This window comes from Nicotiana tomentosiformis, chromosome 8 (genome assembly GCF_000390325.3).
Source record: "Nicotiana tomentosiformis chromosome 8, ASM39032v3, whole genome shotgun sequence".
Taxonomy (NCBI): Eukaryota; Viridiplantae; Streptophyta; class Magnoliopsida; order Solanales; family Solanaceae; genus Nicotiana; species Nicotiana tomentosiformis.
Window position 1 is genome coordinate 26,746,502 of NC_090819.1, and position 72,089 is coordinate 26,818,590.

A 72,089-nucleotide genomic window follows, 5' to 3' on the forward strand; every position below is an offset into this window, starting at 1 on the left:
AAGGAAGATTTTTACCTTTCTTAGAATTGTACTTAGGGTAAAACTCCCATACTATATAAAGAGGAAGCTGATTATTCAATAGGAACACGGTAACACACATATCAAGGCAATATACATTTGTTTTCTTTGCTCCTAAACGTGATTCAAAGTCCTTAATTTTACTCATAGTTTATCATAAGTGTTTGGCTCCAAACCAAAGACAAGCTAATTGTTAAGCTCATAACCGAGCCCAAACTCGATACTAGTACTACTGGTTTGACTATTTATTCTATTTTTAATTTGTTCATCTAACTTTATTAATCACATGTATTGAATTAGTCCACATATCTTTAAAATCATGTATAAATTCAATTGTTATCCATTTTAAGGGTAAACAGAATGTAAATAGTTTTTGGCGCGAGTTAAAAGTAAACAAAAATCTTCTTCTTTTTTTTTATTTATAAAGAGTCTATATATATCCGGATTGGCTTCTTTTAGCTGTGGAATCTTCTGGATAAACAATGGCCAAAATATATGTGGTGTTTGTAGCATCTTAGTGGATCAAATTAAATATGTGCGTTACGAACGACTATTAAGTAATCCAGTAGTAGTACTCTATGTATTATATAATACTAGCAAGTTATGAGTTTTTTTAGTTTATTTATGTATCATATTATTACTTAATTAGCTCTGTCTGTATGAGTTTGCTAACATTGTCAATAAAATATTTAGATTAAAAAACAATTATGGTAGGTTGACATTCAATCTGAATTTACTCACTTTATGAAAAAAAGTCATAGTAATAGAATTCGTTGCCATAAGCTCATCACCTAGGCATGCGCCACAAGAGGTAATGAATTTTTGAAGACGGATATTTATGAAGTGACATGGACAATGACAACATATATAGTCTACTTCAACTTCCGTAAGATTAAGATGTAATTGTTATATTGTTATCAATAGCGGAGTCACACTTCTAAAATAAAATTCCTTCTCTTGAAGATTACACTATGTAAGAAAAATATTATTATGTATATATCGTATGTTGAATTCTTTTAATTTCTCATACTTTTTTATATTCTAATTCCCTGTAATGAAAATTCTAGGTCTGTGAATAATACGATAGATACAATTAAGCAAACATATATAGACGCTTGTAATATATGTTGCACACGCAAAAACTATGTATTCGTGTTCATATTTGTTTAGCCTAGCATGGTATCTACGATTATCATATATGAAGCACTTTTGCTTGTAGACTTTCTTTCTCTCTGTGTTCTTTTTTTCCCTTTGGTGATCGAGGTTAAGATTTGTAGATGGTAAGTTATTGAGGACAGAAAATGTATAAAGAATTGTAGAATATCTAATTTATTTAAATCATCTAAAACATAGACCATAGGAAGTGGATAGGTGTTTAAATTTTTTTAAAAAAGAAGAAGAAATAGAAAATGGATAATGTTATTTACGAGATATTTGTATATATGCTATCTGAGGGATTCACGACTCATAGGAAGAGGCTGATCTTACGAGAGCAAAACACCTGGACTGTCGAAAGTTCAAATTCATCATTTATTGGAAAAGCAAATCAATTAGGAGGGGACACGGTGGCAATTTTCTTATATTTATCCTCAAAGAATTTGTCCAAATGGGTATTTCCTTAGTATAATTATTTCAGCCAAGTGGCAACTCTTGAAAGAAATCCAAGCCGACTTGGCTAGTTGTTTCCAAATCTTCACTTCCTTTGTTAAGACAGTGTGCACCACTCCCTATTCATCAACGTAACTCCAACGTCTAGAAAATAAAATGAAATTTACCCATTTACGTATTTTTAATTCGTCCAATTTGTTCAAGCTTAAATGATTAGGTTATGGTCCATTTATTGATCTAATTCAACAAGGTAAACTTGAAATCATGACCCGTAAAATACGTCAAAATAATGTATCCTAATAGGTCAAAGTCAAACTCAAATCCAAGCATACAAAATTGAATTTCTAGATTACAAAATTATTTCAATTTAAAAAAAATTGAAAATCATGTCAATTTGGAGATAGAAAATTATTCAGAAAACAAAACCAAAAAAAGGAGAGATTAGATTATGTTTGACGAGAATGGTGATAAGTTATGACTCGTTATTAACTCAAACAAACATGCATTAAATGGATCGTACTATAATTCCTTTATTAGTTTAGTTTGTTTTGACTTCCTCAACGTGAAAAATGGTAGTTCGGTGATGACGCATAAAGTATTTTGTATCATACAAGGTTTGGAGGATCGCATCTCGACGTAAACAATCTATCCTAATACAAGTATTAATTATTGTTTTTACTGTCCGTATCCGCGATCCGTTTACGTGGCTCCTTTACCACTCATATTTCATCATAGCTAAGCACGTGAGATTGACGCACTTAAGGAGCGTATACGAAGCTCAGGAATGTGAAATTCTGGATAAGAACCCTTTTTCTTTCTCTTCCACATTAGATCCGAGTCATAATACTATACTGTACAAAATACAAATCCCCCCACACAGCAACTCCTTCTGACTTTCTCTCCTCTCTCTTACAAAGAAATATCAAATCCACAGTTTCTGTTTTGCTTTCCGTGTACCATCAGAAACTGACACCTTAACCTCCTCACAATTTCTTTAAAATAATAAAGCCCATCACTCTTCAATCCTCCACAATCCCCCTACAAAATTAAAATTCCTCTATTTTCGTTTCTCCATTTGCCATACCTTTATACTCAAATTAGTAGTACTAGCACATCACTATTATTTGTGCCTTGTCTTTCATTACGTTAAAGTTGTTTTACCAATCCAATAAGCAGATAGAGTAGAAAAAAAGGCTCGAAACAAAGTTGACTGAGACCACCAACCGACTCCTAGACTCGATTTTCTGTCTTTACTCATGGATGCTAATGTTTGTTCTAATCCAATAAGCACAAAGAGTTGAAGAGAAGTTCCGAAACAAGGTTGACTGCAACAGCTCTGACTTGTTTTTAGTCATGGGTGCTAATGCTTCTGCTATTAACTCGGGACGAGATGGATTAAACAATGAGTCATTAAAGCGTAAACTGGAAGATATACCCGAGGCATGTGTTGCTTTAGTATTGTCATATTTGGACCCGCCGGAGATCTGCAAGTTGGCCCGTATTAATCGGGTCTTTCATGCCGCTTCTTCTTCTGATTTTATCTGGGAATCCAAGTTGCCGTCAAATTATAGATATTTACTTGAGGAGGTACTGGGCATGAAAGTTGCTGGAATGCATAAAAAGGATATCTTTGCTAGGCTTTCCAAGCACAATTCTTTTGATGGTGGCACAAAGGTTGGTTTGTTTGTTTGTTTGAATTAATGAGTTCTTTATATTATTCATTTTTATGAGTTTGAGTTTTGATTAATTATTTCAAATGAAAAAACTTGGACAACTGCAGGAAATGTGGATTGACAAGAATAATAATGGAGGAGTTTGCTTGGCGATTTCTTCAAAAGGAATGACCATTACTGGTATCGATGATCGGAGATACTGGAATCACATTCCGACTGAAGAATCAAGGTGGGTTTATTTACTTGTATATTATTATATTTATGCCTGTTGTTTGTGCTTTTAGGGTCGTTTGATTCGCATACTAGTTATAGTGATATTATAATACCGGATTAATTCATTACATGGTTATTTTGGTGAACACACTTTTTTAATGTAAATTTATGGCTTACTGTATAGAAATAAATAGATTGAGAATAAAATATACGGAGTATAATATAAAATAAAGGGCAAAGAGTCAAATATACCCATCTACTTTGATATATTGTTCATATCTACCATTCTTTATACTATGAGTCCAAATATACCCTTGTCGCTATACTTTGGGTTCAAATATACCCCTCATTTAAACGGAGGGACACGTGTCAATAATCATAGACGGATCCAGGATTTAAACTCTATAGGTTCAACTTTTAAGATTTTTAGCATTGAATCCATTATATTTTTAAAGTTATGGTTCAAATCTATTATTTTTGCAATTTTAATGAATTTTTACACATAAATTTCTACTCAACGTCGAAAGTTATGGGTTCAATTGAACCCATAACTAACACACTACATCCGCCTTTCCCGAGTCATCGTCCTATTGGGCAATTCTAAATATCTCTTAATTAATTAAAAAGACTCATATCCATTACCCATATCCGAAAAGTAATTTTCTAAAGTAATTTATTTTTGAAAAACAAAAATTATTTTTACTAAAAACTGGAAAAAAAAAAAAGATTTTTTTTTCAGTTTTTACAACAAAAAAAAAAAAGCTTTGCAAAAAATAAAAAATATTTTCTAAAGCAATTTTTTTGTAAAAACTGAAAAAATAAATAAATTATTTTTACTAAAAACTGAAAAAAAATGAAAATTTTTTTTTTTTCAGTTTATACCCATACCCAAAAAGTAATTTTCTAAAGCATTTTTTTTGTAAAAACTGAAAAACTAATTTTTGTTTTACTAAAAATTAAAAAAAACGAAAATATTTTTTTTTTCATTTTTTACAAAAAAATCGCTTTAGAAAATATTTTTCAGTTTTTTAAAGCATTTCTTTTTGTAAACATTGAAAAAAAATATTTTTTTTTTCTTTCAGTTTTTAGTAAAAATAATTTCAGTTTTTACAAAAAACTATTGCTTTAAAAAATTGCTTTTCGGGTATGGGTAATGGGTATGAGTCTTTTTAATTAATTAGGAGATATTTAGAATTGACCAATAGGACGATGACACGTGTCCCTTCGTTTAAATGAGGGGTATATTTGAACCCAAAGTATAGCGGCAGGGGTATATTTGGACTCATAGTATAACGAATGGTAGATATGAATAATATACCAAAGTAGAGGGGTATATTTGGTATACCAAATGCTTTAGAAAATTAATTTTCGGGTAAACTGAAAAAAACAAAAATATTTTTTTTTTCAGTTTTTACAAAAAATAATCGCTTTAGAAAATTGATTTTCAGTTTTTATTTCCAGTTTTTACAAAATAATTGCTTTAGAAATATTTTTCAGTTTTTTAAATCATTTCTTTTTGTAAAAACTGAAGGTTTTAGTAAAAATAATTTTATTTTTTACAAAAAAATATTGCTTTAGAAAATTGCTTTTCGGGTATGGGTAATGATTATGGGTCTTTTTAATTAATTAGGAGATATTTAGAATTTCCCAATAAGACGATAACACGTGTCTCTCCGTTTAAATGAGGGGTATATTTGAACCCAAAGTACAACAGCAGGGATATATTTAGACTCATAGTATAACAAATGGTAGATATGAACAATATACCAAAGTAGAGGGGTATATTTGGCCCTTTTCCCTAAAATAAATTACTTGGATAAACTTTTATTTTCAATTTTAACTTTGATATTCTTAATAAGCTTTGGAAAAGGTGCTGTGTAGAGGGGCATCTATGTCATATGATTATTTTATCACGGGAAAGCTAATTTTGGGGTTTTTATCCAACGCTAAATATGGTATAAAAGAAATATCACAAATTATGGTATAACTAGTTCCGGAATTTCTTGCCAAACCCGGGTTATAAAATAAGTAAAGGCTCAAATTTTGAATGAAATTGATTCAGATGAACACAATAGCGAGTGTGTGTGACACTATGTGCGGTCCAACCTCTGATTTTCACGTCTCAACGTAATCTACCTTTTTTTTCTATAATAACGTTAATGGAAGAAACTGTGCTATTTACTTGTAGAATGCTACAGCCTACACCCAGGGCAGATCCACTTTGCTGCCTACGGGTTCACGTGAACCCACTAGCTTTTGTCCAAACAATATAAATGTGTTCGAAAAATTCACTAATTATGTATAAATGTTTGAATGTGAACCCAGTTACTATTAAAAATTTGCTCGAAGTCCTTATAATTTCGAAACATAGTGGATAGATTTATTGATCTCTATTTCCTTATTTTTCACTTAGGTTCCAAACTGTCGCATATCTTCAACAAATGTGGTGGCTCGAAGTCGATGGCGATCTTGAGTTCCAATTCCCAGCAGGAACATATAGTCTATTCTTTAGACTTCAACTTGGCAGGGTAGCGAAGAGACTAGGGCGTCGAGTATGTAACACCGATCACGTTCATGGCTGGGACTTGAAACCGGTACAATTCCAATTAACGACACCAAATGGCCAACGTGCCATATCGCGATGTTATTTGGATAATATAGGTACATGGACAAATCACCATGTGGGAGATTTTGTAGTCGAGGATCCCACGGTTGTGACGAAGATAAAATTTTCACTGATACAGATTGATTGTACACATACTAAAGGTGGTCTTTGTGTAGATTCCGTTTTGGTTTGCCCTATTAGTTTAGGTAAAGAGTTGAGATCTTTTGATAGTTTGATAGTCACCAAATGATCAATTTGTAGAGCAGAATGTTTTTGCCTAGAGTAGAGAAATCAGTATGTATAGTTTTCTCCCACAATGTCCTTAATTTTTCTTGTACATAAGCGTGGAGATTGATGGTTGATTGGTTGTCCAATTTTAGTCAAAATTCTAGTACTGCTCTCTTAAGTTTCTATAGCTTTTTGTATATATTTCTCTTATGTTTTTCATTCGTATCCCCATTTTAAAGGGAAACTAGGCTCAATGGTAAAAGTAGGCGATATGACTAGGAGGTTATGGGTTCGAGTCGTAAAAATAACTTACTTCTAGTACAAAATACAAAATAAAATCATTCATCAAATGCATTGTAATCTGGTCTTTTTGCGGACCTTATGCATAGCGGGAACTCGGTGTACCAACCTGCCCTTTTTTATCTTGTTGCCATTCTTGGGTCATACAATAATTGCATCTGCAGGTTTGCTGGAGAATTCCAGAAAGTGAATTAGAATTTAATATTCTTCCTTTGGTTATTCAAGAACCAAGATGAGTGAAGCAATGAAATGACCAATGATTGGATAAGATCGTTGACTTAATGAACTGATCAGATAGACTAATGCAATTCTTATTTCAAACAATATTTAGGAAATTAAGCACCCAATGACCTTATAAATAGATGACTTGATATTTTGACTCTCGCTTACCCTTGGTCAAACCACAAAAATATTGCCCATGCAACAAAACGGACAATATTTGTTAAATTTAAAGTCAGCTTATGAGACAATTAGAGTTAAAAAATCCGCAATGCCCTATTTCTTATCATTCCCTCAACAATATTAATGATGGTAGTGATGAATTTTGATAAGCTATGTAATATCAGGAAAAGGCAATGTTAACGCGCGAAGGATCTTGATCCATCTTTATCAACCTACATTATGGGATTGTTGACTTTGTTCTATTTTTCTTTGCTAATGAAAGGAGAAACTTTATATTAAAAGCATAGAAAATTTAGTTATTAAAAAATATAGGGGTAGACCGCATAGCGGTTTATCTCAATTTGTCTTTATTTAAAACACGTAAAATAAAGCCCGGAGGTGTTTCCTAGAATATTGTGTTATCTCCCTCCGTTATCGTTGGTTGCTTGGAGTGTCCATACTTTGTCAGAGTGTCAGCCACAAAGTTGCCTTCCCGATATATATGGGTTATTGCTTCCAATCCAACGGCATCAAGAAGAAAACTATAATCATTAAGAAGATGTGAGTAGCGGGGTTGTTCATCTTTAAATAAGTTATATAATACCTATGAATTTGTTTTCACTATAGTGGGAAAGAGATTTTTTGTGAAGGAGAGTTTTAGTCCTGCAATTAGTGCAAGCAGTTCAGCATGAAATGCGGATGTTGCAGCTATCTTCCACACAAAACCCACTATCCAATTGCCATTGTGGTCTCTGATGAGTCTACTAGTGCCACTGGTTTATTTATTTTTGTCATAAGCTTCATCAATGTTTTGTGCGGATGGTAGTCTCTTTGTTACGCATATCCTTTATCCAGTGGACAAAGTTGTGTACTTGTGGTCTTTGTAGGTTGAACAATGGCCATAAGTGGTAGGAGTGTTTGCATGTGAAGAATATGTGGCGTATGTCCTCCACTATAGTTAGACAAAATTGGCAAAGATTTGTTTGGAGTATATTTTTCTTATACAAGAAGTCTTTAGTAGGTAATTTGTGGTGTACACGTAGCCACAGGAAAGACTTCAGTTTATTCAAACATTTAAGTTGCCAAAGCCAAGAGTTATTTGCAGTGGTGTGTTGTGTTATTTGGTTGTTGATACGGAGTTAGAGTAGATAGGATGACTTTGTGGTAAAGTTGCCAAGAGATATTTGATTCCAAAAAGATTAGTCGGGTTTGGTTGAGAATGGGATGTAGATGCTTTTGATTTGATCTACAATATCAGGATATAGGGTTAAGGATAATCTATCCAATAATCACGAATGGTTTGTAAGGATTAATGACACTGTTAGTTGTTCCTCCATACGTTGTAGAGGCCCATGTATAGAGTTGCGCAAACAATTATTATGTGGAATCTAGTTATCGTTCCAGAGTTTGATTTTTTTTCCATCTCCTATGTTCTAGAATAGTCCTGTGTGAAATAGGACATTGGTTTTGGTCATGCTTTTCCATATGTGAATCATCAGGTTTAGCCTCGTATGTTCCTGCTCGTCTATGCTGAACATATTTTGCTTGAAGAATTTTTACCCACAAAGATTGGTCGCTCCTATGGATCCGCCATAGTAACACTGGTAGTATTGTAGAATTCTTCTCAGTAGTTTTATAAATACCAACCCTCCGAGCAATTTTGGCGTTGTTACCGTCTCCTAGTTAGCAACGTGTACTTTCCTTTTTTCCGGAGTTGATCCCCATAGAAAATTTCATTGGATACGGTGTATGTAATTTCTAGTGGAGGTTGGTAGTAAATTAATTTTCATGGAGTAATTTGGTATGGTGGCTAATACTGAGTGGATGAGAGTGGTTCTTCCTGCCATATAGAGAGATTTTGCTTTCCAGCCTGAAAGTTTATTGTTCATTCTGTCGATTATGAATTGATAGTCCTTGCCTTTGGGGGAGTAGTTCGTTAGGTAGAAGCCAAGGTATTTATCAAAGTTAGTTAATTTGCAGATGTTTAGGGCACTAGTTAGGCAATCTTGTGTGTTGATGGGGACATTTTTGGAAAAGAAAACTTTGGATGTTGAGAAATTAATTTTTTGCCCTGATTGGTGGTGTAGTGAATTGAAGATATTAATAATAGTGTCGTGTTATGTAAATCAGCACGTGAGAATAGTATAAGGTCGTCTGCAAAAAGCAGGTGTGAGACTAGTGGCCCCGATCTACTAATCTTGACTTGCGTCCAGTCACCGTTGACTGTTTCTTGGTCAATTTGGTAGGATAATGATTGCATACAAATGATGAAAATTGTTAAACCCCATGTTTTCATACATAAAAGTACGTCACAAGACAATTGATATAAGCTAAGAAATGATATCATCTTTGAAAGTAGATAAAGTAAGTTAATCATGTTAACTTGGAGGTTACAAATACTTAAGATCATGAATACCAAGTACCAAGAGGGTCGGAAGTCTTAGAAGCTAAACGAATTGAAGAAAATAAATTTCGTCAAAAGTCGACAAGTTGGGAATATTATAACATGTACTTTTGGGGTGAGACTAGGGTGATTAACATGATACAGAGGTTATGCTATGAGTTATTTTAGTTGTATGAAAGTCTTGTGTTATGTTTTGAAGTCAAGCGAGTTATGGAACAAAAATTAGCAAAGATCATCACAAGTTACATTCGTAAATGTGCTGAAAATTAGGTCAAATGTAGCTGAGTTTTTCTCCCAATATACTTAGAATTACGGGATTATCCACCTACCAAATTGAAGATGTACGAGTCTGTTTTCAATGCATTAAACCGTTTGTCGATATGACATCGGAGTAGAGAGATATTCGAATTTTTTAGAGATTGCACAAGCAGCTCCCAATGGGACCCACTTAGGCGGTGGTCGACCTACTTCACTTTAAAAATGATTTGGACGACCTTTATTTCTCATTTTTCGACCCAACCTCATCCCTACACCCCTTATAACCCTCCTAAACAGATACAATAAGGGTTTGAAGTGATTCCAAAGTGATTATACCATATTTCAACATCAGCACCTCTTTGAGGTTGTGTTGTCATTGAGGATAGTTGTGGGTTGTGTTTGGGTGAAATTTTAAGTTGTTTCTACTGGCTAATGTATATGGTATTGGAGGAGGCCCTTGTTACCGGGGAGATGCTTCCCAAATTTACATAAACGAACTGCTAGTTTAAGTTACGTACTTAGCCTTTACTCAGCACTGATTTTGAATCTCCTTATGCTATGGTAGATTGAGTTGAATTATTTGAAGAATTAATTAGAAGGTATGAAGGACTCAACGGGATTAAGGTATGTTAAGGCTAAACCTTTCCTCCATTTTGGCATGATCTCATAACTACATGCGTTTGATAATGAGACATAAAGAGAAGTTCGTACTCTTGAATTTATGTACATTATCCTAGTCTCATAAGTTACAGTATTCTCCCTAATCGGGACTTTATATTCAGTTAAGTATTTTTTCTTCCAGTCAAGAGAGTAGAGGGTATATATATATATATATATATATATATATATATATATATATACACACATACAGAGAGAGTATTACAGTATTTTCATCACCATCGAGCTATAATCGGTGGGCAGGCCCCTATTGAGCAGTATTACGGTATTTTCACCACAATCGAGCTATAATCGGTGGGCAGGCCTCTATTGGGCAACATCTGATCAGATGGTAAGTTATATACTGAGCCTACTGTGGTCGAGTGCCTATAAGCGAGCCCAGAATGGACGAAATACAGAGCGTAGTATGGCTGAGCCCACACCTATAATTAGGATGCTACATGGGCATTTAGGAATAATACCTTTCTTTGATATTCTGAATCATGCGATGAAACTGGTTGTGAAACTATTCTTCCTCCAACTCGTGCGTTGAGGTTCAAGGTAAGTTTAAATGCTCTTTTGGTTTATTCCAAGTAATGTTGTCATGTGACATGACGAATGAGTAAAGTCCTGAATATTAAACAGATGGACATGTATCATGTTGAATGAATAGTATGACCATATGAGACAAGTATATAGTACCATAAGCATACTTTATATGAGAAGAGTGCTAGAAGTGATTATCCACCTCCAAAGAGGCATTGACGTGATAAATGAGACCTAAGCTTAACTAGTACATGTGGATAGTGTGGGAACCATGTGTATGATTCAAAGATGTAAATTTGTTACATAGGTACGTGATATATGAAAGGCATGGCCTGGAGAGTAATGATAAATGTGTAGGTCTCTCATGGGAGACAAAAAGTTATGAAAGGAGAGTTAAGTGAACCCACAATGAGAAGACCCTAGCACTATGGATGTTATAAAAATCCCAGGAATGTACGAAGTGGTGTTACACTCCAAAAAGGATATTGACACAAGGGATTTGGATCCCAGGTCTGTGTGGCTGAATAAGAGTAGAGAACTTATGAGGTTAATACCATGGGGACTTAAATCTCCCTAATAGTCAATCATATACAGGAGGACTAGAGATGCGAAACATGTGTCCCTCAAATTGCTAAATTCAAGACTTGTGTCGAAATGTGAAACATTCACCCCAAGTGGGGAGGGAAGGGCCATGGTGAGGTTACTTAAGTTTGATAAAATGAGAGTAGGGTCGTGTAGCTATGATGTTTGGATATTTTGTTGAAGACATGTGTAGTCTAGAAAAGTGGTAAGGAATAACGTGATTCTCTGAAAGGAAATTCAAAAGATAAACCACTAGTACAAACATAATGTGGAAAGTTAAGAAATGTAAATTCTTCGTACGTGGCAATACATGACAAGGTCAACGATACTAGAAACTAAGAGTAGGGTTTGCAAAAGGGTTTTGTACTTTTTAGAGAGTCAGGGATAATGGAACCCAAGGAAGTGCTACAGATCAAATGTGAAGGCTTGCGAGTTCTTAGAATGAGTTAATTATGGATTTGCGATTTAGCTAAAGTTCCAAGGCTTTAAGAAATTCAGAACGAGTGGGAGAGATAAATGTGATGTTATAATAACCCAAGAGTGCATCGGGACTTGATGGAGAGTCTCTTAAGAATCTTACAAATAAGGAAGTGTTAAGTGATACACGGATGAACACACTTTTCCACGGATATCCCGACAAGTGTCGAGAGGCGAGCAAAATGAATTCCCAACTAAGGGAAAAGACCACGTAACGTATGGAAGAACGCATGGCAATTCACTAACTAGGAAGAATGAGGCAAGAAGAATTGGAAGACAAATCTATAAAAATAGATGGCCATGGTTATCGCAAAATAGTTCGTATCAGAATGGTGGACTCGCCTAGAGCACAAGTGTTAATAGAAGATATAAAGGATCAACTATTAGGCAGCCGACTTGAGTGAAACTGAATATCAACTAAACGATTTAGAGGGAGTTCATGTCTACATATTACATTGGAAAGTGAGACTAATGGTGATGAAGTTGTGGTGTGATAAACTCAACAAATCAGGCACAATGATACTACGAGTTCATGGGAGGCAAATAAGCGTGTGGCACAATAAGGTTGTCAACTATGAATTAAAGACAAAACAGGGTGGGATTGAATGCTCCAGTCACAAAGGAAATATAGTACCAACATATTGTCTAGACCAAAGAGGAAATGTTTGAAATAGACTGAGAGAGGATGGACACTTGTTACGAACCAAACATGTTTAACATGATAGCTCTTCGGCTGTAATACCAAGAAGCAATATTGGTGATTAAAATATTGCGAATAAGGTGAGTTACTCATCGAGGATGGAATCAGGTGGACTAAGTCCTACACTTATAAGGAAAAAAAGAAGTCGTCATTGAAGAATTTAGGAGGATCTCAAGTTTCAGAAAAGGCCTTGTTCGGGCTAAATATATATTAAGGGTATCGATATGTGTTTTGGGAAGTGTTTAGAAGTAAAGAGGAATCGTGAGAATGTTCACAAGGGAAGTAGAGTGGTTTCTTAAAATCCTATAAGACTTATAATGAGGAAAGAAGGTGGCTAAGAAAGGTCTGAGCATGATGTTACTTCACATATTGAGGCAATGCCATGCAGGTTGATGTTATCAGGGTGTGCGCACAAGCTAGTAGATGTTATTCATTTGAAACAGATGGTCCCATAAGAAAACTGACATAGTAATGTATTTTGTTGAGAAATTTGGAAAAAACAAGTTGCATGTACTAATAAGATTGTAACCGTATCAAGGAAATTTTGTAGAACTCAATTCCTAAGAGGTCATATGAAAGAGAAATCTGATATAAATGTTCCACTAATGATGAAATATGGCAATATGGTCATTTATGCCTCTAGGCAACTCAAAAATCATAAGAAAAATAATCCAGCACATGACTTAGGACTTGCGGCTGTGATTCTTACATTAAAGGTTTGGCGTCATTAATTGTATGGGGTCCAGGTAGACATATTCACGGATCAAAAGATCCTTCAATATATTTGCAAATAGAAGAAATTGAATCTAAGGTAGAGAAGATGGCTTGAGTTACATAAGGATTACATTATCAATATTCTATATCATCCGGGGAAGCCAATGTTGTGGTGGATGCTCTTACCCGAAAATCTATGGATAGTTTGGCTCACTTGGAGGCATGTTAAAGGCCGTTGGCCAGGGAAGTTCATCGATTGGCTAGTTTGGGATTTCGTATTGCGGACTCTAATGGAGGAGGGGTAATTGTATAAAATAAGGATGAATCATCGCTGCTTGTGGAAGTCAAAGAGAAGTAATACAACAATCAATTTTTGGTGCAATTGAAGGAGGGGATTCAAAAACATAAAACTATGGCTTTTCTCTTGGCATGGATGATGGTACACTAAGGTACCAAGGGCGACTATGTGTTCCAAACATGGATGCTATCCGTGAAAGAATTATGACTGAAGCTCACACTTCTAGGTATTCCATGCACCCAGGTTCTATAAAAATGTATCATGATCTTAAGGAAGTCTATTGGTAGATATATGAAGAGGAATGTGGCGGACTTTGTGGCAAGATATCCGAATTGTCAGCAAGTGAAGGCCGAACACCAAGGCCCGGTGGGTTGGCACAAAACATAGAAATTCCAATATGAAATTGGGAAATGATTAATATGGATTTTGTGGTAGGATTACCATGCACTCCACGCAAGTTTGACCCAATTTGGGTAATTGTGGATCGGCTCACAAAATCAGCACACTTCTTGCCAGTTAAGGCCACCAATACAGCAGAACAATATACTCAGTTGTATATCAAAGAAATGGTCAGGTTGCATGGCACCCCAGTCTCCATCATTTTTGATCGGGGAGCACAATTCACTGCTAATTTTTGGAAGATATTTCAGCAAGGTTTGGGCACTCAGGTGAATCTTAGTACAGTCTTTCACCCACAGACTGACGGGCAGGCAGAGCGGACTATTCAAACGCTTGAGGATATGTTGCGTGCTTGTGTTCTAGACTTCAAAGGTAGCTGGGATGATCATTTACCACTCATCCAATTTGCCTACAACAATAGCTATCACGCTAGAATTCAAATGGCACCATTCGAGACTTTATATGGTAGGAGATGTAGATCTCCCATTGGGTGGTTCGAAATTGGGGAAGCAGAGTTGATAGGGCCAGACCTCGTGCATCAGACCATGGAAAAAGTTAAAATCATTAAGGAGTGATTGAAGACTGCTCAGAGGCATCAGAAATCCTATTTGGATGTTTGTCGTAGGGATTTGGAGTTCAAAGAATATGATTGGGTATTCTTGAAAGTTTTCCCCATGAAAGGTGTAATGCAATTTGGTAAGAAAGGAAAATTGAGTCTGAGGTATGTCGGACCGTACAAAATCATTCAGAGGATCGGTGAGGTGGCGTACAAGGTTGAGCTACCACCAGAGATGTCATTAGTACACCGGTGTTTCATGTGTTTATGTTGAAGAAAGTAGTTGGAGATCTAACACTCATTGTTCCGGTTGAGACTATTGAGGTTAATGAGGAATTGACTTATGAAGAGATTCCAGTTTCTATTATTGATCGGCAAGTCCGAAAGTTGAGAAACAAGGACATTGCATCCGTGAAAGTATTATGGCAAAACCAACAGATTGAAGAGGTTACTTGGGAGGCCAAGGAAGAAATGAAGAAAACGTATCCTTATTTTTTTGAATAACTATGTATTTATAAAGTTGTGATCTAGGAAAATTATAAGACTTACTTTCTATGAACTTTGTATTAATTTTACAATTGGTGTTAAGGGTGTTCCTTTCTAGTCCTTTTATGGAGGATTCCATCATCCCACAACCCAATCTTTACCATTTTTAGCTCAACAATCTTTCTACATCCTTTGATAACATATGCATGTAAAATAAACAACCCTCTTGCCCAGAAATTATCTTGCTTATTATCCATTTCTAGACAAAATTCGAAACTGAGGGTTAGGGTGTGGAATCTTACCTTTAGGATGAAGACCTAGTGAGTTTCCCTCCTTAATCTTCCAAAACTTGAGCAAGAATTGAAGAATCAATTATTGAGGAACACCTTCTCACTCTAGGGCACTCTCTCTCACTCTAAAATATCAGATTGTACCTCAAAAATGACCCAAAGAGTATATTTAATGAAATAAGGTCGGGTTTTAAAAACCCAAAAATGAAGCTCCGGAACAGATTCTGCGGTCGCATATGCGACCGCATAATGGTTATGCGGACTGCATAATGATTATGCGGACCGCATATCGGTCGCATAATTGGTGTCCAAAATGACCAAAAATCTGCCTGAGTTTGCGGTCACTATGCGGTTCGCATAACTATTTTGCGGTCGCATAGTACACCGCATAACAGTTATGCGGTCGCATAGTCGACCGCATAATTGCTTCCAACTGACCCAATCAACTGCCTCACTCTGCGGCCATTATGCGGTCCGCAGAGTGATTTTGTGATCGCATAATGGACCGCAGAAATGCACTTTTTCGCCAAAAATTTTCCTTATTACTTTTCCATGTATTGTTCAACCCAAAAGGTCCGAGCCACGGCGAGAAATCTCGCCGCGAAGAATTTCTACAATCCTCAAATACGTAATCCTAGTCCGGCACCATGAAACATTCTTTGCAAATTTTACCAGGCTTTACACTTAAGTTCTTCAAAGTTTTCAGGGGTGTTACACCTTCAAACGCATGTCAGGACGCATGGGCAACATGATGCTTAAATTAGAACTTGAAGAAGCATTTGACAGACTTGAATGGTCCTTCATACGCAAATCACTATACAACCTAGGTTTCCCCACCAACTTAATCAAACTAATCATGAACTGTATCTCTACCTCCTCCATCTCAATTATGATAAATGGCAAACCAACAAAGTTCTTTGAGCCATCGAGAGGAATACGACAAGGAGACCCACTATCTCCCTACATTTTTGTCACGCCCCAAACCTGGGGAGGCATGGCAAGTACTCGGTGCCATACTCATTTCGAGCGTACCACTCTGTAACTGTGAACTCTGGAGGGATATCCCTCAACTTAGGCCGATAAGGCCTACCTGCAAACTGACAATACCTATCAAGGACGACGAGGCAATATTCAGAATCATCTGAAAATAACGTCTCTCTTATCTGAGAGGCAAACATACCCAAAAGCTCATATACATAACTGTGCAGGCCGACAAGGCCACCATGAACATCTACAACCAACAATACCAAACTGAACATGTACACAGGGCTGGCAAGGCCACAATACTATTATACAAATTATACAAGACTCGTCTACAAGCTGTCATGCCCCAAAATCGAGGAGCGCGATCGACGCTCAATCGAGTGAACCCGACCGAGCAAGCCTGTTATATTTTCTTCTACCCAAACTCATCCACGAATGAAGATAATACATATTTTCATTAATTAGACAAAAATGTGATCATGTCTACAATACCAATTCATTACCAATAGTTTTCATCATTTTTCTTAAAGTCTCAAGTGGGACAAGTAATACAACCACAACATAATATAGTTTATCTTTTCCAGCACCAATACACAACCCATACTATATCTATGGAGCTTCTATAGATAAAGAAGAGTACAATGATAATGCCGGCAATAAGGCACCGGCTATATCTCAAACAGAATACACAAAGTACAAAAGATTTATGACCCCGGGATGAAGTGGGGCTCACCAAGTCAGCTGGGAAGAAGGTGTACTGCTATCACTGATCAGTATCTCCTGCTGTGAAACAACCTGCATCCATTTAAAGATGCAGTGTCTCCTGCAAAAGGGACGTTAGTACTGTCGAATAGCACTAGTATGTATAATTAAACACCCTCTCAATAGAATGACAAATAATACAAAAAAGATTATCATAATGTTAATGGAATCCTTAATCAACATCAAACCTAAATTTAGGATCAAGACAGTGTTTCAATTAATTTCCATATCTCACATTGAGAGATTTTTAGTATCGATATACCATTGTCCATAATACCATTATTCACAATACCAGTACCACCGTACTCTCAGCACGGAGTCCGATCATGACCCGATCGGCTAGGCTATCTCATTAGAGACATCAACCATAATTACTCTCAATATCAATACCACCGTCTTTAACACGAAGTCGGATCACGATCCGATCAGCTAGGCTATCCATTAAGGACATCAACCACAATTACCATTTCAATTACAATTTCCAGCACAGTCACCACCATGTATGCAGTATGGTATCCGATCACGATCCGACCGGCTAGGTTGTCTTATTCGAGACATCAACCTTTTTATATCAATCATCGCATTTCATATTACTTTTATATCTTTTCATTTCATTGACACTAATGGCCATAATTATAAGATCATTCTTGACACATTGGCCATATTTAGTATCTCATGCTCACCTTTTCACCTTCTAACATCAACATCATTAACAACAACAACAATTCAAATCAAGGCAGGTAGTACACATCTTGAACCTTAATCCACGCTTAGTGTTTGATAAAATGCTCAAATAAGCTGAGACCATGAATATCTTCCTAATTATGGTTCAATTTTGTTATGTCTCTAATAGATTGGGATTGCTAGAATTTTCAGAACGTTGTAATAATTTAAGGAAAGCTCAATTAAGGTATGTTGGCTAAAGTTTCTCTCTTGGAATTGAATTCCATAATGTTTCCGTGAGTTTCAAAGTATGGGTTGCGTATTAAAATGTGGTGGCTTGAATCGTATTTCAAATGAAAGCTAGTATGCCAAATTGTGTGAGAAAATATCAATATTCTTAAGACTCTTAATTGCTCATATGTGTACCTAAAGTCTTGATTGGGAATGTCTTATTGTTGATAACCTATAAAGATGGTTGGAAGTGAAATAAGTAAATTGGAAATATAAAGTGTGGCCAACGTGCCAATAGTGAAAGTTATACTTATGACCCATGGTGCCAATGAAATGAAATAATGTGAGAAAGATTATAAAATGAGCTTTGACTCAACTATTTCAAAATTGACTTCGACAATATAATCGGCTAAAAGTTTATGAACTCAAGTGATGCCCATATGTGGCTGTTTTAGCTAATGCTATGCTTTGTAAGTAATTTTCAATGTGTTTTGCGTTCTTCCATACTCGTGAGTGGAAATTGTGTACGATTTTAACTTGTACTTTGATTGCCAATCATTTTACTCCATTTATTGGAAAGAAATCGATTGTGTTTAAAGCCTTCATTACTAATGAATTTAAAGTTGTGATTTTCGGAATATTCTACTTGTTGATAATTATGATGATGATCTATGAAAGGGAAGAAATAAAAGTGTGAAATATAAAATACGGCTATTTCACCATGAATAAAGAATCATATGTATGGCCAAGAGAGCCAATGAAATAATAATGTTGTAAGTGGTTGAAAGTACGAATGAGGTGATATGTGATGTGAAAGGTTATGAGATGTACGTATTTGTACTTTTGTTTCCAATGTGTTATGAAACCTTATGAACGGTCTATGAAACGCATAGGTATATTGTATTATGAAACCCTATGGACGGTCTATGAAATACATAGGTATATTGTGTTATAAAACCCTATGGACGGTCTATGAAATGCATAGGTATATTGTGTTATGAAACCCTATGAACGGTTTATGAAACGCATAGGTATATTGTATTATGAAACCCTATGAACGGTCTATGAAACGCATAGGTACATTGTGTTATGAAGTATATTGTGTTATAAAATCCTGTGGACGGTCTATGAACGCATAGGTACATTGTGTTATGAAATCCATTGTGATATGAAATCCTGTGGACGGTCTATGAACGCATAGGTACATTGTGTTATAAAATCCATTGTGATATGAAATCCTGTGGACGGTCTATGAATGCATAGGTACATTGCGTTATGAAATCCATTGTGATATGAAATCTTATGGACGGTCTATGAAACGCATAGGTGCATTGTGTATAAGAGGTATAGCTGTATGGTATGAATAAACACTATGGGCGGTCTATGAAACGCATAAGTATATAATATGATATGTGAACACTAAGGATGGTCTAATGAGACACATTATTAATGCAGACAATAGGTGCCCCTTTTGTTGTCCTTGTTTGTACAGGTTGTTTCAATTACATTATATTATGTGTTCCACGTATAGATCATATGGGCATTCTATTTTGAAAGGGGATTTCTAGATATACATACTAGTGTTATTCGACAGTACTAACGTCCCTTTTGCCGGGGGCACTGCATCTTTAATGGATGCAGGTGGTTCTACAGCAGGTGGCATTGATCAGTGATAGCAGTACACTCCTTTTAGCCGATTTGGTGAGTCCCACTTCATTTCGGGGTCATGTATCTTTTGTTTCTCATGTACTTTGTGGTTGAGGTATAGCCGGGGCCTTGTTGCCGACATTTCCATATTACTCTTCAGTTGTACTTAGAGGCTCCGTAGACAGGTTATGGGTGGTATTTGATGTTGGGAATTGGATTAGAACTGTTGGTATTTGGCAACATGTTTTCCATTAAATCTATAAACTCGTACTATTTTAAAAATATTGAATGATGTTGTTAATGGGAATGAAATGGAAGCGGTTAATGAAATCTCTTCAGTATTTGATTAACGGATTAAATCTCCTTTTTATTCACGAATGAATTTGGGTAGAAGGAATCTAACAGGCTTGCTCGGTCAGGTTCACTCGGTTGAGCACCGGTCGCGCTCCTCGGTTTTGGGGCGTGATAGAAGGAGTGGATTGTTTCTTGCACTATGATTGCATTGTCAACAACCCTTCTACCCGGAAGGAAACTACACTGATTGGGACTAATGAGATGTTTGAGGAATAGTCGAATCCTGTTGACAATAATTTTGGTAATCGTTTTATAGACAGTGTTACATAGGTTGATTGGTCTATATTGGGATATGTGCTCAGGGTTTTAAATTTTTGGGATGAGTGTGATAAAGGTGGTATTTATCTCACTGGGAATGGTAAAAGATTCAAAAGAATCTTCGCAAATATGGGTGACAACGCATCTGGTAGAATTCCACTACTTTTGAATGAATTGGATGTAGACCATCCGGCCCATGCGCTTTAAGAGGTTTGAAGGACTTTATTGCCATATGTATTTCTATTTCATAAATGGGCTTTGATAGTTGGCTCATATCCTCCTCTGTTAGAGAGTACCCAAATCGTTCATGAGATGTATTGTTGCTAGACGTAAGCTCAGTTGAGTAAATGGCATTGTAGTGATTTAGGATAATAGTATTAATTTTTTTGTGATCGTAGGTCTAGTTTCCTACGGAGTCATTTAATCCTAATATCTTGTTATGTCTTCTTCTTTGGATGGTAGAAGTGTGGAAGAACTTAGTACTTGCGTCACCCTCATTTAGCCATTGCACTCTAGATTTTAACTTCCAAAAGTCTTCTTCATTTCTCAGAACCAAATTATATTGCTCACGAAGGTTATTTTATATGTTTTGGTGGAATAAATACTTATTTAGATTGTTCATTTTTTGGAGTCCTGCTAGTCTTGCTAGTAGGACCTTTTTTGTGTGGAAAATATTCCCAAAAGTAGACTTGTTCCAATCCTTGACGTGGGTTATAAAGTGTTTTAGAGCATTATGATAAATGGAGGATTGGTTCCAGCGGTAATTAATAATATTGTTAAAATTCGAGTGGCTGAACCACATGGTTTCCAGCCTAAATAAATTGTTTAGTTTGGTTATTTTTTATAGAGACAATAGGAGTGGACAGTGGTCTGAGTGGGTGTGGGGGAGGTATGTGATAGTGGAATCAGGGTGTAGGCTAAGCCATGATGGGTTTGCATAAAAGCGGTCTAATCTTTCCAAGATTATGTTGCTTCTAGTACTTCTAAGGTTTGACCAGGTGAATCTAGAGCCTGTGAACACCATATAGACCATGTTGATATTTTGGAGACAAGTAAGTAGGGCATTTGCGCGATTATTGTTAATAAATTCGTTGAAATCCACACACAGGATCCAAGGTAATTCATGGTATAGAGAGATCTGCTCTAGATTATCCCATAATAATTTTTTATTATTAAACTTAGTACTAGCATTATTACATTTCGCGTTTTCGTACATTAAAATTTCGTCGTAAGTTAATCTTCGTAAGATCGGGAATGAGATTATTTTTGAGGATATAGATATTTATGTTATTTATAACAAGTGATAAGTAAGTTCCATGAAGGTTAGAGGATAAAAAAATTGAAGAAAATGAGTTTCGTTGAAATTTGACAATTTGAAATAAAATACGGTCGAGACTATAATACCCTGTATTTATGGACTAGTGTCATACAATGTATCACATGAACATGATAGTAAGGTGTATAAAATATGTTAAAAGTAATTAGTATTTGGAGTAAATTAAGATATACCCAATTATGTTGGTAATGGGTTAATGATTGATTTTAGTGGAAAATTAGCAAACTAATTAGAAATTGGTGGATAAGTAGTTAGTGAAAACACTATCTCCACGTGGCAGCAAGTGGAATTATGTACCAAACCTAATAGTGACTCTAGGGTATATGGAGCTAGGTGGCATATTTAGGGGATTTGTTGGCAAATTAATCCATATAAAGTGAGGCCCACAACCCATTATGATAAAGAAACCTCCCTACATCATTAAGTGAGATGTTTATATTTTGCAAAGTAACGGATGGAAAGCCACAAAAGAATTCATTCGACCCACAATAATGCTATAGCAGCGTGAGTTGCAATTCTAAGGGAGTACGGTACAACCTTTCTCAAGAACATCATACGAATTTTCCCTACTCTGATCCATCATTATGTGTTTTGTCGCGATTGTCGTATGTTAGAGGGATTGTCAAGAGAATCGGCTCACGTGTGTTAAGGCTATCCTTTCTTTCCTTTTGGCATGATCCATACGATACAAACGAAACGCGCAAACACATAACTTCCATAAATGCCTCTATTTATAGAATCACTAGGGGCGCCTATGTTGTTGATTCCCCATGTGTCTTATTATTATATCGTCTGTTCATAGGTTTTAGAAACTACGTAAGTTGATAAAGTTATTTTGTGATATTACTCGAAGGCATATTGTTCGTATGACATCCGAGAGATCTTATTGACTTACTTTATTATGCATTGTATTCATTTATACATGTACATTGACCCATGACCGGATGGCGTTATATACGCGTATATATATATATATATATATATATATATATATATATATATATATATATATCTGGGGTATGGAATAAGGTTACGACGTTATATACGCACCACCACCTGATCAGTTGGTATACGTTGATGATTTCGCCCACTGAAGCCAATTTGATATGATGGGATGCCCTCAGAGGCTTGATGACGTTATGTACGCATATACCTATGCATGATATGGCATTTATACGCACATGCATGACATTATAAATATTTCAGAATTCATAAAGTTATTTAGACTTACAGGCGGATTCATTTACTCCATGTTTCTTTATGTCTTTTATGTACTAATTTTCATGCCTTACATACTCCGTACATTATTCATACTGACGCCCCTATTTCTTGGGGCCTGCGTTCCATGCCCGTAGGTGCATGTAGGCAGGATGACGATCCCCCTTCTTAGGATACTTGCTCAACGAGAGTTGGTGTGCTCCATTTGATCCGGAGCTACTTTTGGGTTTTGGTACGATATGTTTGTAGACATATATGGATATGATGGGGCCCAGTCCCATCCTTTATACAGTCGTACACTCTATTAGAGGTCTGTAGACAGTCATGTACAACTGGATAGTATGTGGCCTTGTCGGCTTGCCCTACCGTATTCCGTATATATATATATATATATATATATATATATATATATATATATATATATATATATATATATATACATACATATGTCTTTTGAGCATGTTTTCTCGCATATGTTATTCACATAATTCAGTAGTTTACTGCCAGACGTTATGCATGACCTACACTTATTGCATGTTATATATTAGACGTATGCTTAGGGATGTTCGACAAGTAGGCTCGGGCACTCATCATGGTCCATCGGTTTGGGTCGTGACAGAAGTGGTATCAAAGCAGTTCTGTCCTAGTGTTGTCTACACACTGTGTCTAGTAGAGTCTTATTTATGAGTGTGTTGTGCACCACATTTATAAACAGGAGGCTACAGGACATATAGGATGTTATCCTCCCTTCTTATCTTAGATCGTGCGATATGAGGATTCATTTTCTTAACGATATGTTATGTTTTCAGCGATGCCTAAGAAGGCTACAACAGCCCAGAAGGGCAAGTTCGTGGCTGATGAGACTACTAGTCGAATGCCACAAGTTACCAGGGCTCGGGGAGAGTCTTATAGTGAGATTCCATCTCAAACTTCACATACCCCGCCCTATCCAGAGGAGCTCCGAGCGGCACCAGCTCCAACGCCTGCCCCTGTACACCTAGCTCCTCAGCCAGATGCACCAGGTCAGGAGATGAGAGATGTTATTCAGCTAGTGACTCGATTAGTAGCCGCACAATCTCGATGTCAGGAGGTAGGTATTGGTCATGCAGACAGGGCCATCAGTGCGAGGGTTCATGATTTCATTAATTTGGACCCTCCGGTATTCACTGGAGCAAATCCAAACCAGGACCCTTAGGTATTTATCGATAGGATGCAGAGGACTTTGAGGGTACTGAAGGCCACTGCGACTGAGTCAGTTGAACTACCTTCCTATAGACTTTAGGATGTTGCAGTTAATTGTTATGAGTCTTGGGAGTTGTCTAGTGGTGAGGATGCCCCTCCAACGGTATGGCAGGAGTTTACAGAAGCTTTTCTTCGTCATTATCTGCCACCAGAGCTTAGACGTGCCAGAGTTAATAGGTTCTTGACCCTTCGGCAAAGTAATATGAGTGTTCGGGAGTACAACCTTCAGTTTCATTCTTTGGCTACGTATACTCCCACTATTGTATTTAGGATGGAGGATCGGGTTTATCGGTTCGTGATGGAGTTGGAGCCGCACCTGCTTAAGGACTGTATGTCGATCTCACTTCAGCCAGGCATGGATATTTCTCATATTCAGGCATACATTTAGGGCGTAGAGGAGCATAAGCAGAAGCAGAGGACCGGTCATGAGCATGATAGGGGAAAGAGTAAGAGAGCGAGATCTTCAGGTCCTTCTGGTGAGTTCGAGGTGGTCAGAGACAACAGTACCCGAGGTATCCAGCCCAGCCGTTGGCTAGCGCACCCCTTCAGTTTGCCAGTAGGAGATTTTATCGTTCCATATATTCAAGGCCTAGTCAGAATTTAAGTGCCTCAAGTCTCAGTATAGGGGTGAGTCAAGTTAGATGAGGCCGCCCTTGCCATGATATGCTCAGTGTGGTAAGCAGCATGCCGGGCAGTGCCTTATGGGGTTGGGTGTTTGTTATACTTGTGGTTATCCAGGACACGTTATGAGACATTGTCCTACAAGAGGTGGTGCAGGTATAGTTCATCTAGTGGGATCTGTAGCTAGTTTGTCATTATTAGTACGTCCCCCTAGGCAAGGTTCATAAGCACCAATCGGTCGTGGTAGAGGTAGAGGTGGAGCATCTAGCTCGAGCGGTCCTCAGAACAACATTTATGCATTAGCAGGTCGACAAGATCATGCGTCTTCACCTGATGTTGTTACAGGTATATTATCAGTCTCATCATATGATGTATATGCATTGATTGATCCAGGTTCCACCTTATCGTATGTCACTCAGTTGGTTGCTAGTAAGTTTGGGATAGAACCTGAGTTGGTTAAACCTTTTGAGGTGTCCACACCTGTTAGGGATCCAATGATAGCTATGCGAGTATATAAAGATTGTATAGTAGTGGTTCATAGTCGTTCTACAGTAGCAGACCTAATTGACTTAGATATGGTAGAATTTGATGTTATAATGGGTATGGATTGGTTAGCTTCTTGTTATGCTAACGTTGATTGTAGATCAAAGATGGTTCGATTCTGGTTCCTAGGGGAGCCTATTTTGGAGTGGAACGTTGATTGCAGATCAAATATGGTTCGATTCTGGTTCCTAAGGGAGCCTGTTTTGGAGTGTAAAGGTAATACGGCATCGCCGAGAGGTAGGTTTATTTCCTATCTCAAGGAAAAGAAGATGATTAGAAAGGGCTATATTTATCACTTAGTTCGGGTACAGGATGTGAAAGTAGAGTCACCAACCGTTCAGTATATCCCTGTGGTTAATGAGTTTTTCGATGTAATTCCCGATGAGCTTCAAGATTTTCCGCCAGAGTGAGAGATTGAATTTGCTATCGACATATTACCAGATACTCAGCTGATATCTATTCTTCCTTATAGAATGGCACATGCAGAGCTCAGAGAGTTGAAAGAACAACTAAGGGATTTGCTTGAAAAAGGCCTTATCGGACCTAGTACATCATCGTGGGGAGCACCTGTATTATTTGTGAGAAAGAAAGATGATTTCTTGCGGATGTGTATTGATTACAGGCAGTTGAATAAGGTGAAGATCAAGAATAAGTACCCGCTCCCGAGGATTGATAATTTATTTGATCAGTTGCAGGGTGCCAAGTGTTTCTCGAAGATAGACTTAAGGTCTAGTACCATCAGGTTAGGGTTAAGGAGAAATATATTTCGAAGACAGCATTCGGGACTAGATACGGGCACTTAAATTTTGTGTTATGTCATTCGGTTTGACCAATGCCCCAGCAGTATTCATAGACTTGATGAATTGTGTGCTAAGACCCTTTCCAAATCTATTCGTGATTGTATTTATCGATGATATATTGGTTTATTCCCATTCAGAGACTGAGTATGCAGATCATTTGCGTACTATCCTTAGAGTTTTACAAAAAGGGAATTTGTATGCAAAATTCTCTAAATGTGAATTCTGGTTGAATTGTGTAGCTTTCCTTGGGCATATTATTTCAAGTGAGGGTATCCGGGTTGATATACAAAAGATTGAGGCAGTGAAGACTTGGCCTAGACCCACGACACCGACTGAGGTTCGTAGCATCCTGGGTTTGGCAAGTTATTACAGGAGATTTGTAGAGGGATTTTCTTCTCTTTCAACACCATTGACAAAGTTGACTCAAAAGGCAGCTAAGTTTCGGTAGATTGATGCTTGTGAGCGAAGTTTCCAGGCATTAAAGGACATATTGACTTCAGCACCTGTTCTGACACTCCTAGAGGGAACCGATGGTTATGCTATCTATTGTGACGCTTCGGGTGTTGGATTGGGTTGTGTATTGATGTGCCATGGTAAGGTTATCACTTATGCTTCTAGAAAACTGAGAAAACATGAAAAGAATTACCCTACTCACGATTTAGAGTTAGCCGTGGTGATTCATGCATTAAAGATGTGGAGGCACTATTTGTATGGTATTCATGTTAAAATCTATATAGATCATAAGAGCCTTCAATATATCTTCAAGCAAAAGGAATTGAATTTACGACAAAGGAGATGGTTAGAGCCATTGAAAGACTATGATGTTGATATTTTATACCATACGGAGAAGGCGAATGTAGTAGCCGACGCCCTCAGCCGTAGATCTATGGGTAGCCTGTCATATTTACAGCTAAAGAAGAGTGGAATAGCCCATGAGATTCATCAGCTAGCTAGTCTTGGAGTTCGATTACTGGACTAAGGTGATACCGGAGTTACTATTCAGGACACGACAACATCCTCTTTAGTAACTGAAGTGAGGGAACGCTAGTACGAGGTTCATGTGTTAGCTCATTACAGGGATACAACCCCTCAAAAGGAGAAGACACCATTTGAGATTACAGGAGATGGAGTCCTCAGATATCGAGGACGATTATGTGTCCCTAATGTTGCAAGGCTGCGCCGACAGGTTACGGGAGAGATTCACTATTCTCGTTATTCTGTCCATCCAGGAGAAACAAAGATGTATCATGATATCAGGGAAATATATTGGTGGGACGAAATGAAGAAGGATATAGCAGAGTTTGTTTCTTAGTGCCCTAACTGTCAGCAGGTTAAGATTGAGCATCAAAGACCCGGTGGATTATTGTAGGCTAGTGGGAAGTAATTAATATGGATTTCATCGTAGGATTACCTCGTACCCAGCATAAGTTCAATTCTATATGGGTGATTGTTGATAGACTTACAAAATCAACCAATTTTCTGCTGCTTAGGACTGCGTATTTAGCAGAGGATTATGCAAGGCTTTACATTAAGGAGATAGTAAGACTTTATGGTGTCCCTATATCTATTATCTCGGATAGAGGTGCTCAGTTTACAACTAATTTCTAGAGGTCCTTCCAAAAAGGATTGGGGACTCAAGTAAGTCTTAGTACAATATTTCATCCCCAGACAGATGGCCAGGCTGAGCGTACTATTCAGACTTCAGGGGTAGCCGGGATGATCATCTGCCGCTTATTGATTTCGCGTATAATAATAGCTATCATTCCATCATTTAGATGGCTCCATACGAAGCTCTTTATGGACGGAAGTGTAGGTCACCTATCAGATAGTTCGAGGTTGGGGAAACTAAGTTAGTAGGACCAGAGTTGGTACAACAGGCAGTTGAGAATATTAAGCTTATACGGGAAAGGCTATTAGCAGCTCAGAGTCATCAGAAGTCCTATGCAAATAATCGACGACGAGACTTGGAGTTTCAGGTAGATGACTGGGTATTCCTAAAGGTATCACCAATGAAAGGCATTATGAGATTCGGTAAGAAAGGCAAGCTTAGCCCTCGGTACATTGGACCTTATAAGATTATACGCAGAGTAAGGTCTCTCTACCCCAGGGTAGGGGTAAGGTCTGTGAGTAACAAATCCAGGGTAGAAAGAGCCAAAAACAATTCCGGGAGGTAAGGCATTATGAGTAGGGGTATCTTCTGGGGAGCCGAGGGTCTATCGGAAACAGCCTCTCTACCCCAGGGTAGGGGTAAGGTCTGCGTACATACTACCCTCCCCAGACCCCACTAGTGAGATTATACTGGGTTGTTGTTGTTTTTTAATTAAACTTATTGTCGAATCAAACTACGTTACATAAATTAAAACGGAGAAAATAATATGATTTCAGTATAATTAACAATTTAACTTGAAAATTAGCCCATATAACTCTGTGAATTTTTCTATATTCACGTATTTGTGAATTTTTGACTTATTTTACTCTCTAGCAGAACTTGTATTAGGAATTAGTACAAATATTTAAGTATAAATTGATTGAGCTACGTATGTAGTTTTCAGTGCCATAGACTTTATCTTCTAAGGAACATACTTGTCGATAGTATAAAAAGTTAGGCTAATACTCTGCTTTTTAGAAAGAAGGTCATCATTTGTTCTTTGGGAAAGTCATCATTTTTAATTGCCCAATACAAAAAGGTTTTCAAGTCACTCAATTCGACTATTACTCCATTAGAGATCAAACACAAAATGATAGTTCCAATTAGGGTTTTGCATGGATAAGATCAGATCAGATTTAGCACATTTCAGATTATTTAAAATGCAATCCGAATCCGATCCGAATTATTATCGAATTGGATCGGATTTTAAAGTTTGGATCAGATCAGATTTTTGAATTTTGGATCAGATTATTATGCCTCAAAGTTGCAAACTCATATGTATATTTTCTTTGTAAAAGAGGCAATACATTAAAAAAAATTCATATTTCTGCAATTATGAAAGTATTATGGTGCCAATATAGCTAAATCTAGCAATTGTAAAGGTAATAACTTGGAAGAAGATGTAAAGTAAGTATTGACTATCCGAAATTAAAATTTAATATTTATAAATGCCCTAATAATTTCGGATTTCGGATCGGATTACAATTATACCAATCCGAATCCGATCCGAATATCCAAAATTTTAATAAACACAATCCGAATTTCGATCCAAATATCCGAAATTCGAAATTCGAAATTGAGCGGATCGGTTTGGGTTTCGGATATTCGATCCAAATGAACAACCCTAGTTTTGTTCAACCAAAAACAACCCTAAAGTTTAGCCTTGATACAAGTATATCATGAAGAAGGTGGGGGTTGGGGGTATGTATATACACAACACATATAATTGATGCACTATGCAGTCAATTATTATGGCTGCAAATATTGAGTATAGTGCATATATTACATGCGCTATATCTTAACGGGGTAGCTGGCCGTTACGGTATAACGCATGTTTTAGATGCATTATACATATTTTCACCTATTTTTATCTTTTGAGTCAAAACTTATAATATTTTAGTTCCGGACTCAGAAAATATATATATGAATTATTATAGCTAAAAGTTGCACATGCGCATCTAATATCCATCTTTCTTCTTATAGCCAAGAGCGCATCTGCTTTATAAGTTATAGATCTTAAACTTTATTTGTATTAAATAATTTATTAAATATTTATAATATTCAATTAGGATCAATTATTTTATTAACTTGAGATTACTGCTAATTAGTTTCAAATATCTGTGTTATATGATGCCGAAGACAACATAGAAATAATGTTAGGTAGTCGCTTGTAGTACTCCAACTAAAAATATGTTATCTAGTGTTTAAAATTATTTAAAATTTAGCCAGTTTTGACGTATTTTAAACTGAACCTCCTGATGCTGCTGTTTCTTCAAACTTCACGTATGAAGTTGATCTATGCCGAAGCTTAATTTCAGACTACGAAAGTTTAAATTCGAAAACTTCAGACCTGCAATTTTAACTTCAGATCCGCATTTTTGAGTTGATTCTGAGCGACTAAACCTTAAAAGCTTTGTGAATTCGGCTATTATTTAAATAGGGGTCCTAAAAATAGCTATTTGTGCAAGTGGTCCGAAGACAGCCCGCATAAGTATTCACGACTTTTGACACGCCCGGCCCGTGTACTGACATTATAATATTATATACACCGACACACGTCACATCCTCGTCTTAAAATCGTCAAAACTTTCATTTTAGATTAAAAAAAACTATTCACTGCTAAATTTGAGGCATCAAATTTCTCTCTGTTGAAGCCATTGATGATCGAACCCACTTCTAGGGATTTGTTCTGTTCCTCCAATTGAAAAGGTAATTTTTACCCCTATTTTAGTATTAGCCTCACCATTTGATATTTACTGTATCCCGAAGTGTCCCTATTACTGTAAATGAATGGTTAATTTTTTTCCCCTTTGTTTAAGCGCCTGATATTATCAATTCAGATATCAGGTGATTAGATACTTTTCAGATATGTAAGCTCAATTTTTTTTTTTGTTTGAGGACATTGGTGATTGGAACTTGTGTGCACCTCGATTGTTCCATCAGGTACTTGCTACAGAACAAGTACTATACCCACCAAGACTTAGCAAATTAGGCGGACAGGACGTAACCACAGTTTTTTGTGTTTTATTTAATTTTGCCTCCGCTGAGATTTAAATAGGAGACGTCGTGTTTTCCACCCACTTCATTGGCATGATAGATGGAGATTTAATGAATAGAATTAAAATAGGATGACTGATATGGACTCTTAGGGGAAAAAATATGCGATTGGAAAACACCTAAAAAAAAAGTGAAAGGCAAGTCCTTAGGATGGTTGTGATGCGAATTATGTTGCATGAGATTGAATATTGGACCTCAAAGGTCTTACTTATCCACAAAATGAATGCCATAGATATGAAAATGTTAAATTTGATATGGGGATCACTAAAACACCTAACGGATAATGCACCTCGACTATTTATTGGGTACCTACAACCTCCCACCAGAACAGATACCGAATAACTCTGCCCATTAAGGCAGTTAAGAAGAAATCACTTAGCTTTTTTTGTATTTGATGAGATTTGAACCCCGGTCTCCGTGGTTTCAAAACTCACTTCATTAACCATTAGGTCATGCCCTTGGATGCACATCCCATGCACTTGTTAAGTGCAATACTATGACGACGGAACGTGATAAAAGGGATGTTGTATTCACCTAGGATTTTAGAAGACCAAAGAGAAGTAGGCATGTGATACTTTACCTTTATCAAAAAAGAAAAAGCAGTGTAGAGGATATTGCTCTGTTAGCTCTAGCATGAGTGGTATAGAGAGAAATATGATAGCATTTGAAGGAAATAAGCAGGATTTTATACATATGAAGAATAGCCTCTTATCCTTAAGATCATTTTGGTGCAGCCATGAGGTTCCTATCTGTAATAAAGGATGGGTGTCTTTGGTAGAGAACCATTTATTTTTCTTAGGTTTCTTTATTATTTTGGTATACCTGTTGTATACAGGAAGTTTTCCCATTATTGATGAATATATTCTCTACTTGATTAAAAAAAGGAGGTAGACCTAAAATTTTACGGTGGAAAGTCTTCTAGACAAGCATGCAATCTCCCGTAATCGACGTTGATTTGGTCAAAAATAGTACAAAATGGAAGCGAAAGATCCGTATATATTATACTAAATATTTTTTTAATTCTTATTATTACACTTTAGCTTCGGTATTGGTTAGGAGTCTTTTTAGTTTGTTTAGGGGTTTTTATGTTTACGTAGAGATAAATGTGAGTTTTAAGAACCGTTAGACAACCCTTAGTTTGCCTTACAAGACATACTTGGAAGTGGAATGAACTTCGCCTAAATAGAATGAGATGGATATAGAGGATTCATAACTGATGCCAACTTACTTTTGGATTGAGGAATAGTTGATTGATTGATTGTCTGGAAACCTGGTTTTCTATTTTATTTTGAATTGTCAAAGATTGGTTGGATAATTGTCATTCTTTTCCTTCTCTCTTTTTTCCATTTTTTAAAAATGTTTATGCTTGTCATGTGAATTTTATGTATGATGATGATTCAGGTTTTGGAACTTTGAGTGCATTGATGGATTAACTTTTATAGCGGCCTGTCAATCATAATGGAGACTGGGATTGATTTTGTACAGTCGCTTCAAAGTGACATGTCAGTTAATATTCTGGCGTGTTTGAATGATCCAGCTGATGTGGTCCATGCAGGTTCTGTGTCTCGCCTTTGGCACCATTTTGGTGAGTTATCCAAGCATATCTCTGTTACAGCAGTCCAATGATTGTTATTCTAGGCAGTGACACTGAAAATGTATTCTTTTATTCATAGTAATATCTACTCATCTTGTTGAGTTTCACCTGTTTCCTATGCTATATATATATTTGGTCACATTACATCACATAATTAATGAGGCTGGAAATTCTTGTCATTCAGTGTTTGCTGGTTATGGATAATTGCTTAAGGGCCATAGCTTGCTAAAATGAGACAAATGTGTATCTTCTCAATTTAGGCTTACTGTTGTTTTAGTTGATCGTAGATTAATGCTGGAGATGTAACCATTTTAGGATTGTGAATTCACAACACTTTCTTTGTTTGCATCTGGACCTGCTTTAAGCTATGAGGCTAGAACTTAATCTTAATATGCATTTTAATTGTTCAGAATGAGTATGGACAAAGCCTTTTTGAATGAGGAAGGACGAAATGGATCCTTACAAGGTACAACAAATTAGGTATTTGTTTCCATATGGCACAATGAACTTCTGTCTAGAAGTTTGATCTAGTAATGATGGCCCCTTCCTCTTTTGGCTAATCATCAAATATTGCTGATGTGATCTAATCGAATGTTGCTTTCTTTGTTGCATGTGATTTTTAAGATCGAATTTTGTTGTGCTCATTTTCATTGTATGTATTCACTTGTTAATTTATTGGTAGTAGCTCGTTATTACTCTGTAAGACACATCATAGCGTTTCTTTTATAAGCTGATGTCCAATTAATTAATTTTTGGAAGTTTGAAAATATCCTGAATATCATTGGAATACCAGTTTTCAAACTTTCTGCCTTTTCAGGTTTGATAATGCCGCATATATTTCTTTGAATTTCAAAATTTCTGTACAAGAAAATTAGGGCTAGTTAGCCCTTTCTTCAGAAATAGGCATTCATATTTTAATACTAGGAAGTCATTTGAGGTTCATTATCATTGGGAGAAGAATGGCTTGATATTAAGTAGAATAGTAACACTGTGACTTATTTATTTGCAGTGATCACAAATGGACTTTCCAAGCAACTATGCCTGAGAAGGTTTCCACAGCTTTCTAGAATTGCACGTATAACTGAACCAGATTGGATAACAACAGAAGAAGCCAATGGCATTGGATCTAACAATACCAGTTGGGATATTTTAAAGAGAGACCACAATGTTTATGCTTCTCTACTTCAAGCTATTACTACATTAAACTCATCTCAAAGTGAATGCATAGGTTATGCAGTTAGTGCTTCGAGTACAGATAGATTTCCTAGTGAAAGTATTGTCAATACTCTAACAACTAGGGACAGATATCTAAATAGACCTTCATACTGGTCAAGTAAAGGACATGCTGATCCGGATGCCTCTGAGACACTAATTTACAAATTGAAAGCTGATCTCTGTGTTATTACTGAAATCAATGTACAACCTTTTGAAGGTGATTTGCTTCAGCTTCATTCTGTCTTTTCGACATAAGTTTCACAGATTTCCCAAGTTTTACTTGGTCCGCTTGAGTCTTGACTAATATGTAATGTTTCATATTCAGCTTATTTCCAAACCGGCGAGCCTATATACTCTGCAAAATCTGTTCGATTTCGATTAGGACACCCCAAAATATCATACGAAAATGATATCCTGCAAGTGCCTCAGGAACTGCCTGCTGATGACAAGTTCATATGGACATATACCTCAGAAGTATACCCTATGGTACAGGTATTCTTTTATAACTTTCTTTCCTAACACAGATGGTCTCATGTCTAATTTGTTTTTGTTAGAAGTATTTCCCACTGGTAAGGCCGGTGTCACCTTTTATCTTGCCAAAGTAGTGTCATGAGTAAAATCTCAACTAGTTTAAGCTTCATCTTAGAGCTTTCGAAAGGAGTGTCATAGAGTGCTTGCATGGGAAGATTTAACCTATTATAAAATTGATGAGCAGGAAAACCGCTTACAACAGTTCAAGCTACCAGAACCAGTGCTTTGCATTGGTGGATATCTGCAGATTGAACTGTTGGGTAGAGTTCAGAGGCAACAAGGGGATGACTTGTTTTACATATGGTTAGTTTTCTGCTCTCCCCAGTCTTACTTGAAAGATCTACTTCTTCTCTATTGCTCTACCCATCAACAAGATGTAGCAGCCGGAGGCAGATGCAGCCTTTGTGGAATGGTTTCAATTGAAGCACTAAAATTTCAACAGATATAAATATGAAGCATAATTTCAGAATTATAATGAACTCATTGCTAAGAACCTTAAAAGTTAATCTACCAAATTAAAATCGTGGATCCGCCTTTGGTAGGAGTAGACATGCGTCTGGGTCATAAGCGTGGCGTAGATCCTTGCTGAGGCAGCTGCCTAGTGCTAATTTCGCTCTCGAGTGTTCTAATCCTGTTTCATTCATATATGCAGCGTTTGCCATGTGAAAGCTCTCGGGCGACCCCTCTGCCCTGCATTTGACATAGAAATCCTCGACCCATCAGGGAAGTTTATGTTGAGGTACAACCCGGAGGTTTTCCGATGGATGTTGCAAAGCTTTTCAGAAGACTCAAATATGTCTCCGGTGTCATCAGAAGAAGAAGTGGTTGAACATGTAGGTCTTATGGGGTTTCTGGTAGGGGATTACCATCCAGGTATCGAAGTCATGGAATGGGATGACGATGATGAAATGGATGATCCTGTCCAACCTTACTAGTATGATAATCTCTTGCATGTAGTTTTTAAATTTCCTTCAAGTCAACTTACCGTGGTTAAGTAACTAATGAGGAGAATATATGTCAATTAACCAAAGTTAAATGAGAGAAGTGTTATGAGAAAATACATGTGTATCTATTGATCTGGTGTAAACACTTGGGTAAGTTTTTACGTTCTTTAATGCCCTTGTGGTCCTTTTGGCTTAGACCTGCATAATTGACTGGTTTGCTTTTATCATAGTTTTTCCCGAATATTTCAAGCGGAATGCAAATAAACAGCAAAAAGAGGTGCACCGTTGATGAATGTGGCATTGACGCATTGTGACTGTTTTTCGTTAGAAAGGAAAATTTAGGTCAAGCTGTTTGTAATCTTGATTGGTTTTTGATCCTGCGGTAGTGTATTTCGTGAATTCTCTTATCTGGTTTTCCTCAAGTATTATCCACTTCTTTGAGTTCTGCTAACGTTTGTTTTCAGATAGTATTGAGATATCTTTTCAAAATCTTTTTACTTGTTTGAGTTTTTTTTCTCGATCAAACCACATTTGAGAAACGTTTCCCGATTTGGGTTAAATTGTTTTACCTGTTTTTGAAACAAACACGTGAGGCTGTTTGGATGGAGAAATCTGGTCCTATGTATATTTAATTCATCAGATCTAAATGAAGCATTATCCTTGAGAAAGTGCTTATTGTGAGTTGATTTTAATGAATTCTTGAGAACCTAATGTTTAATAATTTAAAGATAAAACAATTTATGGATTTAAAGTTCTACCGTAAGCCACGAATGCGTTTTACCTTAGATGTTTAGTCGACCGCACATTTCAGGAAGAACCGACTAGCTTTGTTTTCAGCCTTAATCATGTCAACCTTAACACAACTCAGCTTGCTCATTCTTTCACATCAGCCAGTTGGTCTTTCACAACTTGCCTGCTAGTATTTTCGCATCAGTTAGTCGGATTTTCCCAACTTGCCTGCTAATTCTTTCACATCAGACAGTCAAACTTTTACTTAATTTTACTCGAGCTTTATCTAATATCTTAATCATAGTAAAAAGGGATCTTAAGAATCGAAACCACAGAGAAATAGCTGGTTTTTTAAAAATATTCTTGCAGACTTAATTGTTACGTTCAACATTTACTCAAGACCACCTTGAAATATATGGTTGATCCATTATGATATTGAATTCAGTGGTAGGATACCTGAACAAGGGTTATTTCCAAGCTCTTCAATGGTAGCAGTGTTTTAAAAGGCGTGGGCGTAAGGCGGCACGTTTTACATATGTCTCAGCGAGGCGTAAGCCCCGAGGCACGGGGCGTAATGCACCGACCCGCATATTTTCCGCCCAAATTTTTCGCCTAAAGGGCTGCCAAACGAGCCAAACTTGGCTGCCAAACACCAGAAGGTCTTTGCACATGGAGGCAACAATCCGACAGGCTGTCCGGGCCCTCCTAGGGGCTACTTTTTGTAAGCAAAGTGACATGCAGCACAACTGGGCAGGACCACAGTCTGCCAGGACAATCATGGAAGCAACATGCTGCCAGCAAAGGCATGTGTTGCACAGCTAGGTAGGGCCACACCCTGTCTGGATGAACATGGGAGCAACTGCCTGCCAGCAAAAATTGGGGCACAGCAGCTGGACAAGTCAATTGGCACATGGGCTGCCAACACTTTCCTGAAAATCACATGAAGCCAGCACAAAGCAGTGCACCACAGGCTGGACGGGCCCACAACCAGCTTAGCTGCCGGTGGACATTTTCTGTATAAATAGGCTTACTTAGGCCTTGTTAGAAGGCAGATCTCTTTACTTGTATTTTCTTTTTTTGTATATGAGATAAACCCCGAAAATTGGCCTTGGCCTCCCATCTTTGTGTCTTTCATTTCGTTATCCCTCCAACATTTGAGTTTGTGTGATTGCCTTAGTCCAAAGCACGATTTTGTGCTTGTTTCTTATTTAGGCTGAAGCAAGAGTAGTAGTCAGGCTATCTTGCTGCCCTCGCCGAACCCCAAGAAAACGGGTCCGCGAGAAGTGGTATCGGAGCAAAGGTTATCGACCATGGAAACTGATGGAGATAACGTCAATTTAGACAATATTCGTGGCAGAGACGAGTCACCAACAAAGCGGCAGAAACCGAAGAAGAGAGGAACAAGCAAAATGCGAGATCCCGCCATAGCCGTAACAAGTGAGGCGCCAGCTTTATTGCTTCCCCCACAACAGGTTAGCCGTAGTGAAGATTGTGAGGCTTCTGCCTCAAATCCTTTAAACGTGAGAATGGGTCTCACAGAAGCTAGTTTAGATGCTCTAAACCAGCACATGGGAGAAGTTCAGCACAACTTCCAAGCACTTGAGTCTACGACTCTAGATGGACTAGAAGAGGTCAAAGAGTCGGTAGATCAAGCAATTCTTTAGCACAAGGAAGGACTGACCAACCTTGAGCTTAAGCTGACCGAGGCTGTATCGGCGTTGCACGGGGAAATTGAGGCCCTAAGGCAACAACTGAAGGCAGTAGAGTTAGCCGGTGGCACTGGTCATGTGACAGTGCGGGAAACCAAGATCGAGGGCCCAAAACCGAAGGAGTTTAGGGGCGAACGAGACGCTCAAGAAGTAGAGAACTTCATCTGGAAGATGGAAGACTACTTTGAGCACCTTTGCATCGTTGATGAGGCTGCCAAGATCCGGGCAGCAACGATGTATCTTGCCGATACCGCCATGCTTTGGTGGAGACGGAAGAAAGCCGACATGGAGAAGGGAACTTGCTCCATCAAGAGTTGGGATCAGTTCAAGTTCGAACTGAAGCGCCAGTTTTACCCCCAAAACGTTGTCAATGAGGCACGTAGGAAGTTAAGAGAGCTCAGGCAAACAACTTCCATAAGCGAGTACGTGAAGAATTTCACTAAACTCATCCTGCAGATTCCGAACTTGGAAAGCGATGACTTGTTATTCACTTTCATCGATGGCCTTCAAGACTGGTCAAGGCAGGAATTGCAGCGACGTCAAGTCCAAGACGTCGATGAAGCTATCACGGTGGCTGAGTCCTTAAATAATTATAGGACAGAATCCACAAAGGCAAGGGACGCCAACTTCCAACCAGATGGAGACCATGGATATCGGGAGAAGGGCAAACAAGTTGCTGCCCCTGACCGCGATTCTAGAGAACAAAGCAACAAGGCGTACTGGCGCGACAACCAAAAGAGGAAGGAAGCTGGTCCCCGCAATGGTTGTTATATCTGCAAGGACTCTAGTCATGGCTACAAGGATTGTCCTTCTTTAAAGAAACTCGGTGCCATAATTACGGCCGAGCGGAGGCTAACAGAGGAAAGAATCCAAGCCGATGAACAAGCCAAAGAACAACCACCAGCCATAGCTCATCTTGGCAACATGATATTGGGCGCATCAGTAGTCGAAAAGCCTGCTGTGAAGCAAACAACCCAAGTTAAGCATGACATTGTCAAACTGGTTCATGCGTTAGGCGACGATGTGATTGGCAAGGAGCGCCAATCAGGGGAACCAGGATCACTGTTCGTGGATGCTTAATTGAACGGACAATCTGTTCGTATCATGGTATACACCGGCGCGACACACAATTTCGTGTCCGAAGCAAAGGCTAAGTCACTTAGCCTTGTGTTTGGTCCTAGCTGTTCTGTACTGAAGACGGTGAACGCCAAACCCACCAACGTGAAAGGGATCGCCCGCAATGTGCAGCTCAACTTAGGAGCTTGGCAGGGAAACATGAGTTTCTTTGTCGCTTCCCTGGACGTATTTGATCTGGTACTGGGGCTGGATTATTGGGATGCAGTGAAGGCATTCATATGCCCATTTCTCAACCAGATCTATATTTATGACCCAAGGGGTCCGTGTATGGTACCGACAGTTCGGGTACCGCAAGTTGTTAGTTTGTTGTCCGCGATTCAAATCGTAAAAGGCTTCAAGGAAGAGGGAGCACCGGTTTTGGCAATCGGGGCAGAGACTAAGGAGGTCAAGATGGACAAAGCCTTGACTCCTTGTGAACAACGAGTCCTTAAGGGTAAGGACTTGATTCCGTGGGCGAAGCCGCCTACCATGGGTCCGTACATGGCACCTCCAAAGTTGGAGGATTCAAGGAAGCAACCTGGAAAGCTGCTTGGGTCAAGGCATGTCAGTCCGTTAAAGGAACCTTATAGAGACAAGGGTGATAGGGAACGGAGGCAATCCGGGCGACCAAATGTTTTCACAAGTTCTTCGGACGTCGACAAGAAAGTTGAGGCCATTATCAACCATCGGGTGATACAAGGAGTAGATTGGGGAAATTAAAGCGCCCAATTTCTTGTCCGTTGGAAAGGGCAACCATCAGAAGGGGCAACGTGGGAAAAATATGAGGCATTGTGGCCGTTCAAAGATCAAGTTCACGACTACTTGAATCGATGTGGCGCCGAGGTCGTCGCCATTTTAAGTGAGGGAGAGTGCACCGACCCGCATATTTTCCTCCCAAATTTGGCGCCTAAAGGGCTGCCAAACGAGCCAAACTTGGCTGCCAAAGATCAAAAAGTATTTGCATATGGAAGCAACAATCCGACAGGCTGTCCGGGCCCTCCTAGGGGCTACTTTTTGTCAGCAAAGTCACATGCAGCACAACTGGGCAGGACCACAGTCTGCCAGGACAATCATGGAAGCAACATGCTGCCAGCAAAGGCATGTGCTGCACAGCTAGGTAGGGCCACACTCTGTCTGGATGAACATGGGAGCAACTGCCTGCCAGCAAGAATTGGGACACAACAGCTGGACAAGTCAATTGGCACATAGGCTGCCAACACCTTCCTGGAAATCACATGAAGCCAGCACAAAACAGTGCACCATAGGCTGGACGGGCCCACAGCCAGCTTAACTGCCTGTGGACATTTTCTGTATAAATAAGCATACTTAGGTCTTGTTAGAAGGCAGATCTCTTTACTTGTATTTCTTTCTTTTGTATATGAGATAAACCCCGAAAATTGGCCTTGGCCTCCCATCTTTGTGTCTTTCATTTTGTTATCCCTCTAACATTTGAGTTTGTGTGATTGCCTTGGTCCAAAGAACGATTTTGTACTTGTTTCTTGTTTAGGGCTAAAGAAAGAGTAGTAGTCAGGCTATCTTGCTGCCCTCGCCGAACCCCTAGAAAACGGGTCCGCGACAGTAAGCCCCATAGGTATTTAAATTTTAATATTTTATAAAGTAATATAATTACAGTAAATATTTATAAACAGGTAAAATTGCATAAAAATGAAGAAAACTATACAACAACAACAAAAACCCAGTATAATCCCACTAGTGGGGTCTAGGGAGGGAAGTTTATACGCAGACCTTCCCCCTTCTTAACCCTAGAAGTAGCTAGGCCGGCGACCGTCGTACCACCGACGTCGCTCCGTCTTTCTTCTCCTTTTTCCGGCTTCAATCCCAACCCCTTCCTCTGTGCTTCCTTTCTTCTTTATACTTTTTCATGCCCACTGTTTCTCGGCATGTCACTGTTTTTCGGTGACATCTGGTCCGACGACTTTCATTCGGGCCACCATCAGATCCGTGTGTCACCAGTGGTGACGGTGACAATCCTGCACTCGTCTATTTTTCTCGGTCTCGTGGTGTGTTGTGTGTTTTCTAGGTAGCACTTTTTTGGTGGCTGTTTGGTGATGGATGGGAGGTGCACGCGCAAACGCAGCAGAGCAGGCCGGTTGGCAATCACAAAGGTTGGACCTTGGGTTCCACAACAGCGGGAGTATAGCAAGTCGAAAGTCTAAGTTCTATTCGCGGGAATTGGTACCTCCCGTCACCTATTTCTCTTTCTCTTGTGTTAGTTAATTTGTTGTTGTAGTAGTTCGTAATATTTGTTCCTTTTGAGTTTGGACCTTTGCTTGTTTGTAGTTGCATTTTTGTCTAGACCACCGTAGGTATATCGGTTGTGGTTTGTAATGGCAGAGTAGGGTCATGTCCTCAGGGTGGGCGAGTGGAGGGGAGGGGGGTAGGGTACGGGTTAGGGGGTGGGACGGAGCCCAGTGGGGGTAAAGGGAACAAGGGAGCCTGTAGGTTGAGGATTGGATCGTGGAATATAGGGACGTTGACGGGTAAGTCTATAGAGCTGGCGAAGATTCTCCAGAAGAGGAAGGTCAATATAGCTTGTGTTCAGGAGACCAGGAGGGTAGGATCGAAGGCGAGGAATGCGGACGGGTTTAAATTGTGGTACTCCAGGCGCATGAAGGGCAAGAACGGAGTGGGTATTTTGGTGGATATGGAGCTCAGAGAGTGAGGTTAGGCGGGTGAATGACAGATTGATGGCGATTAATTTAGCAGTTGGAGGGAGCGCTCTAAATGTCATTGCAAGGGGTCTTGGACGAGGAGGTTAAGAGGCATTTCTGGGAGGGGTTGGATGAGATGGTGCAGGGTATTCCGCCTACGAAGAAGTTATTTATTGGAGGGGATTTCAATGGTCATATTGGGTCGTCTGCTGGGAGCTATGGCGAGGTGCACGGTGGCTTCGACTTTGGGGATTATAAGGTGATCCCGAGTGAGAATCTCGCGACTCAACATAGGCTCCTGGTGATGGACGTCGGTATCTTGATAAAGAGGAACAAGAGGTTTGTACGGGGTCAACCGAGGATCAGGTGGGGTGTTTTGACTAAGGATAATGTGCAGGAGTTAAAGGGGTGGCTGATGGTTATGGGTGCCTGGAAGAGTGGTAGGGATGCTAGCGCTATGTGGACGGCAACGGTGGACTTTATACGGGAGGCGGCGAGACAGGTGTTAGGGGTCTCGAAGGGCTACTCTAGCGGGCACCGAGGCGACCAGTGGTGGAATGACGTGGTCCAAGGTAAAGTGGAATCAAAGAAAGCGGCGTGCCTTATGTTAGAAGAGAGCACCGACGAGGAGCAGAGGAGAGCGAACAAAGTAAGATATAAGGAAGCTAGGAAGGAGGCGAAATTAGCGGTCACAGAGGCTAAGACTGCTGCATTTGGTCGGTTGTATGAGGAACTGGGGGGCAAAGGTAGGGATAAGAAGTTATTCCGGCTGGCCAAAGCGAGAGAGAGGAAGGCTCGTGACCTGAATCAAGTGAGGTGCATCAAAGATGAGGAAGGTAGAGTGTTGATGGAAGAGTCCCAGATTAAGCATAGATGACAGACGTACTTTCATAAGCTTCTGAATGAAGAGGGGAATGGTAACATCATGCTAGGGGAGTTGGGGCACTCCGAGAGTCACCGAGACTTTAGGTACTGTTAACGTATTAAGGTTGAGGAGGTCGTGGGAGCTATGCGTAAGATGAGTCGGGGCAAAGTGACCGGACTAGACGATATTCCAGTAGAATTTTGGAGGTATTTGGGTAGAGCATGCTTGGATTGGCTGACTTGACTGTTTAATGCTATTTTCAAGACGAAGAGGATGCTAGATGAGTGGAGATATAGTACGATGATTCTGTTGTATAAGAACAAAGGTGATATCCAGAATTGTAACAACTATAGGGGCATCAAGTTGCTAAGTTATACCATTAAAGTTTGGGAGAGGGTGGTGGAAGGGAGGGTAAGTAGGGCGGTGTCTATTTCTGAAAATCAGTTCGGGTTCATGCCGGGCCGTTCTTCTATGGAAGCTATCCACCTTATCAGGAGGTTGGTGGAACAATATATGGATAGGAAGAGGGATTTGCACATGATGTTTATTAACCTAGAGAAGGCGTACGACAAGGTCCATAGGGATGTTCTTTGGAGATGCCCAGAGGTGAAAGTGATGCCGGTAACGTACATTAGAGCGATGTATGATGGAGCTAAGATTCGGGTTAGGACTGCGGGAGGTGACTCGGAGCTTTTTCCGGTGATTATGGGGTTACACCAAGGATCTTTGCTCAGCCCGTTCTTATTTGCCCTGACGATGGATGCTCTGACACACCATATTCAAGGGGAGGTGCCATAGTGTATGTTGTTCGCTGATGATATAGTTCTGATTGATGAGATGCGAGGCGGCGTTAATGAGAGACTAGAGGTATGGAGGCAGACTCTGGAGTCCAAAGGTTTCAAGTTGAGTAGGACTAAGACGAAAGTGAGGCTCGACTCACAAGTCATCCCCAAAAGAGAAAGTTTCAAGTACTTGGGGGAAATTATCTAGGGAGATGAGGAGATCGACGAGGATGTCACGCACCGTATTGGGGTGGGATGGATGACATGGCGGTTAGCGTTTAGAGTCCCGTGTGACAAGAATGTGCCACTGAAACTTAAAGGTAAGTTCTACAGAGCGGTGGTTAGACCGACCATATTGTATGGGGTTGCGTGTTGGCCAGTCAAAAATTCACATATCTAGAAGAAGAAAGTAGCCGAAATGATGATGTTGAGATGGATGTGCGGGCATACTAGACTAGATAAGATTAGGAATGAAGATATTCGGGAGAGGGTGGGCGTTGCTCCCGTGGACGATAAGATACGGGAAGCGAGGCTTAGATGGTTCGTGCACGTGCGGAGGAGAAGCCTAGATTCCCCGGTTAGGAGGTATGAGCGGTTGGCTTTGGCTGGTACGAGAAGAGGTTGAGGGTGGCCTAAGAAGGATTGGAGCGAGGTGATCAGGCAAGACATGGCGCGACTTCAGATATCCGGGGACATGGCTCTTGATAGGAACGTGTGGAGTCGAGCATTAGGGTTGTAGGCTAGGGGTAGTCGAGCGATTTTCCCTCTTCATACCGAATAGTCTGATAGAGTTTTGTCTACGACTGTTAGCGGTTTATGTCGTGTTCACACAATTGTTTTTGTTTTGCATAGTATTGTGTTATTGTCCTTCCACTTATTTGTTGTCTCTTACGACGCTGTTATTATTTTTCTGGTTTCTTTTGTTGTTACAGATCTATTCTTTTATTTCTTTTATGATATTATTGTCTTGCCGAGGGTCTCCCGGAAACAGCCTCTCTACCCTTTCGGGGTAGGGGTAAGGTCTACGTACACTCTACCCTCCCCAAACTCTATTAGTAAAATTTTACTGGATGTGTTGTTGTTGTTGATACCTGAACAAGGGCAAATAACAGAGGTTCACAAAACGAGATATAAACGCCAATAAAAGTGACATAGTAAAATATTGCACAGGAGTGTCGATTATAGTTCATAGTGTGTATTATAATGGATTTATGTTCTATCCATTGATAGTGTAAAGAACTTTTACATTATCAAGTTAAGTTAACCGACAACATGTAATTCTTATATCAAACCTGATGTGGTAACATGACAAATAGAGTAATAGCCTACTATCACAAGATAAATTACACATACTACAAAAATTTACAGTTTTAGTATATATAATTTAAACTCTTTCATTATTTAAGATTGATAACAAGATCTAAGAGACTTAAACACATCATATTATTTATTTAACATTCTGTACCAAAATGAAAGATGCAGTAAACAAGGTGCAATGCCACCATAACATGTTTACAAACTGCTAAAAAACTTTATAACCAGTGTGCATATAATAACTAATTATTCTGGTGATCTGGGAAATTCCTGAGCAGCATCAAAGCTTAATCAGGATGCCTTGACCTTCGGCGGTGATGGAAGCAACTGCACAAGTCAAATAAGACATCTCAGTACCAGAAGATATGCTTCGTCAAAGCAGGATTCGTACTTGTGACGTACACCTAACTCATGTGTCGCGCTGCGCACTTAACACTTCACCAAAGCTCTGGGGTGAACCCCTTTATAACTTTTAAACTTTCATTTTTAATCATCTCTACTTAAACTTTTTCTTAAGAAACATAGGTGATGAAAAGAAGATGAATGTAAAACTTGTCGTAGGAATTAATGCATACCTGATAACATGAGATCAGTGAGCTAACGAATCCAAAGGCTCCAGTTACACGAGGAGTGACTTTCTTGGGTGCCAATTGAAGCAATCCAACAGCTACCACTATATCCATCCCTGCCTTAATCAGGGCTAGAGATCTCTCGTTTGACCTCTGAATCTTACTCTGATATTGCTCATTCTGCAACGAAAGATTCACCAAACATCAAAATATGAAGAACAATCTCCACGCGCAAAATTTTAAACCTAAGTGCACAATGCTTGAAATGGCCAAACCTTATGCTTATCAGTATTCTTTAGTTCCTTTTCCAACTTTTTCAGTGATCCTGAAAGCCTTCCAAGTTCCCCAATCTGGAATAACAAAGAGTGACAGAAAACAAATAGTTGGCATAAAACGAATTTTAGGAGCAAATAGCAATAAATCCAATTTACCAAGGAGGGAAGATAACATGCTATACAACTGACCTCCACCAAGGTGGTACAAATTGAGGATCCCATCCAACAAAAGAGAGAGATCCTACCAATTAACTCTGTGCGTTCTTTGTTCTGTATTAAACAAAGGAAAGAATGTAAGGATGTTTTCCCCCATCAGTATCTTTCATAATAACTTCAGGATTAATGATACAAAGTAATTCGATACCTTGTAAATGCCTGTCCTTCCAAGCCAGACAATTTGATCCAGAAACAAGAAAGTTGATAGTAATGCATTTTTTGACTGAAACCAACAAGTGTTGTTAGAAAGGAAATACAAGAAACCAAAAGGACAAAAATACGAATATTTACCTTTCCCAACAAAACGAGTGGAAGTGGGGTTCCTGGGGCATTTGGGCTAATAAGAGCGTGCAGATCGTTGATAAACTGTAGTAGAATAAGATGTCATATGAACGTCCAAAGGTGAATACAAAATAGATATTTTGATACCCGTAAAAAAAAATATTATCATGAATATTCATTAAATCCCAATCCTGACCTTGAAAAGACGGAATACTTTCCTTGCTAAACTAGTTGATTTGTCAACATTTTGGGCCGTCCCAGGCTGCCCATCACTCAGGAATTTTGAACCATACTGTATAGCCCTACATATCTTGTCCCTTGCCTCTGCTTTGTTCAAATACAAGACTGCAAACGCAAGCTCTGCTCGGGCGATATCTAAGGTGCTCATTTTACTCTAAGGATACTGCAAAATGATAAAAACACATGGTTGAAGCATAACACTGTTAATCTCTCTCATCAACCCAGAGTATTTGCTATACTACTTAAAAAAGAAAAACTATTAGATGAGCTCCCCACGGTGTGGGTTCATTCCATCAGTTGCATGTTTTCTTTCAAGAAGTTCACAAGGTTTGCAGGAGAGTGTTACAGGGGAAACCAACTTGACAACTCAAATATAGGAATAGTGACCAGCTTGGACATGTGATGATAAAATAACACACAGAAATATACTCAAATGACACCATTAATCAATATCATCTGAGAAGCATGTGACCAGAATTAAGGAAAGGAAGCTGACTGCAGGACAGCAGGAGAAAGAGGTACAAGGAATATCACAAAGCTATATGTTTACGGAGAAGTATATTCATCTTAAATTAGACCAAAACAAGGGAAGAAAAGCACATTCTACAAACCAGCGGAGGTCACTATATAGTATTATCATGTGTCAGGGAGGCAGCCTATGCAATAAATCTAAGAGCCTAAGTCAAGATTACTGATATAGCGATAACGATGAGCCAACTGGGAATAAGCTAGTTTTAGGTGTCCTGGACCTTCAATATTATCCTTTTGCATCAAGCAGAAAATACCGTTTTGCACACACCAAAAATCTTGTGCGTGCATACAGTATGGATGAAGAACCATCCATCTTTAAAATAATCGGGAAGTCAACGCAGGAATGTGTTTCATTGCTGTCTTTATTGTGAGCTAACTCACTTTCTCCAGTTGTTCATAAGAGTCAGTTTTCACAATATAACAACTCTTGCAAACTGAAGGGGAGCCTTGGAGCAACGGTATAGTTGTCTCCGAGTGACCTATAGGTCACGGGTTCGAGCTGTGAAAGCAGTCACTAATGCTTGCATTAGGGTAGATTGTCTACATCACACACTTGTGGTCCGGCCCTTCCCTGGACCTTGCGTGAACGCAGGATGCTTTGTGCAACCAGGCTGCCCTTTTCAACAACTCTTGCAAATTGTGTATCTAGTTTTTCTTTCACATTGCTCAACCCATTAATTTGTTTATTAACATAACTATGGCTCCTACTATACTCTCTCTCTCTCACTCTGCACCTTTTACAGCCGCGTCGGTGCAGCTTCAGAGGCACTCAAGTTGCAATGTGAAAATAATAATTGTTACTACAAACAATACCTCACAGATCAATCTGCTTCACTTATCATCTAGTATCACATTACTCCCCCCCCAAAACCCCACACCCAAGAAATCCAATTTAATCCACAAAGTTGTGTTTATCCCAAGGGGCCAGAGTTCTGTGCATCGGGTTGCCATTGTCACATCTTAAACATGAAGCCCCAGAACATAAATAAAATTTGAATTAAGCCACCACAAGGTTGACTTCCCTTAAAACATACTCATTCCTCTTCAATTCACCCAGCTGACACACTTACCCAATACACTTGAGCTCATCCCAAATATAGCATTTCATTTTCAGTACAAGTCGTCAAAACCAAAACCATGATATGATAGTGAACGGTCAAATTTCAGATAAATGACCATCTTTACCTCAGAAATCCATAACCACAGGAAAAAGCCTTAATTTCAATTAAATCAAGTGAACCTCAGAAAGTAAATACAAGAAATTCAACTAAAACTATATAAAGATTCATGCTTTTGATAGGCAAAAGATCAAATTCCATACATTTGACCATATTTACCTCAGATACTAAATAAACACCAACACAACCATTAATTTCAATTAAATCAAGTGAACCCCAGAAAGTAGATACAAGAAAATTCACTAAAAGCTACATAAAGATCCAAGCTTTTGATAGGCAAAAGGTAAATTTTCATATATTTGACAATCTTTACCTCAAAAATTAAATAAACACCAACGTAAATATTAGTTTCAATTAAATCAAGTCAACCCCAGAAAGTAGATACAAGAAAATTCACTAAAAACTACATAAAGATCCGAGCTTTTGATAGGCAAAAGGTCAATTCCATATATTTGACCATCTTTACCTCATAAATTAATAAATACCAACATAACATTAATTTCAATTAACCAAAGTGAACTAAATACAAGAAAAATTCACTAAAAACTACATAAGATTCCAGCTTTTGATAGGCCAAAACGTCAATTCGATATATTTGTCCACTAAATAAATAAACACTAACATAAACATTAATTTCAATTAACCAACGTGATTCCCAGAAAGTAAACTCAGCTAAAAACTAGATAAAGATTCAAGCTTTTGATAAGTGAAATAAAACCCAAGAATCAAAGATTCAACAGCTCCCCTATGAAAAAACAAAAAGCTCCCCTAAAGAAACTGCAATAGAATTTACCCCAGAAAACAAGAATCTTTATAACTGAGATGAAAGATGAAGAAAAGGTCAAGTTTAAATGGGAAAAAAAGAATATTTACAGCATAGAGTAGCATACCAAATGAGAAGAAATAGTCCAAAGCAGAAAGCTGGGGTTCGTCAATTTTGTACAGGAAGATACACATGTAAGCAGGTAAGTATATAAATATTTAGAAGGAGACAGAGGGCTTACTGGGGTTTGTGCCACAACTCTTTTGCCTCGAAGTTCTCAATTCCTTTATCTCTCATGCGAAATATAAATAGTAGGAGTAGGAGTACAAATGTAGAATGCTGTTCCTCTTAATCTTGTAATCTTGTTCCCATGATTTGATTGATAGAAAGGGTAAGATTGGGAGACAATTTTTGATAAGGGCTTGGTTGGTCCTCTCTTTTTCCTTTTTATATGTTTTTTTTTTAAAATTGAATCAGATTGTGCACAAGTGTAATAATTTTGCCTATTGAGATTTAGACGCATAAGAAAAAATTACCTAATATTCTTTACTCCCTCCGGTCCATTTTAATTAATTTTTAGTTATTTTAACTCATATTAAGGAATACATCTTTTAGCATTAATTAATAATAAAATTAATTATATTAACCTTAATTTGGTCATTAAAAATATAATAATTACTCTCATGCTCTTTACTCCAAGGACAACTTTGAAAAAAAAAATTAATTCCTTCTTGATATTTTAAAAAAAATAATATAATAAACCACAAAAAGGCCAAAAAATTAATTAAAATAGACCAAAAAAAATATATCGATTAATTTGAACTTGAAATCTCATAATTTTTTCTTTCTTTTTTTGGTTTAGCATTGAAAGAGTATTTTTCCTTGGATAAGATATTGTAAAGCATTTTTTGTAAAGAAATATTTGCCTTGTTAAGATGTTTTAATAATTAAAGGTAGCTAAACAGGAAATACATTTCCTAAAAATATTACAGCTTGTTTGGATCGTTGTTACCCATTGTATCGTATTATATTATTTTCCCAAAATAATGTTTGTTTTGATTGTTTAGTTAAAATTGTCTGTATTATATTGTTAAATCCATAGTTTCGGAATAATGAAAAGTCTCATTTTTTAAAACAACTGATTTGGTGTGGTGGGATCGTTTCCTATTTTTTTTTCTAATTATGTCCTAACTTATTACTTTATAATTCTATTTTACCCTTTACCTTTTTTTATTTTAAATAATAGCAAAGTCTCTTTCTCATATAATTTTATAATAGAATTCTACGTGAAGTCTAATAACCTATATAAATTCTCAAAGACAGCATCCCAAATATAAGCTATATACATGAAGTCTAATAACGTGAAAATCTCGTTGCTTTTGCCGCTTCCAAACTCTTCAGGTATAGGTTTTCCCTAACTATTGTTTTATTCTTTCTTCTACTTTGATTTGTAATTCCAATTCTAATTATTTTATCTCCAATTAGCTTTATGATATTGGTTGTGAGGAAATATTACTTATGATCTAAATTCTAAATGGAGTCTACTTAGTATTTTTTTTTTTTATTATTATGATCTAATTATGAACATAGTGTATTTATTATTATTTTTAATATTATTAACTTGTTCCACTAATTTCGATAGGATTTGCATGAATTTAATTGCTTAACTTATATATAAGACATAATTGGTGATAAATTAGTAGAAATTGGTTTTCTTAAATAATTTTTATATGTAAGTCTTGATAAACTAAATATTTAAAACAATTGAGGGTATTTTAGTAAACTTATAAGTTACTGTACAATACGATACATTCAAACCAAACAGCAAAATGTTATTTAACAACAATAAACAATACAGTCTATCCAAACATTGTATTCATAAAACGATACGATACAATACAATATAGTATAATACGATACATTATAAAATGATGAGTAACAATGATCCAAATATAATGTTAGTCTATCCGTCTTCATTTATGATGCCTTTTAAAAAATATATATATACCTTTCTATATTTTAAAATAAATTCATTTTAAATTTTCTATTTTACTTTAAACTTCATATCAAGTCAACCACTCTCAATAAATCGAGATGGGTTTTGTCACACTAAATATAGTGAAAAGGCACAAAATACGAAATAAAAATTCATGACAAAAATTAAAAATAAAAGTTGGGGTTTTTACTTACATAATTTGACTTTCACGGTGGTAACAACAACAATACTATCTCTAATTCATAAGTATTAGTATTTGATTTTTAATGATATTTTTGCACACCTCTTAAATTCGACATTTAACAGCATTTGTCGTTGAATATTTGTTTAAGTTGCATTTTATTTCTACTTAAACATCTTATTTAATTAAAACATCACTAATTGAAAAAATAAAGGTATATCTAAAAAAATGACCTGTATACTATTTCTCAAACGTCTAATATTTTATACAAATTCAGTTGGAAAAAGCGACTAATAATTGAGATAAGAGCGGATAATAATTATGAAAAAACTTCAAAATAAAACTAGGATTTATTGCTTATATAAATTTGACTTTCACGGGGGTAACAACAACAATACAATATCTAATTTACATTGTGTGTTTTTTAATGTAATATTTTTGCATACCCCGGAGAAAAATGCTTAACAGCCTTACCTACTGAATATTTGTTTAAATTGCTTTTTATCTTTTCTTAAAACGTTTTATTTGGTTAGTATATATATTCCTTCAGAACAATAAGGATAGGATATATTTGAAAAAGAATGATAGATAACTTCTCATTTTGAAGGGGCGGTCTATGCATTTGGCCATGGGGGTTCTCTACTTAGCTTCACTATTAAATTTTCTTTTATTTCCTGCATATTTGAGTTTAGTCAAGTGAGAATTATTAATTAAATTATAGGAATACCATTCTGGTCAGTTAGCTCTCTTGCAAAAAAAGAAAGAAAAAAAATCTCTTCTCTTTTTTTGCCAGTTCTTTATTTCTTTAAATTTTTTATTGCCGGAAATTTCAGATTGGTCACATGCAAAATAATTGAGGATACTTCCTTCATTTCAATTTATCGGATATTTTTTCTTTCTGCTATCTTGAAAAGAATGACAATTTATCCTATTTAAAAAAATAATTTAATTATAAACTTTGCATTTAATGAGAAAATATACAATCACACAAATATCTATTATTTGTTTAAATTATAAATTTTACTTTTTTTCTTAAACTTGGTGCTAAATTGAAAAACATCATATAATTTAAAATAGAGGGAATACTAGTTTGGTCAAAGAACTCATTTTCATAACCCTCTAAGCTTTAGAAATGTAGTAATAAAGATTAAATTGAGAGAACTTCCTTGAGGCTCTTCTCATTTGCCTCGTCATCGTCATTAGAAATTTCTCTTCTTTTCTTTTTTTTATCAGATTCTTTATTTCACCATTTAAAAATATAAATCAACTGTTAAGCTCTCTCACAAGTTTTTCCTTCTATATTAATCAATATATTTCTTACACAGTTTTGTTTTGATTATTTCAAATGTATTTCAATTCAGTCGATTTATCTTCAATAAGTTTGATTACTCAAAAATATAAAGAACGTTCTGAAGATGTTTTCAATTTTTTTTTTGAAAATGAATGAGCTATACCTGTGAGAAATATGTAATCAAGGATTAGGGGTGACTCAACGAAGTTGGTGGCCTAAAGCCAAATTGTATTAAGAGGCCTATTTCACAAAATTCATATAACAGTGAGACACAAAAGATCTTCTATTCTAATCAATGGTTCAATTAAACACGAGAAAGTAGCTAAATCAAAGAAACAGAGTTTGAAATTGGAAAGTGAAATCTCAAAGTCATGTGAAAGAAAGGAGGAAAAATTAGAACCGAAGAGGAAAATAAATATACTACTAACAAGACCGAAATTTATCGTTGTTTACTCACTCATCTGTGCATTCTTAACCAAATAAAAAAATATTAAAATTTGGACTCTTAAGAGTAATCGCATAAGATATATAATACATAATAATATAGTATAATATTTTTGAGGCCCTCTAGAATTTGGGCCTAAGGCAAAGGCTTGAGCAGCCTTACCCTGCAGCCGGCACTGTCAAGGACATCGTTGATAGATTATTATAAGCAGCAGAAATAATCCCAATATCAAAATCACATGTAATCTAGACAATTAGCATATACAGAGTATTCTGGGTTATCTCTTGAAGCATGAACACAACCCTTTAGTCATGTGAGCCTTCAATTTCACATCGTCTCAATGAAAACTCCACCACCCAATACGATCATGATCTCCGAACGTTCCACGGTCTTCTACTGTGTTACCCAAATAATATCGGCAAATAGTAATTTCGTGTGGACGAAATTTCTAGGAAAACTTGGCTGAAATTTTAGGCCACCACGTTCTACTCCCTCTAGGTGAAAAATCTTATGTATTTATAGCACAAGTTTTAAAGGTTAAAACTCTTTTCCAAAACATGTTGGATTTTCTTTTCCACTAGGAAAATGATTCTTTTATTTCCTATTATTTAGGCACAACAGGGACCATATAATTTAATTAACAAGGCTTTCATATGGAATTAATTTATAATTTTCGAAATTAATATCCACCATTATTAATTACGAATTATTCCACCAAAAATTCATAATTGCACTCCTTATTCAATTTTAAAATTCATCAATTAAATCTTATTTAACTCCCCATGTTAAGATTCAGATACTAATCAATTAAATTAAATTACTGACGATTTAATTTATTGATTATTTTTTTTAGACTTTCGCTTAACTTATTTAATTCACCGGTCGGGTTTACACATGAAAACTTATAATCTTTCATAAAGGTGTATCATCTATCTCTAAACCGACACATGAATTCCATCAACTAACTATTATTTCGCTAATGTACATTATTATTATCCAATTTATCAGGCATATTGACCCACAAAAGAATCTCGCCTTTTAATAAATTAAAACAATAATAATATACACAACTAATAATAATTATATCGAGATTAAGAGTATAAGTATATTTAATGGGTAGAGAATTTATTTTATTAAGTCAGTATAAAATACTTATCTCTACTTGGTCCGTTCAATACATACAAAATGTACTAGCACAAGAAGTTGGAATTAAACCATTCTCATAATCAAGATAAATTATATTTAATCTTGTGCTACAATCATTCATGATGGTTTGTCCAATTCCATCATTAGATTGTGAACTCAAACTTTATACATATAAGAACCGATGATTTAATCTTTCGTGTATAACCTAAACTCTCTATACTAAATCATCTATTATATAAGCAAAGGACACAGACTAATATATGATCTATTTAAACCTTTATTAAAATTGAATAAATAACTGTTCCATAATAAAATCTATATCCAAACCAAACACATGGTTAATAGTATATATCCCAACAATCTCCCACTTAGACTTTTAACCATGACAATTATTAGAATATACTATATCTAAATGCATGATTAATAGTATATGCCCCAATAATCTCACACTTAGACTTATAACTATGCATCTACAACTTTCTCATGCATTCTTTTTATATGACTATTAAAAGTCTCCACAAAATAAGATTTTCTTAAAGAATCGTGCCAAGTTATTTTCTAATGCAATCTTTGTCCAGCAGTACTTTGTCGTAACTATCTAGTTTGGTATTAAACACTTCAGGGATCCTGTTACCGAAACTATCCCAAAAGTGTACACCGAACTATGATTTTCCTTAGTATTCTCCCACTACGACGAAGTACTACTAATATTACCTTCATTACCTTACGGTATTAAAATATTAGTGACTTTTTATTATAGTGTTTACTGTTCAAATATCACTCCCACTAGATATAGGCATATTCCGTCTATTAATGTTCTCCCACTACTTAAATGCAATGGAACGTCAATTCTGACATGTGATTTTTAATGTTCTTGAACATCTAGTTATTTCTTTGCCTAGGTCCTGAGTTTATTTTTTTGTAAAACTAGTTTACTTCTAGGAACATAGCTTATTAAATAATCCTTATCTAGAAAGATGAATTTGTTTGAACAATTGCCTTATTTACATTAGGGCAATAAAATAAACCTCCATTCCTTTTCTTGGATATTCAATATATATGCACATATCCATTCTTAATTACAACTTATATATCCGCTTTCCCTTTCAGCACATGTGCTGGACAATCCTATATCCAAACATGCCGCAGACTGAGTTTACATTTAGTCCATAGTTCTATAGATGTCATAGGTACTAACTTATAAGGAACTAAATACAGAATGTAATTTGCATTTCCAGGAAATATTCCTAAAACAAACAAGGCAAATCTGAAAAATACTTCATTAATCTATCCATATCTAAAAGAGTCTTACTTCTTCTTTCTACCACAACACTCTATTATGGAGTTCTCGGTGTAGATAATTGAGATGTAATCCCTTACTCTGATAAGTAACAAAGAACTCTTTAGAGAGGTAGTTGCCACTACAATCAAATTGTAATGACTTAATATATTTTCTTGGTGCTTCGCCGCCTCAAGTCTTAAAAGCCTTGAATTACTCAAATCATTTAGACTTACGGTGCTTCAAATAAATATATTAATACTTTGATTAACATTTATGAACGTCACAAAAATACTCAAAATAATTTATTGCCAGTATGTTCATTGAACCATATAAATCAGAAGAGATTCATTCTAACTTATCACCAACTTTATTTTCTTTTGAAGGGAAATATCCTTTAGTCAATTTTTCTTCTAGACAGGATCCACAAGTTGGTAGTGCCTCTACTTTCAATGAACTTTAAGGTCCATCTTTGACCAACTTGAAATCCTATCTAGATTAATATGACTTAGACAGAAGTGCACAGATAAGTTTTACTCAATTTTGAAGAATATTTTCTCTTATGAGATAGACTAATATTGTTATGTTCAGGAGAGATATTAATTAACAATAACGCGGTCATGCATTCATGTCACAAGAGATACAATGTTTATCAAGCTCAATAATACATGAGTTATTCAAAAAAATAAACCAAATATCTATATCTTATTTTGCCTAGAAATCGGAATTAAATTTCTTCTAACAATAAGGTACATATATTGCATCCTTTAAATTAATGTCTTATCAATATCAAAAGGAAATTTTAACAAGTAATACGATAAATTGCATGAAGTCATTGTGGAATTGAGATATAAAACATTAAATAGATTATAATAAGTCAAAACACTGAATTTTATATATATATATATATATATATATATAGAGAGAGAGAGAGAGAGAGAGAGAGAGAGAGAGAGAGAGAGACATACACACACACACATACACTTACATGCATCACAAATAATAAATTTTGATGGGAAAAGAATCATTCATGCAAAGTATATTATATAATACAAGAATTATATAATCCAAAAAGAAATAGAACCAGATCAGATGGAGAGCATACTGTTATTTTCAGTCAATTGTATATAACCATTTAATACTAAAATTTCAAACACACTACACATATATGTATTCATGCATCTTGAATAGCAAATTTCGATGGAAAAAGACCTACTCATGCAACATACACATGTAATGCCAGATTATTCACTCAAATAAATTAAAACAGACCCAACTCAGATGGAGAGTATACTGTTAATTTAAGTCAAATGAACATCATAATTAATAGCTCTAGTTCCATTGATCCAACACGTATACTCAGATGGATAGTAAGTACATGAAATCAATTACTAGCATTTCACCTAGTGCGCTTATAATAAATTTATCCGATATAGAGAAAGACCTAAAGTCAACGCGTAAATTTATTACTCGCTTGAAATTAATAGTAAAAGACTATAGAAATATATTTGTATCGCCACTTGATCATGATTGCATTTTAACTACAAAATTGATTCAACCTTTAAACTCAGATGGAGAGTCAATAACTAGTAACTACCCAGTGAGTTCATAATAAATTTATCCGATATGAAAGAAGATCTAAAGTCAACGTGTAAATTTATTACTCACTTGAAATTAATAGTGGAAGACCATAAGGGTTAATTCCTATTACCACTTGATCACAATCACGGAATTTTCTCTAAGGATTAAGTTTCATATTAAAAAAAAATGCTCAAACCCATCTAAACAGTCTTAAAATGCTAAAATTAACGTTTTTCACTGTATAGAAGTGAGTATTGATCACTAGGTTGTTTTTGATAAACCTATCAAATTTCATATCAATTGGAGACCGTTAAAATCACAATCTCCAAAACCGCGACCAAATTTGGGAAATTGCCATTTTAAACATTTTTAAGAATATACAATATGACCTACATTCTTATCATATATTAATTCATGTCAAACCAACATGTGTTATGTTATGCGGCGCCTTCCTGAAGTTCCTTGGAAGGGCGACGTAAGGCTAAGCAACCGATGTCAGTACGGTTGCTGTCCGCCAACTGAGGTCCCCTCCGTATGCTAGACTAGATTGTCAGTGCCGTACGGGAAAACCAATGTCATGAGCAATTGAAAGAGAGCAGAAAAGAGAATTGAGAATGAAAAAAAGCTTGATTGCATTGAATGAAAGCTATTACAGAAAACAAGACGGTGTCGGGGGGGAGGGGGGAGACACCAGTACAGAGAATTATTTGCTTGCTTGAAAGTTTTGATTGCTTGGTCCCCCTTAATAATGCTTAAAAAAAATAAACCAAAGTTACATGACTAGATCTATGAAAACTGAAAAATCACACTTAAAGAAAATGCAGCAAAACTACTCTATATTTACAATGAAAAGGACTTAGTCTTCTACAAAGCAGCAACAAGTCCGTTGGCAGCAACTTTGTCTTTAGCATCATGGTCTGCGCGCGCGGCATTGTCTACGCGCGTGATGCTGTTGGCATCTGCCTGTGGCTGGGCGCTGGCGATGGCTATCGGTGGGGCGACAGAGGCACATGCACGCTTGTCACTTGGAGCTGCCGAGACCATGGGGCCGACCGTGGCGACGGGCATTGGGAGGCTGGCCAGGACGCCACGGGACGCGTCCAAGGGGTCATGGGGCATGGTTGGAAAACCGCCCATGACATTCTCCCCCACCTGAGTTGGCGACATCCTCGGCGCCTTACTTGCAAGGTAATCATCAATCAGGCTCTTGTAGGCTTTGAGGTTTGTTCCCCTCTCCCAAGTATTCTCCTCTGCATCACATCCCTGCCATTTCACCAAGAACTCCTGGTGATCTTTTCTTGAGGCGGGAATCACTCGATCATCAAGAATAGCTTCAGCACGCCTTTTCCCGGTTGAATTGGGGCCTCGAATACTTGGTATTGTGAGTTGGCTTCGTGAAGGATCCTCCATATCTTCCCGAAAAGGTTTCAGGAGACTGACATGGAAAACAGGATGGATTTTCCACCAAGCTGGGGTATCCACCCGGTATGCAACTTTCCCAATGCGCCTTTCAATGGACAAGGGTCCAATATATTTTTGCAATAGGCGAGGGTCATGGACCCCTGCAAACAAGTACCGCTTTGGGATTTTGACCATCACTTTGTCTCCCACCTGGTATTCAACAAAGCGGCGATTCTGATCAGCATGCCTCTTCATCCGCTTTTGGGCTTTGACAAGATAGCTCCGCACTATCTCCAAATTTTGCTTCCATTCTTTTGAGAAGCTAGCAGCCCGAGGAGATTTTGACATATTTGGTGCATTCACTGTGTGTGGGAGTAGCAGTTGCTGTCCGGTAACAATTTCAAAAGCACTTTTATTGGTACTTGAGCTCTTTTGTGAATTGAAACACAGTTGAGCATCATCCAGAAGCTTCACCCAATTCTTCTGCCATCCGGTCACAAAGTGCCGGAGATATTCCTCTAGCATGCCATTGAATCGCTCCATCTGGCCATCAGATTACGGATGAAAACTTGAGCTATGACTCAATTTTGACCCGAGGCACTTAAAGAGTTGGGTCCAAAAATTGCTAGTGAAGCGTGAGTCGCGATCACTAACAATGTCTTTAGGTAAGCCCCAATATTTGACGACATGAGAGAAGAATAGTCGAGCTGTATCTTCTGCTGATATATATTGTGGGGCTGCTATAAAGGTAGCATACTTGGAAAACCGATCCACCACAACCAAGATAGTTGTGAGATCTCCGACCTTGGGCAATCCGGTGATGAAGTCCAGGGAAACGCTTTCCCAAGGTCTTTTTGGTACAGCTAGTGGTTCCAAGAGCCCTGCCTGCGTCAAGCGGTCTGACTTATCTTTCTGGCATACTAGACAAGTCTTCACATACTGAGCGACGTCATCGACCATTTGAGGCCAATAATATGCACGGCGAAGTAATGCCATGGTGCGTTCCTCGCCGGGATGACCGGCCCACAAAGTATCGTGGCATTCTGCAAGAAGAGCCCGTCGCAGATCTCCTCCTTTAGGAACATAAAGTCGGTTCCCTTTCACCTTCAAGAAACCATCTTCGGTGTAGAACTGGCGAGTCTTGCCCTGTCCTACCAAATCAACCAAATACTGTGCAGCAGGATCCTTGATGAGTAGATCCTGTATCTGGTCTTTTATGGTGGTGGTTACTTCGCTTCCCTTTAGGGCGGCTAGTACACACATCGATGCTAGATCAGCCCTCCGACTGAGTGCATCAGCAACATGATTGGTCTTTCCACTTCGGTACTCCAGGTTGAAGTGAAATTCCGCTAGGAGTTCCTGCCACCTAGCCTGTCGACCATTCAGCTTTGGCTGGGTCATGAAATGGCTAACGGCTGTGTTGTCTGTCTTGACCACGAATGGGGCTCCCAGTAGATAATGCCTCCAAAGGCGTAAGCAATGAACGACAGCTAATAATTCTTTCTCATGAGCGGCATAGCGCCGCTCTGCATCCTTCAGTTTCCGGCTCTCGTATGCTACGGGATGCCCTTCTTGTAGCAATACTCCACCAAGTGCATAGTCAGAGGCATCCGTTTGCACTTCGAATGGCTTGGCCAAGTCGGGGAGGGCTAAGACTGGGCTACTAGACATCGCCATCTTCAATGCGTCGAAGGCCTCTGCCCGCTTGGGGCCCCAATCCCACGGGGTGGCCTTCTTGAGAAGTTCTGTCAGCGGCACTGCAATGAGGGAGTAACTTTTCACAAAACGCCGATAGAAGTTGCATAGACCAAGGAACGACCTCAAGGCATGTATATCCTTAGGAGGCGGCCATTCTGTAATGGCCTGAATCTTCTGCTGGTCCATCTTGATCCTCCCTTCCTCGATGACATGTCCGAGGAAGTCAATTTGTTTCTGAGCAAAGGAGCACTTGGAAAGCTTCGCATATAATTCGCGCTCCCGCAATCGGGCTAAGACCTTCCGCAAATGCTCCAGGTGTTCTTCCAGTGTCTGGCTATATACCACAATGTCATCCAAATAAACCACGACGAATTCATCAATGTATTCTCGGAAGACTTGGTTCATCAGGGTGCAAAATGTGGCTGGCGCGTTAGTCAAGCCAAAGGGCATAACCAGGAAGTCGTACGACCCATATCTTGTCACACAGGTCGTCTTGTGCTCATTACCATCTGCAATCCAAACTTGCCAATAACCTGTCCTCAGGTCTATTTTGGTGAATACCGTCGCACCACCCAGTCTATCAAACAAGTCTGCCATTAGCGGAATAGGATACTTGTTTTTCACGGTGATTTTGTTTAGAACACAGAGTCGTAAACTACCATCATGTTTCTTTTGGAATAGCACAGGGGACCCGTATGGGGACTTGGAGGGCACAATAATCCCTGTGTCTAGCATTTCCGTCAATTGTCTCCGAAGCTCGGAGAGTTCGGGTTGTGACATTCTGTACGGCGCCCGGGCAGGTGGCTTCGCACCCGGCACCAACTCAATCTCATGGTCCACAGTTCGCCTAGGCGGAAGGTGCTTTGGCATGTCTTATGGCATGATGTCTTCAAATTCCATAAGCAACTCCTTCACGGGTGCAGGAATGGACCCGAGGAGCGTTCTATATCTTCCATGCAGAGGGTAGCCAGGAACGTGGGTTCATGTCTTTTTACCCCCTTCTTCAACTGCAAGGCCGAGATGTTTGTTACATCCCGCATTTTCGTACGATAAAGGTTCATCGTAAGTTAATCGACGCAAGTTCGGGAATGAAATTATTTCGTGATTATAAGCATTATGCTATTTTAAATAAGTGATGAGTAAATTGGTGAAGGTGAGAAGGTAAGAAAATTGAAGAAAATGAATTTCGTCGAAGTTTGACATTTTGGGATAAAATATGGCCCAAGCTAAAATACCTGATATTTATGGACTACTACCATACAAGGTGCCACATGGCCATGATAGCGAGGTGTATAAGGTATGATAAAAAATGAGCAATATTTTAAGTAATTTGGGATAATTCTTAAGTATGTGGGTAATTGGTTAATTATTGGTTTGTGGGAGATTAACAAGTTAATTAAGAAATTTGTGGATAATCTTAATCAAGTTTTGGATAAGTTTAATAGCCAATAACGTGGCAGCAACTTAAAGATATTTGATGACTCTTCATTTTAGGCAACCAAATTAGATAACACATGGACTACATTTCTTAGTCATCCGTAACTTTGCCTCAAGGTCTCCGTAATTTGTCCCCAGATGGAGCAATTTATATTGGTAGTCACTTGCTCTTGTTAAAAGCCTGGTTTTATTTAAAGTAGAATATATTTAAGTGACAAATAAGCTTCACGCAAAGTGCAATCTAGTTAGAAACAATTAGACAGAATTTCAAGTCATCCTTCAGTTGTTCTTGTAAAAAGCTCTCAACCAAGTTAACTTTTAAGCCATTCTTAGTTGCAAGAGTTGGCAGAAAAATTGAAAAGTATGAAAGCACCACAATATGATGTTGTATGTTACAACAGAGAGTCATATGAGCAACGCCAAGACCTTCGACAATCTAAATTAACGTGAGATTTTACAATTTTAAGGGAGTACGGTGCAACCTTTTCCAAGAATATCATACGAATTTTTGCCTACTCCAGGTATGTAAAGGCTAAGCTCTTCATTCATTTTGCATGATCTCGTAATTACACAAGTTTGATAACGAGGTATAAAGAAAAAACTTCATGTCCCGGAATTTACGTATATTTTTCCTAGTCTTGTAAGTACAATATACAATTAAGTATTTCCTTCTTCCAGTCAAGAGAGCAGAGAGTCTATATATACAGTATTATAGTATATTCATTACCATCGAGCTATAATCGATGGGCAGGCCCTTATTGGGCAACCTCTAATCAGATGGTAAGTTATATACCGAGCCTACTGTGGCCGAGCGCCTATGAGCGAGCCCAGTTGGCCGAGATACAGAGCCTAGTATGGCCGAGCGCCTATGAGCGAGCCTACTACGGCAAAGAAGTTATATATATACCGAGTCTTATAAGGCCGGACACCTATTTTACTTACTATATTGAGAGAGTTGAGTCAGTATCAGCAGGTACGCATATCTTCAGATTATCATTGACTTCCAGTTGCTTTCAGTTATTATATTATCAGTTCAGTTTCAACTTTCAGTATAGTGCCTTACATACTCGGTACATTATTTCGTACTGACGTCCCTTTTCCTGGGGGCGCTGCATTTCATACGTGCAAGTTCATACAGACAGACGTGTATACCTCCTCATTAAGTGTTGCCCGAGTTCAGCTTGATCGGTAAGCTCCATGCCTTTCGGAGTTGCCGGGTCTAGAGCAATAGAGGCTTGTAGACATATCCTGTCAGTTAATACAGTATGTTGGGCTTGTAGGCCTTTTATGTATATTTTGTTTGATTGTCAGCTGTAGTAGTTATGACGGCCTTGTCGGCCCAGCTTTTTAGTGACATTTAGTCAGTATTCGCAATTGTCTTGCATTGTGGCCGATGGCCAAAGTATGATATCATATGTTCAGAGTCCCTTAGTCGTAAGTTGGTACGCGAGGATAGGTGAGGCACCGAGTGCCAGTCTCGCCCCTCCAGGTTCGGGTCGTGACAAAAGTGGTATCAGAGCAGTTCTGTCCTAGGGAGTCTACAAGTCGTGTCTAGTAGAGTCTTATTTATGGGTGTGTCGTGCACCACACTTATAAGCAGAAGGCTACAGGGCATTTAGGACTATCACTATTTCTTCTTACTCTAGATCGTGTGGTAGAGCTCAGTTGTAAGAACTCAATTCCTAAACTCTATCTTATTCGTAATACAACGATGCTTACATCCAGAAAGACAGTTGGTAAGAGATATAGCTGTGGAAGAGTTGAGTCAGAGGAACTCAATTTTTGCATCATGCTTGTGATGGATAAATATGAGGTATTCAGCAGATCATGTGTATACTAAGATGTGTAAGCCTCTTGATAAGGAACCTTAAGGTAATAATATTTATCCACCTTTATGGTGAAAGACAATGAGAGATTCAGAAGATAAATACAAATTTGAAGAAGTAAAAGAAGCAAGATGAAGAAGGGTACGAGGTACCCAGTTAATAAAGATGATCATTATTTACTATTCAGGAAGAGAGATATAAGCATTCTAAGTTACCTTCAACAGTAACAAAGGTATGTGCAATCAGCCACATCCATCTCAGTTATGCCCAATGGGGGCTAACATGTTTAGTTTAAGAAAAGGACAGGATATTAGGATCCGGCTGGGGTTAGAGTAACCCAAAATGGTAAATGGATTGTTTATGTTAGTTGGCATTTCTAAAGGATATTACAAAGGTGCTAATAGATCTCCTTGTGAGGCACCTTGATGGTGCACCCTAAAATAGTACAGCTAGACAGGAGAACTACAAAGATAAGCACTGGAAGCCTGGAAGGGATAACTATTACCTTAGTGTGGCTCCCATCCCTGGTAGAAAGAGAATATTAGGCAATTCTAGGAGCCAGTGGATGGAGCAAAAGGGGCTAAAAGCAAAAGAATGTCTTGTTCGAGTTTTCAGAATAAAGTGATAGACATAAATGTTAGCGGGAAATAAGAAAAGAGTTAATGAAGCATTATGAGTAAGATATGTTACATGGATGACAACGGTGGATCAAAAAGATGACAGTATTATAGAGTCTATTGTCAATTGAAGGAAAAGACGAGAGGTGACAGGCCTTGAGACAACAAAAGAATATAGGCCATAAAGTCATATCCCTATTTCAAGAAATAAGTTCGTGACTCCAACGCGACTATCAGAAGGAAAAGTTAGACCCCAGAACAATAGAAATCAGTATGGGCTGGTGAACAAGATAAACTAAACATGAATTAGGGACTGAGTGGTTGGATAATAGTCAGCTTCATGAGAATTTCAGATTTCATTCCGGCGATAATAGAGTGGACAACAGAAGAAGATTCATGAGAAATTCAGAGAATGGTCATTCAGGAAGACGCTTCCCTAAAGCAAGCAAGGTGAGTAAAGTTAAGCTTAAGGGACTTTATGTGCCAGTTACACTAAGTGTCACCCTCGCGAGTGAGGAATTTCATTATCCTTGGTACTGAAGGATTACTGCGAGGCGAGTAAGGATCATCGATGATGTGAAAAGATGCCAAAGATGAGAGGGTAAAACATCTATACGTAGATCATCGTAGCACTAAATCTTAGTGCTCCCCTAAAGGGGGAAATATGGTGTGATGTGGAATTAGGTCAGAATTAAGTGGTTCTAGTAACTATGGAAATGGTAAAGGAAGAATGTGATAAGAATGAGAAAGGGATAAGATTGCACTTATTCAAGTCCTGCAGATACGCTACGATTCCACAAAATTATGCAAAAACGACATCAAGGAGAGGAGGTAAGGGTTCCTGCTTGAGATGTTATCGATAGATAAGGAGCCAGTGCGGGACGTAAGTTAAGATAAAGAAAATGACCCATGAAAGATTACGCAGAATATTGATATGAGAATGAGCCAATGAGTAGTTAGTAGTTGATTCAGGAAGATCCTAGTTATGGCTATACAAGAGGATACAGACAAATCAATAGATCGTACAAGATAAACGGAGTGAACCCCGACATAGGGAATTCAGTCTCGCAGATATGACATCGTGACCTTGAGAAATATTCGGATAGGAGTTGGGGTAGTTAAAGATACCATATGAGTGTTAAGGGAAGACAGTCAAAACTTCAGTTTGGGAGCAATCGCACAAGCATATAAGTATGGAGGTAAGTAACTAAGGAATTTTATATGTGAGTACGAACATTAAAAATTCCATCGAGTATACGATATAATAAGCTCGCAGCCTTGCAAGAATCAGAGGGTCCTCCCTAAGTACTACAATGAAAGACTAGCGGAGGAAATAAGGAATAAGGCTTTAACCAAGCACAGTCACCTAAAGAGGAAATGGTCAGGTAACAACAGTCTCACAACAACATTGTATGCACTCCATCAGCAGGTGGCACCTATCGTGGCTAATGAACGGGAAGAAAAAAAAAATATATATATATATATATATATATCAAAATCAAAAGGTGATATTCAAGATCATATGGGTTGTATGGAATTCCAATACGTGTGGGCACTAAAATAAGCTAAGTATGCACGCAACAAGGAGGCAGAATGACCAGGAAAAGCAATTGCTTGCATTTAAAGAAAGTTGAGAAGGAATGAAAGGAATTATTCGATCAATGATCCAGAGATAATTACATAATGAATGTACCTAAGATTTTGGAGTATTATCCATGCGGCATATATGTTGACAATCATACAGCCGCAGAAGATTTCGGTATAGGTTAAAAGAAAGAATTGAGCCCAGGTCATAGACAAAATATTGAATTGTTATAAGATTGTATCATGTATATTCCATAGCGTCCATGAAGGGCTAAAGTAATAACTACTGCCATGAGCTGCAGATCGGAAGATAGCTTAAGCTTACATAAATGTTGATCAGAAGGAAGAGGAAACTAAAGAGTTACAACAACGAAGTAAATTAGGAGTCTGATTATTAGACCTAGAAAATTATAGAAATTGCGCTTGAGAACATGGCAGAATCACTCTTAATACCAGAGGTGCAAGAGAGATAATGCAACAACCATATTCTATAATGGCTCTATAAGGAAGCCAGTTAGAAGAAGTAGCAACCTTAAAAGAAGTCGGTATGAAGCTCTCACCGAATTGTGTATACACCAGAGGTGCAAGTATTATAATAGATCTTTAAGTTGTGAATATGAATTATACCTATGTGGAAAGGAGGTCATGAAAGAGATAGAAGATGTGATGCTAGATTTTAAGGTAAGTAAGGTAAAAGTGAACAACATACGAGATACTCAGATGCAGAAGGTTGGGAATAGTCCATATTTCGGATAGAAGGTTAAAATCACGGGGATTCAATATCCAGGAATGATAGCGGCATCATCAGTGGCATATTTTATAGCATATGGTTTCTAGGTATCGAGAGGTCTAGTTAAGAAAGTAAAAGAAGAGTTAGAGACGATGTGATGTCTCACTTGATATTCCAGAATAACACAAGGAAATCTATGGTGCAAGGAAGTTGAAGGAAGGCTGCGAGTAGTATAAATAGATATGTATGGGTCGGTAGCAAAAGTATGGTAGAGCGAAAAGATTGTAGGAAGAAAAAATTAAGGATAATAAAGGGCAGGTGAGAAGGTGGCGAGAATGGATAAACCCTCGGGATTAAGCCCACGAATATGAGAGAGAGTTGATGGGTGCCTGAATAAGCTCAAAGGAGTCTATGACTAGTAGCATTTATAAGAGATGGAATATGCCCTGGTAGTGAAATAAGGGTGTGATTGTGATAGATAAAGGATGACGTTTAGGCCTTCGAGTGAGTAATGATTTGAAGAGGATTTCATGGATTGTACGAGATTAAAATACCCACGTAAGTGAATCACATTGGGATCCTATAAAATACGGTCATTGAAGTACAGTATCACCCCTAAGTGGATTAGGAAAGTCACTTCAAATGTTCCCCGATGAGATGTGATCCCTAGCGGTAGTGTTACATAAGAGGCCAAGTTATCGGTATTAAGATGAATCAACAATGGATGGACAAAGGTCACAAAGTATGAGATGAGATTAGGCCGTCATTATTAAGATGAACAGTAATGAGGGGGCATTAAAGGACTTAGCTTATTGCATATAGGATAAGCAACGAAAGTAACTTGGAGTTCGGTAGCAGTCCTCAATAACGATAAATTAAAGTAAGAGTTATGGCAGTAAAGTCATATGGATGAATAAACGGATCGATGACAGAAGGTAGCAACAGTTATTAGATTAGAAGGATTTCGACTACAAGTCGTGGTGTGAGAAAGAAGCTTAAAGGGGGGAATGCCCTGGCCCTTAGAATTATTCACAGAACAGTTGTTTAGATGTCAAGGAAAGTACTAAAGTATTCAGAGGACATAAGTTATGAAAATGATAAGTATATCAGTCAACATTCGAGGACGAATGATCCAAAGGGGGAATGATGTTACATCCCGCATTTTCGTACGATAAAGGTTCATCGTAAGTTAATCGACGCAAGTTCGGGAATGAAATTATTTCGTGATTATAAGCATTATGCTATTTTAAATAAGTGATGAGTAAATTGGTGAAGGTGAGAAGGTAAGAAAATTGAAGAAAATGAATTTCGTCGAAGTTTGACATTTTGGGATAAAATATGGCCCAAGCTAAAATACCTGATATTTATGGACTACTACCATACAAGGTGCCACATGGCCATGATAGCGAGGTGTATAAGGTATGATAAAAAATGAGCAATATTTTAAGTAATTTGGGATAATTCTTAAGTATGTGGGTAATTGGTTAATTATTGGTTTGTGGGAGATTAACAAGTTAATTAAAAAATTTGTGGATAATCTTAATCAAGTTTTGGATAAGTTTAATAGCCAATAACGTGGCAGCAACTTAAAGATATTTGATGACTCTTCATTTTAGGCAACCAAATTAGATAACACATGGACTACATTTCTTAGTCATCCGTAACTTTGCCTCAAGGTCTCCGTAATTTGTCCCCAGATGGAGCAATTTATATTGGTAGTCACTTGCTCTTGTTAAAAGCCTGGTTTTATTTAAAGTAGAATATATTTAAGTGACAAATAAGCTTCACGCAAAGTGCAATCTAGTTAGAAACAATTAGACAGAATTTCAAGTCATCCTTCAGTTGTTCTTGTAAAAAGCTCTCAACCAAGTTAACTTTTAAGCCATTCTTAGTTGCAAGAGTTGGCAGAAAAATTGAAAAGTATGAAAGCACCACAATATGATGTTGTATGTTACAACAGAGAGTCATATGAGCAACGCCAAGACCTTCGACAATCTAAATTAACGTGAGATTTTACAATTTTAAGGGAGTACGGTGCAACCTTTTCCAAGAATATCATACGAATTTTTGCCTACTCCAGGTATGTAAAGGCTAAGCTCTTCATTCATTTTGCATGATCTCGTAATTACACAAGTTTGATAACGAGGTATAAAGAAAAAACTTCATGTCCCGGAATTTACGTATATTTTTCCTAGTCTTGTAAGTACAATATTCAATTAAGTATTTCCTTCTTCCAGTCAAGAGAGCAGAGAGTCTATATATACAGTATTATAGTATATTCATTACCATCGAGCTATAATCGATAGGCAGGCCCTTATTGGGCAACCTCTAATCAGATGGTAAGTTATATACCGAGCCTACTGTGGCCGAGCGCCTATGAGCGAGCCCAGTTGGCCGAGATACAGAGCCTAGTATGGCCGAGCGCCTATGAGCGAGCCTACTACGGCAGAGAAGTTATATATATACCGAGTCTTATAAGGCCGGACACCTATTTTACTTACTATATTGAGAGAGTTGAGTCAGTATCAGCAGGTACGCATATCTTCAGATTATCATTGACTTCCAGTTGCTTTCAGTTATTATATTATCAGTTCAGTTTCAACTTTCAGTATAGTGCCTTACATACTCGGTATATTATTTTGTACTGACGTCCCTTTTCCTGGGGGCGCTGCATTTCATACGTGCAAGTTCATACAGACAGACGTGTATACCTCCTCATTAAGTGTTGCCCGAGTTCAGCTTGATCGGTAAGCTCCATGCCTTTCGGAGTTGCCGGGTCTAGAGCAATAGAGGCTTGTAGACATATCCTGTCAGTTAATACAGTATGTTGGGCTTGTAGGCCTTTTATGTATATTTTGTTTGATTGTCAGCTGTAGTAGTTATGACGGCCTTGTCGGCCCAGCTTTTTAGTGACATTTAGTCAGTATTCGCAATTGTCTTGCATTGTGGCCGATGGCCAAAGTATGATATCATATGTTCAGAGTCCCTTAGTCGTAAGTTGGTACGCGAGGATAGGTGAGGCACCGAGTGCCAGTCTCGCCCCTCCAGGTTCGGGTCGTGACAATGTTCTCGGCTTCCATCTTCATGGGAATACACGGAATAATGCAGGGCTTGGCCCCATTTGCCCCCATCATCAGTAGCATGTCTGCATACGGTGCGGGCATGGTATTGGTCTGTCTCAGGAATTCCAACCCCACTATTAACTCAAAGTCATCTATGATCACTACGCGCAGGTTGAACTTTCCTTCATAAGGGCCAAGCTTCACTGGTACTTCTTTGGCTATTCCACCCACTGGTTGAGGTGGTGAGTTGATAGCCTTCACACGACCTTTGCCCTTTCCTACAACTAGTCCAAGATGCTCCACCTGAGTCGAGGCTAAGTAGTTGTGGGTGGCACCCGTGTCTATCATTGCCCGAATGGGCCTGCCATTTACCTTCATGTCAACGAACATTAAGGTCCTCTCTTGATGAGGAGGAGTCCTCAAATTCGCCTTCTTATTTCCTTTCCTAACAATTGGACAGGGGTCCTTCTTCTTGCGGATACCGGCACTGGTTCCTGCTAAGGGCTCAGAAATGGAGCCAACAATTGCATTGAATGCACCTACTAGCTCGGTCTGGTCCGCATCATTGGCGTCATCATCCGTCCCATCCTCAAAAGCTTGATGGGCGTTCATCTGTGCATGTGGGCATTCATTATTCCAATGTGGTCGGCCGCAATGACGACATCCTGAGGGGGGCTTCCTCCCCCTATCATTGTTGTTAGATGCAGCACTAGTACTGCCGGAAGAGGGAGCCTTGGATTTGGGTGCACTCCGGTCTCCTCCACTTCTGCTAGGGCCACCAGTGTTTGGTTGGCCCCCTTTGTATCCTCCTCGGACAGGCTGTTGAGGCCTATCCTTCCGGGCTTCCACTTGGTAATCCCCAAGGCACTCTGCTGCTTGGATTGCCTTAGGCAACGTGTCTACCCTTTGTCTCTGCAACTCCATCCGGGCATAAGGTTTTAACCCTTCCAGGAAGGTGAAGAGTTTGTCTTTGTCCCCCATGTCACGGATGTTCAGCATGAGCGCGGAGAATTCCCGCACGTAATCTCGCACTGATTTGGTCTGGCGGAGCTCCCGCAACTTTCTCCTGGCATTGTACTCAACATTTTCGGGGAAGAACTGTAGGCGTATGGCTGCCTTCAGTTCCGCCCATGTGTCGAGGGCATCTTCACCTGCCTTGATGGCTTCGTACTTCACCCGCCACCAGAGTTTGGCATCACCCTGAAGATACATGGCAGCAGTTGCTACCTTCTTAGCTTCTTCTAGGCCTCCCACGGCATCGAAGTATTGCTCGATGTCGAAAATAAAATTTTCCACTTCTTTGGCATTTCGAGCTCCACTGTATGGCTTTGGCTCAGGAATTTTCAGCTTTTGGGCCATAGGGGCGAGGTTCACACCACTCCCAAATTGGTTTCCACCACCTCGAAGTAGGCCTTGTAAAGCAGCATTGATAACATTGAGCTGGCCTGTCAAGTTGTCTATAGTTTGTTGCATGGCAGTCACCCCGTCTGCCTCTTGTTCCCTGTTGGCTAAATCCTCGGCACGCTCCTACTGGAGGACCTCAAATTTACCAAAAATTTCAGCTGCCTCTGTGGCTGCTGTTTGCCGGTCTCCTTCAGAGTCGCGACTGATGTTTTCTATGTCAACTTCGGCCTGGAGGAGTCTGCAGTCCAGGTCATCCAACCTTTGCACTAGGCTGGTCTTTAGATCGGGCACCATTTCCAAGATGGGCCGTAATGCGTCAACTGTTCCCTCAAGGGTCGCGATGCGATCCCCATAATTCACCATGGTCAGAAATGGTGGTAATTGCAATGTAATCCCTCGTCCGATGTCGAGCCTAGGCTCTGATACCAACTGTTACGCGGCGCCTTCCTGAAGTTCCTTGGAAGGGCGACGTAAGGCTAAGCAACCAATGTCAGTACGGTTGCTGTCCGCCAACTGAGGTCCCCTCCGTACGCTAGACTAGATTGTCAGTGCCGTACGGGAAAACCAATGTCATGAGCAATTGAAAGAGAGCAGAAAAGAGAATTGAGAATGAAAGAAAGCTTGATTGCATTGAATGAAAGCTATTACAGAAAACAAGACGGTGTCGGGGGGGAGAGACACCAGTACAGAGAATTGTTTGCTTGCTTGAAAGTTTTGATTGCTTGGTCCCCCTTAATAATGCTTAAAAAAATAAACCAAAGTTACATGACTAGATCTATGAAAGCTGGAAAATCACACTTAAAGAAAATGCAGCAAAACTACTCTATATTTACAATGAAAAGGACTTAGTCTTCTACAAAGCAGCAACAAGTCCGTTGGCAGCAACTTTGTCTTTAGCATCATGGTCTGCGCGCGCGGCATTGTCTACGCGCGCGACGCTGTTGGCATCTGCCTGTGGCTGGGCGCTGGCGATGGCTATCGGTGGGGCGACAGAGGCACATGCGCGCTTGTCACTTGGAGCTGCCGAGACCACGGGGCCGACCGTGGCGACGGGCGTTGGGAGGCTGGCCAGGACGCCACGGGGCGCGTCCAAGGGGTCATGGGGCATGGTTGGAAAGCCGCCCATGACAGTTATCATGTTCCAGATTATACATAAATAAAATGACACAAAGAATGATTTTTCATATGTAATCACATTTTAATCCGCCAAACCACCAAAAAACTCATCTAAACGATCCCGAATCGTCAAAATATGATGTGATACACTGCATAGCAGTATTTTCTTCTAAATTGATTGTTTTCAATGATCCGACCAAATTTTAGGTCATTCGGAGTTCGTGAAATTCACTATCGCCAAAAACTAGACCAAATTCAAATAAATTATTTTTGGCGTATTTAGGATTAAATACATGTGATTTGCATTCTTGCTATATATCATATCAAGTTAAATTATCATGTGTCATCATGTTCCAAATTTAACACAAATATAGCCCATATATAAAGAATAGTTTTTCATATTTATAACATATTCAATTTAATAAACTACTTGAAAACCCATCTAAACGACCTTAAAATGCCGAAAACAACATGATTCATTGAATACTAGTCAGTTTTTCTCACAAGATCATTTTCGATGAACCTACCAAGTTTCAGGTCAATCGGAGTTCGTCAAATCCATGACCACCAATTTGTAACCAAACTCGAAGAAGAACTGTTTTAAACAGTTTCATAAATTAAAATAAATATGATCTTGGTTTTCATTCTCCTTATAATTATATTATGAGCTTACTGCATATATTATGTTCTTCCTATTTCTGGGATTCATATTACCTTCTTTTGTAATAAATTATCCTTTTATTAAAGACACGAGAACCCAAGATATTATGCTTTCTCCTGTTCGACGAAAATCCCAATATCTCTTCTCATGGATGGAGTTGGTGTCACTAGTACCCAAAGATAAAACTCTTTTTCTAATTAAAACCTCCATCACTAGTGTAGATTTATCAAGGATAATTTTCACATTGTACATTAAGTAGAGTTTAATGACTCAAATAAATAAACTATTTTTGTGGATCCTACTTATTAACCATAATGCTCAATCCATGAATCAACATAATTACACATGTACA

At 38.2% G+C, this 72,089-nt stretch overlaps 4 protein-coding genes across 6 annotated transcripts; 3 read left to right on the forward strand and 1 right to left on the reverse strand.

Moving 5' to 3' along the window:
- Positions 1–2,480: 2,480 nt before the first annotated feature.
- LOC104096928 (F-box protein PP2-A13-like) lies at positions 2,481–6,503 on the forward strand. The gene is made up of 3 exons (XM_009603384.4): positions 2,481–3,300; positions 3,407–3,528; positions 5,926–6,503. The coding sequence occupies exons 1-3, from the start codon at positions 2,980–2,982 to the stop codon at positions 6,365–6,367; spliced, it is 885 nt and encodes a 294-aa protein (XP_009601679.1). The 5' UTR covers positions 2,481–2,979; the 3' UTR covers positions 6,368–6,503.
- Positions 6,504–30,259: 23,756 nt separating this feature from the next.
- Positions 30,260–35,210, forward strand: LOC104096929 (F-box protein At4g00755-like). Of its 2 annotated transcripts, none has more exons than XM_009603385.4 (6): positions 30,260–30,409; positions 32,159–32,342; positions 33,361–33,783; positions 33,892–34,058; positions 34,282–34,400; positions 34,750–35,210. In XM_009603385.4, exons 2-6 carry the CDS (start codon positions 32,216–32,218, stop codon positions 35,030–35,032), a joined length of 1,119 nt encoding a protein of 372 aa, XP_009601680.1. In that variant the 5' UTR covers positions 30,260–30,409; positions 32,159–32,215; the 3' UTR covers positions 35,033–35,210. The 2 variants fall into 2 exon arrangements, with proteins under 2 accessions (XP_009601680.1, XP_009601681.1); XM_009603386.4 differs by lacking the exon at positions 30,260–30,409 and adding an exon at positions 32,762–32,817 and having other exon boundaries at positions 32,194–32,342.
- Positions 35,211–41,340: 6,130 nt separating this feature from the next.
- LOC138897226 (uncharacterized) lies at positions 41,341–42,144 on the forward strand. Its single transcript, XM_070183189.1, has one exon. The coding sequence runs from the start codon at positions 41,341–41,343 to the stop codon at positions 42,142–42,144; it is 804 nt and encodes a 267-aa protein (XP_070039290.1).
- Positions 42,145–44,335: 2,191 nt separating this feature from the next.
- On the reverse strand, positions 44,336–48,698 carry LOC104096930 (peroxisomal membrane protein 11C). 2 transcript variants are annotated; one of them, XM_009603387.4, is made up of 8 exons: positions 48,524–48,698; positions 45,767–45,973; positions 45,580–45,654; positions 45,437–45,511; positions 45,262–45,342; positions 45,073–45,147; positions 44,804–44,977; positions 44,336–44,555 (listed from the first exon to the last, which is right to left on the reverse strand). In XM_009603387.4, the coding sequence occupies exons 2-8, from the start codon at positions 45,956–45,958 to the stop codon at positions 44,520–44,522; spliced, it is 708 nt and encodes a 235-aa protein (XP_009601682.1). In that variant the 5' UTR covers positions 45,959–45,973; positions 48,524–48,698; the 3' UTR covers positions 44,336–44,519. The 2 variants fall into 2 exon arrangements, with proteins under 2 accessions (XP_009601682.1, XP_009601683.1); XM_009603388.4 differs by having other exon boundaries at positions 48,410–48,561.
- Between the last annotated feature and the right edge of the window lie 23,391 nt (positions 48,699–72,089).

Coding starts and splice junctions, on each gene's coding strand:
- LOC104096928 (XM_009603384.4), top strand. CDS start 2,980: ATGGGTGCTAATGCTTCTGCTATTAACTCGGGACGAGATGGATTAAAC. Junction 3,301..3,406: donor CTTTTGATGGTGGCACAAAG/GTTGGTTTGTTT, acceptor GGACAACTGCAG/GAAATGTGGATTGACAAGAA. Junction 3,529..5,925: donor ATTCCGACTGAAGAATCAAG/GTGGGTTTATTT, acceptor TTTTTCACTTAG/GTTCCAAACTGTCGCATATC.
- LOC104096929 (XM_009603385.4), top strand. CDS start 32,216: ATGGAGACTGGGATTGATTTTGTACAGTCGCTTCAAAGTGACATGTCA. Junction 33,784..33,891: donor CAATGTACAACCTTTTGAAG/GTGATTTGCTTC, acceptor TTTCATATTCAG/CTTATTTCCAAACCGGCGAG. Junction 34,059..34,281: donor AAGTATACCCTATGGTACAG/GTATTCTTTTAT, acceptor ATTGATGAGCAG/GAAAACCGCTTACAACAGTT.
- LOC138897226 (XM_070183189.1), top strand. CDS start 41,341: ATGTCATTGCAAGGGGTCTTGGACGAGGAGGTTAAGAGGCATTTCTGG.
- LOC104096930 (XM_009603387.4), bottom strand. CDS start 45,958: ATGAGCACCTTAGATATCGCCCGAGCAGAGCTTGCGTTTGCAGTCTTG. Junction 45,655..45,766: donor AAGTATTCCGTCTTTTCAAG/GTCAGGATTGGG, acceptor ATTCTACTACAG/TTTATCAACGATCTGCACGC. Junction 44,978..45,072: donor AGAATACTGATAAGCATAAG/GTTTGGCCATTT, acceptor CTTTCGTTGCAG/AATGAGCAATATCAGAGTAA.